Source organism: Vitis vinifera, chromosome 10 (assembly GCF_030704535.1).
Source record: "Vitis vinifera cultivar Pinot Noir 40024 chromosome 10, ASM3070453v1".
NCBI lineage: Eukaryota > Viridiplantae > Streptophyta > Magnoliopsida > Vitales > Vitaceae > Vitis > Vitis vinifera.
The window spans coordinates 10,132,489-10,193,436 of record NC_081814.1 but is presented as its reverse complement, the minus strand read 5'-3'; the positions used below and the strand labels follow the sequence as shown (position 1 = coordinate 10,193,436).

Sequence of the window (60,948 nt, the reverse complement as noted above, 5' to 3'; positions counted from 1 at the left end):
AAAATGACATGCTTTGGTGTTCAAACTTTACATCAAATACTTTATGAAAAAAATTGAGGGGTATTTTTGTGCATTGGACTTTATACCTACCATTTTAAAAGGGTGGAAAAAAAAATGATTATTGGGATTGAATATTATTTTTATTTTTATTTATTTAATATTAAATTGTGAAAAGAGGAAAGTGGTATATTTGGAGAAGATTTCATGTTTATTATTTTAATTAATTTAATAAAATAGGGAAAGGAATGAGAAAAGTAGAATACGGAAAACCCCTCTTTCATATTCTCTTTCTACGCTTTCTCACTCTAGAAACGGAAGATCTGCCATGAAAGATACCCCCAAAGGATTTCACTTTCAAGCCGTACACTTCACAGTTCGAAACGTCAAAAGAAAAAAAAGAGCGTGTTTGTTGTGACTCATTCTCTCTCATCGTTTTCCATTGAGAGAGAGAGAGAGAGAGATACAGAGTGAGAGATTGGTGGCTTCCCTGCTCTGGCGGTGCATGCTTGGTTAGAGACGATGTTTGAATTGAGAGACGGCAGTTGCTTTCCACGTGTCCTGGCGGCTGTCAATGTGGTTCTTGCCTGCATCGATGGTGTCGTTGCTCTTCTTGCATTCTCTCAGGTATCTGTTGCCTTTTGATTTCTGTTTTCAGAAATGGGTTTTTGTTTTTTCAATTTGGGGAGTTTGATTTTGTGCGAAAAACCCACTTTTTTTGTTTGGGTTTTGGGCAGTGTGGAAGATGAGAAATGGGGTTTTCTTTACTTTGCTTTGAATGTTTGAGAGTTTTGAAATAGGCATTTTGTGGTTTTGTAGGGAGGATTTATTGACGGTGGTTTGCGGGTTTTGTTGGAATAATTCATAGTTTTCATGATTTTAGTGCACTAACCAGAACAAGAAAATGGATGGGATACTTGTGATATTTTGATGGATCAAAACATTACCATGAATCCGAAGCTACACTTTCAGTCTTCAGAGATGAAAATGGGTGTCCAATTGTGGTGAGAACTTCAAGTCCTAAGTGTTTTGATGGTTGAAGCTATGATTCTGACGAGTGGTATTCCCATTGCTTAGGACAAAGGCTTCAAAGAGCTTCCTGTGGAAGGGGATTTTTTAGTAATTGTTGGAGGTCTTCTAGGCGTGCTATAGAAAGTATCTAATCTGATCTCAGGTTGTAAGCATCTTCTTAGGCATTTAGAGAAGGGTTCTTGTATTTAATATCTTGCATTGTAAGGATTGGATCAAGTGGAAGACTAATGTCTAGTTGATATGATCACACTTTAAAGGAGTTCTGGATTTTGGAGGGAATTGTGCCAGTGATGTTGGCAGGAACCATTCAAAACGATTTGAATGTTCCTGGTCTCTTAAGGCCTCAATCTTAACAAGAAAAAGAAAAGATTGGATACTGTCTACAATTATCATATTTAAATTTCTTGCAAGGCTGCATGCCTCTCATTAGGCTTAAATTATCAATATTTTGTGTGGGTTTATCAAATCAATTAATTTATTATCTTCTTCAATGCATGCTAATTGGTGGTTGTATATATGGGATTGAGATGGTTAGAAACGTTGATAATTTTTTAATATTTATAAAGATCTTTGAAGTTCCTAATTTTTTTTGTTAGGCAATAGTTATTTGAAGTTCCTAATTACTGTTCTTGTTCATCTATTTGAAATGAGTCTAATTTGTTGCCGCTTTGTTGTACCAGTTAATAAGGATCCACTCAAGGAGTAGACAACTTGGTTGGACTCGCCAAAAAGTAAGAATCAGGTTCTTGAACCATTTTCTGTCCAAGACTTCTACTCTTATTTGTTATTCAAGTTAACCTCTTGGATGAAAATATGGAATTATCAATTTCTTGATTGATTAAAATTTGTATTCAGCTTTCACTTTGCTAAGATCAATGAATTTGTTTCAGTTGCTCACCATTGCATTATGGACATAAGGTAGTAGGGTGTGTGAACATCTTATATTGCACTTTAAGTTTAAGGTGCCATTGGAGGTAAAAGTGAAGATGGTGAGAAAGTACATAATTGCCTAGGATTTAATGGAGGACATAGCTCTTGATTGAGTGGAATAGTAGATAATAATTCTTGTTACATATCCAAAGAGTTGGAATAAAAAATTTGTTGAGTTGAAACGAGACATCTTATTTTAGGGTCATCACATGGCCTTTGGGCTTTATCCCTTAGTGTCCATAATGCGTCATGGACCCTTTTCCTACATTCTGGCATGATATAGGTGCAAATTTTCTAATTTATTCAGGAAACCTACTTAACCATATCCTCTTGAATTTATCTTTTCCTTGTCTTTCTTATCCTTCATGACAGGCTCCTCTCTCTCTCTCTCTCTCTCTCTCTCTCTCTTTTATATGTATAATGCATGTTAATGCTGTTGTTCTAGCTTTTACAAATGTGACATGCTTAAATAAATTTCTGTTCCATTTTCTTTTGGGTTATAAGCAGTAACTGGAATTGTTCCATGTTCATAGAATATATTCTACTTTCTTTCATTCCTTCATGTTCTGGAAGTTTAAGGACACTAACTGTTTAATGGTGCATATGTATAGGCATATATGCCTTTTTTCTTTTAATAATCATGGTTTGAATCTGTTATCAGATTATTCATAGGAATGCTAGCATGATCTTGATACGAATGAATTTTGGCTCACAGGTTTTTCATCTCATAATTGGATCTTCTAATGTGGGTAAGAAAATGATCTGCAATCTGGTATTACTCTTTGTGCTACATCTATTGATCTGTAGTTCTTCTTATACTCTGCCCGTTGTCATGCTTATTAAAGTGTTGAGAGTCAATCTATTTTTAACTTGTGATGAACTTTTTCCCATTTTATTGTTGCCTGCTTCAAGTGTTGGTTCTGGGATTGAATATGGGTGATTAGTTAATAAATACAGGTATTTTATGGTGCCATCATCTCTTGGGAAGTTCCACTTGGTACACTTGCAGTAGACGAGTGGCTGCAACAAAGGAAGAAGATAACCAAGTCGGATGCAAATGAAATGAGTAAAGGAAAAGGAGAAGTTGGCTTCATACTATTTTTGAAGGATTTATTCATTATTTAACAAATTTTGTTGGGATTAAACATATTGTCTCTATTAGTTCTCTCAATTGAGAAATGAGAACCATATAAAGAGTCCACTACTCCTTTATGAGGATTCTACTACTGCACACAGTGACCCAGTAATTTTTATAATCATCAGCAGCTTATACATACATATGCAAAGGAATGACGTTGCCCTTGTGCCACTGATGCATGACGTGGTTTTCTTTTGTTTATAATTTTTTAGCTGGCTGGAGCAATTCCTATGTATGGAGATACAGGCATTTTCTTGTGTAATCAGCAATGGTTTGGTTGTTCAAAGATTATAACTAAAAATAGCAGGACATAAACTTTTTCCTTCTACCATGGTTCGTAAAGATGATTTGGAAACCATCACTTTTCTCCAAATCATTACTACTACTCTTCATTATCTTGGGGAAGAAGTGAAGCTTTCCCTTCAAGCATAGTGTGGAATCCTTGGGTTCCTACAAAGGCAAGCTTCTTTGGTTGGAAAGCTTTATGAAGTAGGATTTTAATGATTGACCAGCTCCAAAGGAGGGGATGGAATTTTCCGAACAGATGCTACATGTGTAAAGGTGGAAGAGGAGTCAGCTGATCATTTGTTTATGCATTGCTCCAAGGTGAGAATTCTATGGTAGATGGTCTTTTCTCTTTTGGTGTGACTTGGGTTATAAACTCTTCGGTGAGAAGGACCACTTATGAGTTGGCATGGTTCTTTTTTGGGGAAGAAGAGTAAGAAAGCTTAGAAGATCGCTCCTGTGTGTATATTCTGGGTGTTATGGATGGAAAGAAATACAAGGTTGAAAAACTTATGTCTAGTAGGTTAACACCCAAAGGGGGCTAAATGGGTGATCTTTTAAAGATTTTGATATAAGGATTGAGATTTTTAACCCAAACTAAACCTGTGAGAGGGAATTAAGCCTTTTTAAATTAATTGAACCTTGATAGATTAAAGAGATCAATGGAAGAAAGAATCACATACAAGAGACAACAAATTTTACGTGGGAAACCTCCACACTAACTGTGGAAATAAAAAACCATGGGGTTTAAAACCTCAAATCAAGCATCCACTAATTGAAATCAAGATACACAAATTTACTTGATAACTTACCCTAAGACTTATTCTTTAGCATGTATATTGTGACCAACGTCTACGACGTAGCACTTCCAATGCTCTAGTGGATTCGCCTTAGCCTTTGAGGGGATGTAGGTCCTTTAGACAACTTGGAATTCGATAAATTGAATCGTTAAGAGATTTAGGAATGATAAGGCAAGTTAGGGTTTTTTCTCATGGAAGCATCAAACCCTAAAATGAGTTTGGGAAGGGTATTTATAGGTTCATAAACCCAAAGAAATAGAATCAATTTTTTTCATAAAAAATAAATCGAATTTTTTCAAAAAAGAGAATTGTCAGAATATGGTAGAAATAGAATGAGTGCCCGAACTGACTTATCCATCGCTTGAGTGCTCGAGTGGTGGTTCCAACGCTTGAGCGGTCCTATTTAACAAAACTTAAAATTAAAACGTTTTTACTCAAAACAATAATTATCCGATCCAATCCGTACCCTTTTTAAATACTAACTTGCCTCTATTAAACCTTTTCAGACTTACTTGTGACAATTTGGTTGAATGGTCAGCAACCTCGAGTCTTCAATGGAGAGTATGATAGAAATGGAATGAGCGCTCGAGTTGACTTATCCACCATTTTAGTGCTTGAGTTGGACTTATCCACCGTTTGAGTGCTCGAGCGGTGGTTCTAGTGCTTGAGTGGTCCTGTTTAACAAAACTTGAAATTAAAACATTTTTACTTAAAACGATAATTATCCAATCCAATCCGTACCCTTTTTAAATACTAATTTGCCTCTATCAAATCTTTTCAAACTTACATGTGACAATCTGGTTAAATGATCAGCAACCTCGAGTTTTCGGTAGAAAGTAAGTCACTATCTAAAAAGGTTTCTATGTTAGAATGAAAAAGAACAAAATTACCAACAACAAACTGAAGACATTAGGCCCTAACAAAGGTCATTTGATGGCACAAAACAATAAGATCAAGTAATCAAATCTTCCTTTATGTCTACCTTTTTGGATTGGGTTAGAGTGTACATAAGTGACCATTCCATGACTGTGATAGGCCTTATTGATTAACTGATCTCAAAGTAGGTTGAGGGAGGGTGTTTTTGGTTATCTCCTTTGTTTGCTTGCTTGATGGCACTCTTTGTATACACCATGTATACTTTGTTGCACCCTCTTTTAGGCACCTTGAATATATTCTCTATTTTGCCTAGAAAAAAAAAAAGAAAAAGAAAAAGAAAAGAAAAGAAAACATCACTTTTTTCAATCTCTTGATGTGGCTGTTAGGACAGCGTGAAGCCTGTAATTCTTGTACTTCAGCAACCAGTCCATCATGATATGATTCATATCTATAATATGGAAACAAGCACACAGCTCAGAATGTTGTTGACATTTTTATAATGAGAAGGCTCTGTTCATTCTTTATTTCCTAATTTCTTTAGGGCTTGATGTTTATCTATTTTTAATGCAACTTATGAAAAGTTGCTAGCTGCAAACTTATTTTTTGGATATCCATAATTGTTTAATCCCCTTTAAGATATCTGATGCTAAGTGCATCAATTGCAACCATTCAGAAGAGGTGAAATAGTTTTGTTGGAGAATTGATGTTGGATCACCTCAAAAATCTCAAGCTTATGGTGGCAATACTTTACTAGTTTTTGCTAAAAGATACCGAGTCTGTCCAAAGCCCTTGAATGGGCTTAGAGAATGAGGAAGCATTAAGTTGCAATTGCACTAGGTACACTATATAGTCACCCATTAGAAGATGCATCCAATTTAGAGGCTACTGCTGTTGGTAGCTTAAGTTTCATTTAGAAGTTTTCCTTTCTGGCGAGTTTTGAATTGATTGTTGTTGCTTTATGTTTCCTTTTAATTTAAATTGATTCCTACCTTATTTGGGAAAGTATTTCATTCGGCTTATCATGTTTTGTGGATGTTATTAGTAGTTAGGTATTGAATCAAACATGCATAAGTTGGCTTAGATAAATTTTCTCCCATCAACTCTGCCATATTTGCTCTCTACTTTGGATGCATGTAAAGTGTCCCTTTTTCTTACAAGTATCAACCGAAACACTATGGAACTAGATCCCAAATCCTTGAATGCTATGCTCCAAATAGAGATTTCAACAAAAATGGGTACAAGGAGACGAATACCTTCAAGTGGTGGTGACCATACATGAGAGAGCTTCTCAGCCAAAGTCTTGAATCTGCATGCAAGGTGCCAATCTAAGAATCTAAGGCTCAAAGGAGTGCTTGTGAAGGCTTCATTAATAAAGGCTCAAAGGGAGGAATAAGAGTACAACAACTCCCAAAGTGCATCTCTAAACATCCTTAAAATCCTCACATTTCTTTCCCATCGGATTGTCCATATCAAATTGAGTTCAACGATTGTCCATAAAACCCTATCTTTGGGTTTACTGCTGAAGCCTCTAAATGGAATGGTCAACATTTTTGCCACCCTACAAGGTGGAATCCCAATATATGCCAGAAACTCAAAGCAATTGGGCAATGAAGGAAATGATCATCAACATGCCACACACACATATACACACATGGATATCCTACTCCAAATATATTGTTCTTGTTGAAGTAAAAAGCCAATAGAAAAAATAAAAGACACACCAACACTCCACATCTAGGTCTTACTCTATCTCAAACTCAGATTAAGAAGAGTGCCCTTGAAATACAAATCAATCATAATAAACAATGCAGGAAAAGGGAAGAAACGGGAGAAAAAGGGGGAGATAGAGTGGTTGTAGATCAAGAATAGTCACTCCACTCCAATACATTTCCAAAGGAGGTAGGATTACTTTGATTCGGAGTACTTTGGCGAGTATGCCCATTTACTATATGTCTATGCTCTCTATGCCCAGAAAAGTCAGATTGAGGTTAGAGCGAATTAAAAGGGATTTCTTGTGGGGAGGTGGGGCTCTTGAGAGGAAGCCTCATCTTGTTAGGTGGGATTTGGTTTGCCTTGAGAAGTGTAATGGGGGGTTGGGGGTTAAGAGTCTTTCTATCCTCAATAAGGCTCTTTTGTGTAAATGGAGTTGGAGATTTGCTATTGAGAGAGAAGCTTTTTGGAACCAAGTGATTAGGGGAAAGTTTGGGGAGGAGCAAGGGGGATGGAGTTCAAAGGAAGCAAGGGAGGGGTATGGTGTGGGGTTGTGGAAAAATCTTAGGAAGGAATGGGAAGTTGTAAGAAGTAGGCTATTTTTTGTTGTGGGGAATGGGCAAAGGGTAAAATTTTGGAAAGATATTTGGTGTGGGGATGAACCTCTTTGTGTTTCTTTTCCTTCCTTATTTGCACTGGCTGTTTTCAAGGATGCTTGGGTTAAGGATGTGTGGAGGTGCAATGAGGGTGGGGGAAGTTGGAGCCCGCTTTTTTCTAGACCGTTTAATGATTGGGAGTTGGACGAGGTTTGCAGATTTTTTGTGGCCTTAAATGGGAAGCGAATTCAGCAAGGATGATAGGGTGATTTGGAGAGAGACTAAATGTGGGAAGTTTTCAGTTAAGTCTCTTTACAAATCATTAGTATCAGGCCATCCAGTCTCCTTCCCTTCGTCGGCTATTTGGAAAGTCTCGGTGCAGCCTAGAGTGAGTTTTTTTGGGTGGGAAGCAACTTGGGGGAAGGACCTTACCTTGGATCAGCTTCAAAAGAGAGGATGGGCTCTAGTGAACAGATGTTACCTTTGTCATAGGCACGAAGAATCAATAGATCACATTCTCCTCCACTGTGAAAAGGCAAGGACTCTTTGGGCGTTGCTTTTCTCTATGTTCGGGGTGCAGTGGGTGCTGCCAGCCACTGTTAAGGAGATGCTTTTGGGGTGGAATAGGACTTTTGTGGGAAAGAAGAGGAAGGGTGTTTGGAGAGCAAGTCCTTTGTGCCTCTTTTGGAAGGTTTGGAAGGCAAGGAACAAAGTTGCTTTTGAGGAAGAAGAGCTGTCAATTCAAAGGCTTAAGTTTTCTTTTGTTTATTTTCTTTGGTCGAAGATGAAATTGTCTATAAAAGATGGTCCTTCGACCTTAGTCGATTTTGTTGGTTGGGTGGCAACCCGTTAAGGGTGTGGGTAGGGAAGCTCCTTTGGCCTTGGCGTTCAGCTAGGGTGTGAGGGGTGTTTTTCTTTCTTGTATATTTAAGCCACTGCTTTGGTGGTTTTTTAATACAATCTCTTTACTTATCAAAAAAAAAGAATAGTCACTCCACTCCATAGATAGTGAACACAGATTCTGTCTTACTCTATCTCAAACTCAGATTAAGAAGAGCGCCCTTGAAATACAAATCAATCATAATAAACAATGTTGGAAAAGGGAAGAAAAAGGAGAAAAAGGGGGAGATAGAGTGGTTGTAGATCAAGATTAGTCACTCCACTCCATAGATAGTGAATACAAACTCTTTTGTCACTTTGAATTCTTTTTCGGGTTGGAAATGCGGGCTTCTGCTTATTCAAAATCCCAATCTGGTTTTAGGATTGGTCACATTCTTGGACTTGGGGGGACAAATTCCAGAAATTCCAATTGGCTGTGACTCTACATTTTCCAATCCTTGTTAAAATATTTAAGTAAGAAAGTCCATTATCATATAATTTAATATATTACCTGACATTGTGAGTCCATGGATGAAGAGGGGTGGTTAATATTTAGAGCAGAATGGGAATCTTTCATTCATTTAATCTCAGGATAATGGTTAATCTTGAGAAATTTAAAGTCACCTAACTTGTAATTTCAAATGGAGCTTCTGTTGGATATTGAGCTTCTCCTCTGTCGATTTTTTCCATAGTTCAAATCTGGATTCACAGTGGAAAAGAAAACAGTTCATGGCTAAGATACACCTGATAGACTTAGGTTTATCTTCTCATTGACAACCCATTTATTTTGGTTTCCCTGGAAACTAAGTTCAAGGCTAAGATACACTTGTGTCATGGGTTAGCTTGTGCATAGAAAAAGACTCAATGATTCTAATTGATTTTATAGATTAGGTGGGATCTAGTTCAGGGAGGGAGTAATTATTTTCTATGTTCTCTCTCTTTACGGCAACGTCTTCTGCTACCTATTGTATACGTCCTTTGTACCTTGGTATATAGCTTTCTTTTTTCCTTTTTGATATTTGTGATATTTTCTTATTTACTTATCGCCCCCCCCCCCCCAAAAAAAAAAAAACATCCACATCTTTTTTTTTTTCATAAAAAAAAAATGGTAAACTATATTGATCTTCCAAATATACCATGAAGTTGTAAAACCATATGTTTTTTTGCTGTTCTTCCACATTAATATGTAATTGATGCTTTCATTTCACCTTTATCTTGAGCTCACTATTGGAATTAATTTCCTATCCTGGCAGGTTACTTCCTTTATTTTGTTTTAACTCTTGTGGCTACCTGTAAGGGTTGGCTATGCTGGTCGAATTCTTGTGGCTTTGTTCTCATGGGTAGGCATTTTTAAGAAGTAATTAAAATTTTATGTTTAGATGCTGGTATAAGGATTTAACAGCGTGAAGAACTGTGCTGTGCAGCCTGCCCCAAAATTTTGCTTCTTGCAGCATTTCTTCTACTTTTATCATTCTGGTATGTTTTTATTTTGTTATAAGGAGTTTAGAAAATTTATTTTAAGAAAAGTATTTCAATGTAAGGAAATTTCTATGTTCTAACTTACCATCTGATCTACACATTTTTTTATCCCATCACAAAGTAGGTTTCACCATAAATTGCAATTAACTGTTTCTTGTAGCACATGCTGCTGGTATAGGGCTCTCTATTCCAAATAGATTGTGGATCATGATTTAAATCAGATTCTATCTATTGGATTTTATGGACTGCATGTGTTGAATGTTCATTGAATAATTTCCTTTTACTTGTTGTAGGACAACAGATAAATCAGAGCTGTTAATCTTACTAAAGTAGAGTTATCAGATTTAGATGTACCATTTTAATCACATGCTCTTATTTATCCTGGACAATGCCACACCCAGAATTTCAGTTAGTTTTCCCACCAACATTTGGACCTGGTGCGACTTACTGATGTCTGTATACTGCATTTTTTATGTTTCAAAAAATCTGAAATTGAGGGTTTTCTGTGTAATTTATCTCTAGATCAGGATTATTTTCTCAAGTTGATATATTTTATTTTAAAGCTTTGGAAATCTGTGTTTGTGAGCTATATTATATGCTTTTATGGGGGGTGATTTTATAGGGTCGACCTTTGCCATCAGCCAGATGATGAAGATGATGAGGATGAAGAGTCTAGTTCTCAGGAAGCTTTGTTGGAAAAGACGTTAAATTTGCCAAGCTCATCAAATAAAAATAGTCATAGAAAATGTTGCTCTCTCCGAGCCATCCATATTGGCAGCCGTCAAAAAATTGTCATTTTGGTATGGCAAAGATTAAAGTTTCATTTAAGTGTATCATACTTTCATGCATAATTGCTTTGGCACACACAATTGGACACAAACACTTTTTCTGCTTATGGATCATACAGACATCTTTTTCAAGTTGACATTTATACTGTACTTTTCCAGGTTATTGTGCTTATTTTTGTTTTAATGGTTACATTTGCCGTGCTAATCTGGATTGGAATGGGAAAGAATCTTATTGATTCATCAGTAGTGGCTCGGGTATGGACTTATTTCAAATTAGTTTTATTGTTGGCCATCTTGTGTTGGCATCTAGAATACTGTTTTTGGTTCATCATGCATTTGGATTTTGCACTCAGCATCAAGAAACAATAACATTTAATGGTGTCTATAATTTTTTTCTTATTTGTATTGTTGGCCTCTCGTCATTTCCTTTGTCCTATATTTGATGAGCCACCTTGTCTGGAACTTGTGAAACGAACATAAAAACAGGTCACATTCCTTGGCATTGTTTAATATTTCCTGAAAATTCACAAAGGGCAATTTGATCAAATAAAAGCCTTTAGATTCTTTGTTCAAGAATTGCAACAAAAGTAATTCCCTCTTTTAGGGATTCCTTTATGCGAAATAATGCATAGGAACATAATTTCCGGGAAATACTTCTCTTGAGAGGCCTTTTTAACTCTTGAAGTAAGATAGAAATCCTACCCTGGATCCTTCTTTCTCAGAGTTACATTTCTCTTATTGTTGTTTATTCTCAATTTAGATCATCGAATTCTACTATTCTTGATTCTATAACATGCATTTTGATTCAACTGACATTTTGTAACTCACTGCTACATTAATCCTATTATATTCTAATTAGGATAGGTGGGATCATTGAATTCGGCAGGACTCCTGCAATTGTAGGAGCATGTGGTTTTGATTTTGATTTTTTGATTCTCAACTGAGCCCAACTTATTTGGCTTAAAGAATACCTTTTGACTTCTTTAAAATTTCACCATATGCCCTTAAAAATTAATTTTTTATTATTATTATTTTTTTAAATTTGAGGTACAATTTTTTTTTTAATTCCTTAATTTTTTTAACATTTTTTAAAAGTCATTATCTTTATAAGGTAGGTCTCCAAAAGTTCTTGTATTTTATATAGGAGTTACTATCCTTTTTTGTTTTTTAAAAATAGGAAATAGGAAGTGTATCTAAACGGACATTTAGCTTTCTAAAAATAACTGCAGAACTTTACCAAAAAAATCCAAAAAAATTGACAATTTGTATTACCAAGGTAGAAAGGAATAGATGTACGATAGAAACATGTATGTACATATAGAAAGACACAAATAAGTAATAACACAACACATCTATGTGAAAAGTACAAGTGAAATGGAATAATAAGCAGAACTTTTCTTTTCTTTTTTTTCTTTTTGTTTTTTGTTAATGGTGAAAGTTACACTAGTATGAAAGCTTGAATATATATATTCACATCTTCAAATTGGACATCAACCAGATCAAAACATATTGGTTTTGGCTGACACTTGAATGAGGGAGGGTAGGTTGTGGTAGAACAATGGTTTTGCTATTTGTTAAAAGAGTTGGGTGCAAATTAGCTAAGGATATTCAAACTTGATTGCAGATTATAATTATTACATGTATTAGAACTGTTAGAGAGTTTCTTTATTATGACAAAAAGAGGGTTAAGAGTGTTCCAACATTATTGTGGGATTTTCTGTTTTTTGTTTATAGTTAAGTAGTAAATGTATCATACAATAACTGTAAATCATCGTGCAGGTATATGTGGACCTTTTTTCCATAGCAATCCTTTTGTTAGGAGGGGCATTAGCATGTTATGGTGAGAAACTATAACCCTAAATGGTCAAGTTCATTGTGATTGTTAGTATTGTGCATACTGTTTGCTGTCATAAATATTGTGCATTCTGTTTGCTGTCTTTGTTCTCTAATGTGATAACATTTTCCCCTTCTGCTTAAAAATTGGCTTAGGAAATGTAATTTACTGGAAATGCTAGTTATTATTTAATTGAGTCACCATGTTCACTAGGCATGCCAAAAAAATGAATAGCATTAAGATACTCAATGGGCAGATCAACTATTTGTTTGTCATGTTTTTATAATTTGAATCATGACCCTGTTATAACTTATAACAATGTATATAACCATTAGAATAGAAATTACTTCATAATACAAACATTCTACAGAGTCCCTGGAGAATGTTTGTATGACATGCATTCGTTCTATCTGAATGTGGTTGTTATCATTATTCAATATTCACAATCCTGTTGTCATTTTTTATAGGATTTTTTTAGGCCTACTGTACCTACATTTTTAAACCCTTTCCCTTGAGTGTCATTTAGCTTAGTTGGTTTTCAGTATTTGTACCTTAGGGTTGGGCCTATGTGGTAAGGAGCCTAGATGAGCTTTTGGAGATGTAATACTTGTATAGTCTTTTTTTCCCTTTTGTATAGATCTCCTTGTAAAGCAGGGGTTTTTTTGGGTCTTGTGATTAGGTTTGTATCTCATGGGAAGGATTTCTCATCCTTCTCATGTTTTCTTCACATTAATTAAAACATCTTTTGTTTTTTATCAGAAAAAAAAAAAAAACAGAGGACTGGGAATGAATGTTCAGGCAATTTTGTCTTTCTGATATGACAAAAGTGTTTTGATACAAAAATAGAGTGGTGGGAGAATGCCTTAATAATAGTAGCAACTACAAGCTTATCCCAACCATAGAGGGCTGAAAAGGAGATGAACCCTAGTACACAGGAAGCAGAAGACCAAAACAAAAGCTTAGGCCATCATTAGACATTCAACAAAACCAAACAAGGAGTGGAAAATTCCTTTGAATATTCTCCGATTTTGTTCCCTTCGATAAGCCAAAACAGGCTTAGCCACATTATTTCCAAGTTTTCCTTTGACTTCTCCTGACAATATTACTTTTCAAAAAATTAGAGCATCTTTCATTGGTAGAACTGTAACATGCAAAAAACAAAGCGACTTAAAGGGATCAAGCCCCATTATAATGGAGGAGAATATGATTTGCCTAATCCTTGTGTTGCCTACATAAACGACACCAGTTCACCAAAATGTTATTTCTTTGCATCAATTGGTCTAGGGTGAGGATCTTCTTCCACACTGCGTCAGAAGTAAAGAAAGGAATCCACATTGGTCAGAGCACTAGAACATCAAACCTTAGTACGAGGAAAGAGAGAGAATGAATCAAAGAGGATGTCTGAGAAGGATTTAACCATGAAGTAGCCTGTAGTAGGTCCCTTCCTGTAAAGAGTACCCTCTCTATATTTCCTATCATTCAAGTTATAAAGTTTGGCCATAAAAGACAATACCATCTCAAACTCCCAATCATTGAAGCTTCAAAAAAAGCTATGGTTGTAATGACCCGATTGAAGCCTCTTAACTAATTGTCAAGGTATGGAAATTGATCCATAAGAGAGCTCTCTTCATACCAGATGGGTGTTGGTGGATAAGGTTGTCATGGTTTACTGGAATTGTAGGGACTCATGGCAAGCCAGCCAGGTTTTGGTGGCTTTCTAGGAGATAACAGAGGAACAATTCTCAAAACCTTCTCAAAGCTAGTTGGAGGCAGAAATATTAGCACTTCTGGAAGATAGGAGAGGGTTATACATTGGCTTTAGAGAATATTAGGAATTTAGGGACGTGTGATGCTCCTTCTAGAGATCTAGAGCTGTAAATCAAGGAAATAGGGTAGCCAAGGATGAGCTACATTGCTCTTTTGCTCTGTTGTGGGCCATCTTTGCTGCTGGCACTACTGAGCTATGAGCTATCTTGGGTTATGGTTTGTATTTCTTTATTTTTCTTTACAGAAAAGTATGGGCCTCATGAATTTGCATGCTGAGGTCTAATTTTATATAGTCATTATTTGAACTTTATTTTATTTTTTTAATAAAAAACAAGAGATGTATTAATTACATATTAAGAGTTCATGAGAAGGATGAGAAATCCTCCCACAAATATAGAAACCTTATCTAAACACTAAAAACCTCTGCTATATAAGGATATTTGTACAAGAATGTACAAGGAACTCATCTCATGAAAAAACGGCTAGGTTTCTCTCATTGTTGGCCCTACCCTAGTGGTGTACATACCAAATGCTGACTGAGCTGAATGACATTTATATGAACTTTATTAGATTCACAATACATTGATATCATGATAACGTAGAAAAAAAAAAAGGATTGGTACTTTATTTTTTCTTTATTATTATTATTTTTTATGGTTAATGGAACAGAAAAAAAGAAAAGAAAAAAACACATGGAAAAATGTTCAAAATGACTAATGAGCATAGCAAAAATTAGTATATTGGGATCAATGATAGAAAAGAAACCGATAGACTGAAATGAATACATCCATGGCTATAATTAGCAACAACTGAGGACAAATGAAAAAGAATTCTTTAGAATGGTTTGAGCACACGCAATGGAGGCCAATGTCAACAAGGAGGAGCCAGTGGATTGAAGTTGAATGTGCTCAAAGGATGTGGAAAAACTTCACAGAAGAGATGGTCCCCAGACATAGTTCAATGGTGACAAGGGTTTATGTGGTTGACACCTAATACTTGGAGTAGATTGCTTTATTGTTCTAAGTATTAATGTTGTTTTTTTATTTTTCTAAAAATGGGCTTGCTTTGATAATCTTTGTCATAAAATTGTAATTGAATTTCATGCAGGGAAAAGAGTCCTTCAGTAATTTAGAAATGTAGGAAAACAATGATTAGATTGGATGGTCATAACTCATTGTTTCTTCTGGACTCTACTTGGTTTGCTGAATAAATCTATTAAATTTTGGATTCTATCTCTTATAGGCAATTCATGGGAGGGCTGTGATGTATGCAAATGAAGCCAACAACCTGTTTAACCCACCCCCCCCCCCCCCCCCCCCCCCCCCCTCTTTTTTTTTTTCTCTTTTTTCTTTTATTTTCCCCCCTACAAATTCAGGAGTTGCTATTGCCCTCCTTGATACAGAGGAAATTAATAGGACAGCAGGGACTTGGTAAAAGAAGTTTAAATATGCTGCTGGTGAAATTGAAGATGTGGGTGTGACTTTTAACCAGCCAAAATGCTGGAGCAAAATGTGTGTTTCTGGCACCAAATAACGCTTATAAAACTCTAAAAATTGATTGACTATATATTCCACTTTGTATGTCAAAGAATTGGCCCATTGTGCATGGTGGGGTACCAAGTTTCTGATGCTTTTTTTCATCTGTCAACCTTAGGTTTGTTTTCTTATCAATAAAAAGAAACTTACATGAATTCTTATTCCCTTTCATTGCATTTCGTGTTCAGGATTAATGTTGTGCTTGAAAATGAGAAAAGTAAGATCTGAGAGAGCTTCATCAGAAATGTCAAAGGTATTCAATAAAGTACTTTGGTATTCTATTTGTTCACTGCTTTTGCAATTACTATATCTGACCTGGAAAATAGTTAGTTGCTAGAGTAAAAACTCAAAATCACTAAGAATTTGTGGATGTGCTTATATATGTATATAAGGAGGTTCCAGTGATTTTAAAGTCCCATCAGCCTGCTATCTTTAGAGCTTTTTTATTTTTTTCTGTGCAGGTTGCAGGATTGGCTGTTGTTTCCGTTATATGTTTTACCTCAAGTGCTTTTGTGGCTCTTTTTACCGATATTCCAGTATGTAATCATCATCCGCAAGCCCTGCAAGTATTCATGTGTTTATATTTCTAACTTGGTTTTTTTTTTTTTTTTGCATAACGTTGGAACATATTGATTATTGCAGATGCTCTATCATTGGCATCCACAGCCCGTAAATGGTGTTTCTACTTCACTTTTACTGATTTTGTATTATTTTATAGGTATTACATATTACCAACCCTTTTCAAGTTTTTCAATTGATTGATAATGATGTACTAACATTGGATTAATGATTCTATTATAACCCATGTAAAGTTGTAGTGGTTTTAGATTTTAGTATTCTCATCAATATGAAATTTAAGGAAAATTTACCTATATCCCACATTAGGATTTCTTAACTAAATCCTTACTAGGCAGGCATTATATGGTGCTTACTAAATCCTTACTAGACAGGCATAATATAGTGCTTAGATGGAAGAAAAAGTTGAAAGATTTTGTTTTTCCTACTTAAATATGATTCATGACATTTTTTTCTGCTTACCTTTCTTTAGGATGTGCTGTATGCTGATTAACTTTGATATAAATATCTGAACTACTCTTTTACTTGTATAAGTCCTTGGATAAAAGGGCTTGATGCAAAAGAAGGATTTTATAGAAAAATTATGTAGCTCAAACCCTTATTGGATAGTAAAAGATGCTGCTGCTTCTACCTCTTTCTTGTGACAGAACACATATATGCAATTTCATTATTGTTCAACTGTTTCTTTGTTATTTATTTTTATTGTTTACTACTTCTATTTTTCATGTTACTTAGAACTGAACTTGGAACTTCCCTGTCCTAACCTCAATTGCTTGCCACCTGAGCCAAGCCACAAGGGCGTTTTTGTGTTTATTTATTTCTAGCTTCATGTACTTTTAGGTCTTCTTCATCCTCCAATGCACTCATTGAAAACTTAGCTAACAATTCCCCTCAAGGACTGTGATCTAATGGCCATCACCCAAGGTTTGACCCTGGCAATGGGGTCCTTGAAAGTAGTAGGTTGTATCCAACCTAGCCTCTGGCCTTTTTTCTCTGCACAAAGTGGCCTCTCTCAGGGAAAAAGCTTGGATGTTTGCACTTGACAGCCCAAAACACTTGTAATCCACCAGTAAATGAATCCTCATGCCAAGGACTGTGGTCCTTCATTAATTTTCTAAGTAAGAAAGCTTGAAGAAAGAGGAAATGTTTTCCTCTAAAAAGAAAAGAAAAAGAGAATGGAAAAAAATAAAAAAGCAAAGGGGAAAAAAGGAATCTCACTGGGGAACTCTTCTGAAGTTGCTGCCCTACATTCCTGCTAGAAATATGAATTTGTTTGTCTATGAGTTCAGGAGACAATCTAGAGCTCCTCAATGCTGTTTAGCAATTTCCATTTAGGATGCCCAAGCTTAAAGCATTTCGTGGATGGCTCGAAGGGTCTCAAGTCTTATCACTCCAATCGGTCCCTTAGGAGATGTTGACATAGGCTTGTTAGCAAACTATTGAACTAGCATTCCACATCTTTAGATTTGAAGAAGCATTTTCTTTGGGGGCTTTAGCTAAACTCCTTAAAAGCAAGATTATGTGGCATGTCATCACTTTTGCTTTGTTTTGGGTTGTTTGGTGGGAGAAAGATGCTAGGATTCTTACCATAAATATTGGTTTGTAGAATTCATTTGGGGCTTGGTATATTTCTATTCTTCCCTTTGGGCTTCTACAATCTAAGCCTTTTGTTGAAATTGTTTTTGAGGTCTATACAGCTTTGATTGAAACTTGGTTGATAGGTCCTGGAGGATTCTTGGAAAATTGTTTTCATAGGTGGAATTCACCGTTGACCGTTGTTGGCTTAGGTTTTGATAAGTTAAATTTTGATGAATGTTCTTTAGAATTCAGGACATTTAGGGATTAAAGGTGCGATCAGATACCATTATGGTATAGTGTTCAGAGCTTTTGTGAAACTTGCATGAGAACGTTGGGTCATTGTGGCATGGATTTTAATAAATCTAGAGGGTGCATAGGCTTGTAGCAGGCTGGAACCTTGAGTCTCTCCACTGTTTTGGATGAAGGGGGATTATGCACTTATTACTTTGTAGGTGTCAGAGAGAAGGACGTTCACGGAAGTTTGATGAGTGACTTTAACAAATTGTAGATACAATTAGTGGCTTGAGAGTTTCTTTTCTTCAGTTTTGTGTTAAGAAAATCAAGTTGCTGATCAGTTAGCGAGAAGCAGGGTAGTTGGCATCTTGTCATGAACGCTGTTAACAAGAAAATAGAGGGTCCTACAATATCTTTAGTTTAAGCTGTGATATTTGGCATTTGCAGAATTTATTTTGAGGAACTTTCTTGTATTCATATTTTTGAAGAGGTTAGTTGGTTTGAAGACAATTTAGCTAGTTTGGGTGATAGTTCACATGATATTTTAATTTGGCATCATAGTTAACTTAGATTTGTTTTCCACTACTATGGCTGAGGTCTTGCCCTGTCTAGACATTGTACTTTTTTTCCTATATAATGCATTTCTTCATTACCAGAAGGAAAAAAGGATTAGGAGTACATCAGTCGAGCAATTGTACAATCCTGCAATCTGTACAAGAAACTGGTAGCATTCAGGTTTTCCTGGATTATGTGGATTTTTCTGTTTTTCTGTAGGACATTACGAAAATATTGAGATGATTTCCTGTAAAATGAGAGATTACTCAGAAACAGGAGATGTAAATGGTGATATGCACATGATCCTATAACTATAATTCTATTGGAGGAATTTGGATGGCCATTGATCCCACCTTGTGCGCTCATGTTTTGAAAAGGTGTGAAGTATATTGTGTGCCTCACAAAATGCCTCTTTGTGGTTCTTGTTCTTATATTATTATCATATTTGTGAGATTTTGATGATGGATTATGTAGGATTCCAGTTATGAAAGTTGGAATTTCTTGAGATATCGAGTAAAATTCTGTCTTTTCCTCTTCATGGTAGAGGGTGCTGGCTGGTTGTGGGAATTTAGTATTTACTGTTGAACTTCTTTTATGATCATTATATTAATAATGTTGGAAGCAAAATGGCCTAATGATGGGCGCAAAAACAGAATGTACATGAATTCTGGTCTGTGTTTAGTGATTCAAACAAGGGTAAAATGTGCCTACAATTGCACCACTTTGCTGAAAGTTAGTGCTTCTCAATGCTGTCAAAATCAATGTGCGAACTCTCATGTTTTCAGGTTCATCAGTACCTTCAGCATTTGTCTTATGGGTCATGAGAGAATTACCACCCTCAATTACAACTGTCATATATGTCGAATCAAGACCAGTAACATTCATCAGTGATAGTTCAGAATCTGTAAATCATCCTCAACGGTGGTCTACTGCCACAAGCTCACAAAATCAGGTACAATTGTTTATTAAACATTTTTTTGAAGAACTTTTATTCTGTTTTTTGGGGGACGTATGTGCACTTATCATGGTTTGTCTCAACAATCACTAGTTGTAATCAACTATATGATATGATATGATATATATATATATATGTATGTATGTATGTGTGTGTGTGTGTATGTATATATATATATATATATGTATATACTGGAAATCGATAGTCGATACATTATGATACATGATAAAACGATATAATAATACATAGACCTTTAACTATTTTTCATATTGTATAAGAAAAATCAAATTTGAATATTTTTTTAAAAGAATTATTTATATAAATTATTTAAAATGTGTTTTTAGGCTAAAAATTAATCATAAAAGGAGGAAAAAGTTTAAATAACCCTACATGAAAAGAATACATATTTGTTGTCAAAGGTACATGTGAAATGTTGAAAGTTAGTTAAATTTATTTTCACAATGAATGTTGGAGTATTGTTATTTGAATGTTGGCATTGAAAATGATGGAGTTGGTGAATACAAATTTTTACTTAATATATATAATTTTTTCTAAAAAAAATTCCATTGGAAAAAAATCCCGGCAAACATAGGAAGTTGGAATTTTAGAGATGACACACACACCACAAACACGTGTGTGTGTGTGTGTGTGTGTGTGTAACACATAAATTTATATGCTTATTTAGAATTTGGAACTAAAAATCATGGCTAAAAATTCAAGAATTTTATTTTTGTAGTTGTTGATATGAACCTATGCATTAACCTTATTTTGTCAAATTAACTCAAATGTTCACTATTTTTATATGGCATGACATGTTCAACTCTTTAAATCCTATTATTTTCTTTGAAATTGGTTATATGATACTTCATACTTCATGGTTATATATGTGTGTGTGTGTGTGGACAGATCCACAAATCATACTTCCATGGCATTTAACTGTTTTTAATAATTCTTTTCTCTATGGATGGCATTTTTAAAGCGGATATTCTAGTGGCAAAGTGCTTTAAGATGTGCACTGGAACCTAAAAGAGGTGAAGATAATTTCTTCAAGAAGGATTTTTGTAGAATGCTCTTTGAGTTATAAACTAGAAGTAAAACAATACAAGGTAGTGTGTTCAATTATATAAAGTTGGTTCTTGTCTGGGTAACTAAATAAAAGAAAAAGATGGTTCATGTGAAGGAAGTGGAACTGGGTGATTGAGTCTCATAGATGCCTAATAAACACTTTTTTAGCTGTGCTAATTATTAAGATTAGCATTATCATGTTCTTTTCCTTCAATTCTTGCCTCTTTTGTATGTTGGGAGTCCTAACATGCATTAAAAAAAATCCTATGCTTATGCCCACCAAACTTGTAGGTTCTTACTTTGTTTCTATCTCTTATTCAAATAATAGTTCCAGGATCCACTATTTGATTTGATGAACCTCTCTTTGGTAACACTTTTAATCTTCAACATCATTTGATATGCACTTTTAACAATCTGAATATGGTTTGATCTAGAAAATTCTTGATTGAGAGGATATAAATTTGTCATAATATTCCATTACACTCCTCTCCTTTGACCAAGAATTATTTAGATTTGAATAAAGAGGCTTATCCACTAAAATGCTTAATGTAATTGATCACACATTTTCTGCCAACTGCAGCTTCGTCTTTCCTTCTTTTGATTCTAAGAGTGAACTTATCCACCACATAGCATCATGACCTTCAAATTTGCCAAGAGAGTCTTCATTTTCTCTTCTATCTTAAACTAAATCAAAGTTCTAGAAACTAGTCTCTGGACTTTGTAGCCATGCAAGAAATCCTTCTGGATCTGCATATGAAATCAAGTATAACATTGTGTAACCATCATCATTTGTATTCAAAGGGCTCTCACTATATCTGGTGGTCATCAAACCATTCATGCAGTTCATCCAAATTGTCATATTTTGATTGCACTAGAACTTATCACAGAACTGTGCCTATAACCGTGTTTGCCAACAGTTGTTTTTCTTACGGTTCTGGCAAAGTCTTTAAATAAGTTATTTGTTTAGGTTTCACAAGGATTCCGAAGCTAATTCCCCTTTCATGTTTCCCATATTTATGTTGGCCACTTTCTCTGTTTGATCTTCTCCAAATTGGTGATAATGTCATGTACGTTATGTGCATGGTTTTGTGAAGTTGTAGCCAGGTACTACTCACAAAAGTGTCAGTTTTCAACAGTATAGCATTTTTGTTGGGTAAAAATTATGCCCTTAAAAGAACTTATACACAACGAAAAATCACAGCAAATTTGGTTTTTAATGACACTATGATCATGATGGCATCTTTCCATGATGCTTGTTCATATTTTGGAAGAATTTCCTGAACTCCTTAGTCGCTGATTTATAGCTAGTTGGTATTTGTTTCCTTTCTTTGTTGGCCTCTTGCAGTCAAGGCTCCCTGTTCTGATAGAAACCTAGATGAATGCAGGCAATGCTAATTGTAACAAACTATCACACGTGTCCTTTTTACTTCTTTATCTTTGCTTTTGGTTTTGGTTTGGAGTGTGGTTATTCAGATCATCAAATGGGAGAGCCAAGAGGTGTTTAGTGACTCAAGTTTTCTGACTGCAGATATCAAGAGCAAGTCCCATATAATTGGCATTGACTTTAGCAGATGCCAAATTCAAAAAGCCAAAGATGGCATTGCAGAACAAACTGGGTAGATAAAAATTGGATTGTGACATTATGCATTGACCTCAATGAAAGCTGATGAATTACTTCCTCCATAGGCAGTCGGAGTACAGCTGTAAGGTTGCCGGTGCCTGCTTTTTGACGTTTAGGCATGTATATAGTGGCAAGGTGCTAATTGAGCCTCTTTATCTTCTCATTTTTCCTGGATGGATGCTGCCTCTGGCTACTTAATAGAATTTTTAGTTTGGTTAATTGCAGCCTTTAGTGGATAGTGCTTTTGATGTTCCAGTTATCTTCAATCATTAACCTCTAACTGGTTGAAACAGACAGTTTTGTCCTCTTTTTCACACCCCTGGGAGCTCTACGATGAGGGAGAATTAGAGGATGTTTGATAAAACTTAATAATTTAAGATGATTTTAAGTTATATTAAGTCATTAATTCATATTACGCCATTAAGTTGATTTATCTAACACTTTTAATTTTCAACTGTAATACATTGCCGGAAAAACATGATGGTGTGTTGATGATCCATGGAAATTTGAGCAAGTACATAGGGTTTTACATAGCATCTAAGCAAGTTTCTGCATGATCAACACAACATCAACAAATACAGAGAACTCATCTGCAGCTGAAGTTATGGAACACAATGGAATCTTTTCAGATCCACCTGAAGATGAGCAAATTATTGAGTTAGCAATTAAACTGAAATAAGTGAACTGGGCACCATGAGTATTTAAGTAAAGTTTATTCAATTTATGCAGAAGGCTGCAACTAGTAAATTACAACCACAAGATGAGAGACAATAAAGGGGAAAAAAAAAAAGCCTTCTTATCCATGTTGCATCTCAGCTTTAATCAATAATGCATTGAAGGAGAACCAAACCAGCCTCCCTGCAAGTTTTCCACCATTAACTCAAAAAACTTTCTATTTCCCTGAACTAGAGGACCGGCAAAGCAGATTACCCTCTTGAAACTTCTTTTTGCTCCAATTTTTGGCTTCAGATGAGACCAGTTCTACAGGAAGACAATTATTTTATACTAAGCGATTGGAAAAGAAACAGGGAAATCACAATTAGATTAAGGGTTGAACCTTACAAAACATAAACAGGTGAGGCATCAGTACACATCAAGCCTCAAACTTTTCATAAAATTGTGTTAACAAGGACTACATTTGTTTCATAAAATTAAGATGAGTTAAGCCAGATTCTAAGATGGCAATTTAATATCTGTATCTTTGGAAATATTCAATAAAATTGTAACAAATATAGAGAAAAAGCTTGATCTGCCAATGTTTAACATGGCCTTGATTTTTTTTATCATCTTTCAGTACTTATAATCACACGGTGGTCAGAAGACCAGGTTTAAATATACTGGTGTGGAGGTAGTGTAGACCTTGATAAGGCTTTTGACGAGGTCTTGGTTGCACTTCATGATTTGGCAAGGAGATGTTTTGAGTTCGTAGAGGAGTTCCATGCTTTTATGGGTCTTTCAAAAAAAAAAAAAGGGTATTAAATAGTCTTAAATCTAGCATCTAAAATGTTGATTCCGTAAAAAAAGAAGGATCAAGATCAACTAAAAAACATTCAATGAGATCAAGCACATTGAAATGAGTTAGAAACTAGCGTAAGAAGAGTGGAGGAGAGGCATGTAAAAACTGAAATAGTCTGAAAGAGGCCCCATGATAATGTCATTTGATGACAATGTAATCTTAGTTGATGGGACTAATGAAAAGAGAAAATTCTAAGTAAGGATCATGGTTATTAATATTCTATGGTAGACAGCAGAGGGTACAGAATATTTTATGCTTTACAAGAAAACAAAAATGGCCTGTGTGTCGCATTTTAATTGTAACCTACAATTCAGAGAGCACACAGAATCTCACAATTATCTAGAGCTTTTAAGAAAATTAACATAAACTTCTCTCAAAAAATAATAAACCATGCCATTGTTTTAATGGTGTTGGAGGGTCCGCAAGTTCGGAGAAGAAGATGGTGGTTGGTGTTCTAGTGAGAGGGAAGGACACGGCGTGAGTTTGTATAAGGCAATAAAGAGAGGTCTGGCAGAATTTTGTGTGAGAACTAAATTAACAATGGGCAATGGCCGGCCAAGGAAGTGGGGTCTGAGTACATCCAAAAAAGGTACTTTGCTTAGGAGGCTGTTGGGCAAGGATTTTTGGTATTGGACCATACTACGAGAAGAGCTGTGAATGTTGGCTACATGGTGTTGTCTGTGCAAGAGCAGTGAAGAATCCACCAACCATATCCTAATCCACAGTGGTAAAGCTCATATGTAGTGGCATTTATTTTGGTCTCTTGTGGGCACTTCCATGGTGGGTGAGAAGGGTTTTACTAAGAGTGGCATGAGACATTTGTATGGAAAAAGCAAAGGAGGATTTGGAGGTTAAGCCCATCAACGTGCCATGTCCCAATCAACTGTGGTAAAACTTGGCTTTGTTGTATTTGCTAATTTACTATTCTCAGCCTCTCATGGGTGCTTCTCCACTCTCAGTCAGAGGTGTCGTATTGGGGTGGTATGAGAGTTTTATGAAGATTTGGAAGTTAGTCCCAATTGGACCATTTGGCAGGAGCAAAGTCATAAAACATTAGAAGACTTGGAGAACTTTGATCAATCTCTAAAAGAGTATTTTCCTTATTCTCTTTTCATTAGGTTTAGAAAGTCTTCAGTAACAGTATTTTATCTTAGTTAATTTTTTTTTATTGTTTGGAATCTTGCTAGGATTGTCATTGTCATGGTCATTTAGTTTTCTCTTCACTTTGAGGAGTGCTCCACTCTTTTCATAGGTGTTTTTAATAAATTGTCATTTTCCAATAAAAAAAAAAATGTACTACAAAGATAAATGAAAGCATTTAGAGGACCTTCCTTGCTTTCTTCATCCTGCATAAAAGATTTCTTTATATCGAGCTCAAAATCCAATGCTCCCTATTTATGTCTTATATGATACGAAAAGCCTATTCATCATACATTTTGCTAATATTAAATGGCAAATGAGTAAAGTGAAATCAAAGGCAAAATTTTACACAATAGGAAATTGCAAATTGGAACCTAATAGATGTATTGACATGTAAAATACTCTTAATTTATAGTAACAAAAATAGTATGCATTTTACCATTGTGAGCTGCATGTTTTTTTTTTTTTTTTCAACTGAAACATTGAAAATTTTTTATATGAAACTTATCTATATGTTTTGAAAATATGTCTTATCCGCATTTCTAGACAAAGACACAACCAGAAATTACCAAATTACAAACAGAGATCCATATGGATTCCAAGATAAAAAATTACTAGGACAAAGAGCTAACAGACCATACCTTGCAAGATTTACTCATTCACGTGTCTTAACAATCCAAAACCTTGAGGTGGCCATATCTATAGACATAAAGGTCAAGTTCAGAAGAATTGTTAAAACTATAGACTTAAAGCAGGAATTTGAGATATTTCTGCAAAATAGTAATCATTCAATATTCAACATTTATAGTTGAAAATGAGTCATGAATGTCTGAGCTTTAACATGCTTATTATTATTATTTTTTTAAATTATCTTTTTATTTTATAGGCAACATCCTTAAAATCATTTTAACAATGTAGAAGTGACATCCCAAGACCCAGAACATGGAACTGAACCCAATTTTCGTTTCAATCACTGTATCCAGCTCAAATGAATCCATGAAAAAGCGTTGCTAAACTATTTGTTGTCAACATTGGCTACACAGATGAAGCCCTCAAGGATTTGACTAAATGAATTATCTGTCAACCTGACACAACATTCCCCCTCCTTCAGCCTTAGGCTTGGAACTTGCTGAATAAAAGCATAAGGCTACAATGTATTCAGCACTTCAGCAACCAGATGTCAAGAACTTCTACAGTTCTCAATTCCATTAATAAAACAAAACCGTGCATACATCCACAAAAATTGAATGGGGCAATTGAATGACAACCTCTCAAATGATGGTAAGAAATCCAAATTGTCATCATATCAAGAGCAACCGATATTTGATCTGCACCATGGCAGGTGGTTATGGCTCCATTTTTACTCCATGGTCACATTCTAAACAATGAACTTTTACATGAAGGAGCCATCTCCATTCAAATGCTCTCTAATAATATAAGACTTTACTTTGTATTAGAAGTTCATTTCATCTTAACATATTATTAGACTTTTAAAGATGATCTGACCAAGGAATAAGTATGAACATGATCCACAGGAAGCTTAATCAATTACAACAGACATTTTTGTTCTAAATAATCAGCAATCAAATAAATCATTGCATTGAACTTAGCAACTACAATGAATACAAAGACGGATTATAGAACTTTCCATGATTGACCAAAAAATAAAAAATAAAAACTGATCAAAAAGGAAAACTATGTGTGTAGCTTTGAAAGAAAACAAAATAAACCACATATCTTATGAAGGAAACCAAAACAACGTATAACCCAAGCCCGCATATCTAAAGAAGATTAAAAGCCCTCAGATATAGGACACCAAGTGCTTACCCCCTTGCTTGCCAAAATGATCCATTTCTTGGTTAGAAACAACGAGCCTAAGGGAAAAATAACATTTCAAGTTGTTTGCAACATCAATAATTTAATGAATTAACCCACCATACTTCTATGGATCTCTTTCCCTCTTGGATATCCAATAAATGGCAATGTCAAAGTTAACTTCAACCCATAAGTCTGAAAACCTCAAAACTTTGGCCTGTAACATTACCTCTAAAATAACTTGAATCTTTATCTTAATAGATATACCTTCTCCCATCTATTTGGAAAATGATCCAGTATTATACCACAATATCCAAACCCAGTTTTGATGTGGTACTTGAGGAACATACATCAAAATTAAACTTTTTATAGAGCCCACACAAGTTCGAAACCACTTAGGTTAAGTCTTTCCGCCCAACTTCTTGGCTCTATAATGTGATTCTAATCTAGCACTCACAGGCTCAGAGGGGTACCAAAAAATACATTTTTGCCAGATTTCCATTAAAAAATATGGAAATAAACCAAGTTCCAAAAGCCTCAACAAATCTCCTTCTATTATGAAATATCCTGGCATTCCTTTCTCACCAAATAGTTCAAATCACAATGAGGCTAGCCTTACGCCAAAAAATCTAACCTCTCAGAAGACCACCAAAACCTCTTTAAGGAAATAACCATTATCTCCATCATACTTCTTGAGGGCACCTAATCAATCCCACCAAATGTGAACAACTCATGATAGATCTCCAAAAGCTAATGGAAAATGTACAAAAAAAAAAGGGTGGTCAAATGTTTCTCTATTAGCTAAGCACATAACATGATCAGGACAAAGGACTTTTTAAAAGGTCTCTTCTTCTCAAGCATGTTTTTTGCATGACTTTCTTATTGACCAAAGCTACATGAAGGGCATAACCTTAGGAGGGGTTTTAAATTCCAAATATAATTGGTTGGAGGAAAGAGATCAAATCCAAATTCCATGGTGGTGAGGAAAAGGAAAATTTTATGATAGAAGAAGTAAAAGAATCACTACTTATCCTCCATAATACCATTCATTATATAACTCTAATCAAAAGTAAGGAAACAGAGATTGTTAACCCACCAAATATCTTCCCCAAAAAAAAAAAATGAAATTGAGTCATCTCCTACAAAGAAACAAATGAGATGAGTAAGGCTCCAAAAGCATCAACATAACCACTTGACCACCATGTTGGCATCCCATCCCTTAGGGTGTGACCCATATAAAATCAAAATAACCCTATACCATAAAGCATTCAATTCTCATGGAATTCCACAACTAGTTCCCTAATAGGGTACTATTCTGCCAGGAAATCCTTCCTAAACCAAAACCCTCTTCCCTAATAAGATACTACCTTTGGCCTCTCTTTCTTTCCCTAACTCTTGATCATAAAATAATCCTTTTGCAATCTTTCAATTCTAGAAGCCACTTTGACCAGAATGTGAGACAATATAGATTGCAGAAGAGTAATCCTACCAACTAAAAATATGTAAGCTTTTTATCCACCTTGTAAGCATCAGGAAATCTTATTTAACACAAGGTCCCAAAAAGAGAGGGGTTTGGGTTTCTCCCTAGAGGGAGATCTAAGTACAAAATAAGACACTATTCTATGCACTCTAAGAAGGAGGCCAATTCAGTTAAGAGGTCCTGACTCACGACTAACATTGATGCCTAATAGAGTCCTCTTGTCAAGATTAATCTTGAGGCATAAGATATGTCCAAAAAACATGAGCATATGTTGGGGTTTTGCAAGTTTTCTACTTTGATGGTGTCATCAGTGAATGAAGAAAATATTCTTCTTTTTTCTGTGTCAAAACTGAATACAAAGTGACCTATATATATACAAGTGGGATTCCTAATCTAAGCCATATAATATGCACAATCACTATCTCTAAGGAAACAATAACTAATTAGGAGAGATTCTCTCATCCATAAAAATAGAAAGTATCCTAACACAAGGAGAGATTCTCTCATCCATAAAAATAGAAAGTATCCTAACACAATCCCTCTAATCTTGGCACTTAATTACAAATCATAATCCCATATTTCCACGCTCCCCCTCAAGTTGGGTAGTAGATGTCTAGCATTCCCAACTTGCTTTTCATGTTTTCGTAGGTGGCCTTTGGAAGTGCCTTTGTCAGAATGTCTGCTGTTTGACGACTTGAAGGAATATACATAAGTCTGATTGTTCCCCCTTCAAGTTTCTCCTTGATGAAGTGACGGTTTATCTCCACGTGCTTGGTTCTGTCGTGTTGAACTGGATTCTTTGCAATACTTATGGTAGCCTTGTTATCACACAAAACTGTCATAGTGGAGTTTGATATAATTCCAAGTTCCTTGAGTATTCTTTGGAGCCACATTCCTTCACATATCCCATGAGCCATTGCCCTGAATTTTGCCTCTGCACTGTTTCTCGCCACTACGGACTGCTTCTTGCTTCTCCAAGTCACCAAGTTTCCCCACACATAGGAACAATACCCAGTAGTTGACCTCCGATCTGTCAAGGATTCTGCCCAATCAGCATCTGTGAATACCTCAACTTCCCTACTTGAGGTTTTCTTGAAGTAGAGTCCTCTACCCGGGCTCTTTTTAAGGTACTGTAAAATTCTATATACGGCTTTCATGTGTCTTTCAGTGGGATTGTTCATGTAGCGGCTTACCATGCTCACAGCGAAACTAATATCGGGCCTTGTGTGAGTTAAGGAGATCAACTTTCCTACTAACCTCTGGTACCTGTCTTTTTCAGTTGGATGACTGTCATTATCTTTATCTTACCAATAGGATCCATAGGCGTGTCCACTGGCTTACAACCTAGCATTCCAGTCTCCTGAAGTAGATCAAGGACATACTTCCTTTGCGTGACCACAATTCCCTCCTTAGTTCTGCCAACTTCCATGCCAAGAAAGTATCTGAGTTGTCCAAGATCTTTGATTTCAAATTCTCTTGCTAGCAGCTTCTTGAGATTCCCTATCCCTTCTTCATCGTCTCTGGTAATTATAATATCATCAACATAGACAATGAACAAAGTCATTTCACCTTCCTTAGAGTGCTTCATAAACAGTGTGTGAGCTGCTTGACATTGGATGAACCCATGTTTTTTCACAACTCTAGTCAGTCGATCAAACCAGGCCCTAGGTGACTGTTTTAGACCGTATAGGGACTTTCTCAGTTTACACACTTTTCCTGAATTTTCTGGAGTTTCCATACTAGGTGGAATCTTCATGTAGACTTCCTCTTCTAGTTCTCCGTTGAGAAATGCATTTTTGACATCAAGTTGGTGCAGATTCCAGTCCAAATTTATTGCAACTGACAATAACACTCTGATGGAGTTGAGCTTTGCTACTGGTGCAAATGTCTCTTCATAATCAATGTCATAGGATTGAGTAAATCCTTTAGCTACTAGTCGAGCCTTGAACCTGTTTATACTTCCATCTAGATTGTGCTTCACGGTAAATATCCACTTGCATCCAATAGGCCTCTTACTCTCTGGTAATTCTGAGATTTCCCATGTCCCATTTTTCTCCAATGCTTGTATTTCTTCCTGAACAGTAGTCTTCCATTCAGGTTGTTGAAGTGCTTCTTGGATGTTGGATGGGATACGATCATCTTCAAGAGAAGTGATGAATGCTTGGAAATTCTGTGAAAGCTTTCCATAGGACACATGATTATTGATTGGATGCTGAGTGCAGGATCTTACACCTTTCCTTAAAGCAATGGGTTGATCAAGATCATCAAAGTCATTACTGGAATTTAGATCATAAATTGTGTTACCTGGTTATGAGTTTGGGTTGCTTGGATCCTGGTCCAATTCTTAGTTCTGCTCAGGTGAAGTGCTGTCCTCGGGCTCCTTTTGAGGAGGTTTCTCGGGCTTTTCCTTTAAATTTTTTCTAGAATAAACTATTACCTCTTTACTGCCTTGTGTAGTTGACTTAGGTGTGACAGAAGGGACATCCAAGGAATTGTTTTCGGGGACAGAAAGAGTAGTATCTGTTTGAGGAGGCAGTGATGAACTCAAAGGAGAAGTAGTGCTGATTTCGGTTTCCCAGAATTGGAATTCATCTGTGGACCAGTTCTCCCCCTGAATTGCAGTTTTGGGGTAGAAGGGTTGATTTTCAAAGAAAGTGACATCCATGGAAGTGTAGAATTTCTTGGTTGTTGGAGAGTAGCACTTGTATCTTTTTTGGTTTGGTGAGTACCCGAGAAAGATGCATTTAGTGGCTGTTGGATCAAGTTTACTACGTTGGGACTTATGGATGTGAACGAAAGCAGTACAACCAAAGACTTTGATTGGGATAGACGAGATTATTCGAGCGGATGGATATGCAGCAAGGAGGATTTGACACGGGGTTTTAAATTGAAGAATCCTAGAAGGCATTCGGTTGATCAAGTAGGTTGCTGTGAGTGCAGCTTCACCCCATAATTGTTTAGGCACGTTTGAAGCTATCATGAGGGATCGTGCAACCTCCATCAAATGTCTATTTTTCCTTTCTGCAACTCCATTTTGTTGTGGAGTATCAATGCACGAGCTTTGATGTACGATGCCATTCTCCAGAAGATATGACCCAAGAATGTTGTGATAGTATTCTCGAGCATTATCTGTCCGAAGGACTTGAATTTTTGCCTGAAACTGCGTCTGAACCATGTTGTTGAAGTTTTCAAATATTTCCCTCACTTCTGATTTCTTCTTCATAAGGAATACCCAAGTCACTCGAGTGTGGTCATCAACAAAGGTGACAAACCATCTAGAACCTGTAATGTTGTTGATTCTAGAGGCCCCCCAAACATCACTGTGAATCAAGGAAAAAGGATGAGATGGTTTGTATGGTTGAATGGAATAGGAGTTGCGAGTATGTTTGGACAATTGACATATTTCGCATTGAAAATTTTTGGAATTTTTATTGAATAATGATGGATATAGTTTTTCAAGATAGGAAAATTTTGGGTGACCTAATCGGTAGTGCCATAACATAACAACACTATCCGTCTTGGTACTAGGGTTGGAAACTACACAAGCAGTCTTCATTGGTAGCCTTTGAATTTCCTCAGCTCTCAGAAGGTAAAGTCCAGCACGCACCTCAGCATTGCCAATCCTCTTCCCAGAGTTCAAGGCCTGAAATTCACACATGTGAGGAATGAATTTAGTAACACAATTAAGATCCTGTGTTAGTCTACTTATAGACAATAGGTTGCAATCCAATTTCGGAACATAGAGCACGGAGTGAAGAGTAATATCCTTGGAAATAATAACTGAACCTGTGCCGAATACCCTAGAAAGGGTTCCATCGGCAATTCGAATAGAGGAATTGTTATGGCAAGGAGTATATTCATGAAAAACCATGAGATTCCCAGTCATGTGATCTGAAGCTCCTGAGTCCACTATCCATGTAGTGTGATTTTCCTGTCTAACATTTAGGGCATGGGAAAAAATACCTTTCTGGGCTACAGATGCGGTACCAATAGTTGTTCCAGTTGATTGAAGAGTTTGTTGGAACATTTTCTGCAGTGCCTCTAATTGCTCTTTGCTAAACGGTCCAGGATTTGAGCTAGTGCCAGATGTGTCTTCTTCGGTTGTAGCGGTGTAACCCCGGCCTTCTCTGTTTTGCTGTGGCCGAGAAGGTTTCCAATCAGCAGGTTTACCGTGTAGATGCTAGCAAGTCTCTTTCGTGTGTCTAGGTTTTCTACAATGGTCGCACCATGGACGATTCTTCTTCGTTTGGTGGTTGTTGTTGTTGGATTGGGTTCCTCGTGCAACTAGGGCTGAGTTCTCAAGATTTTTGGAGGAATTTTGGGTTCCCAACATCACTTTTTGTCTGCTTTACTCTCTGCGAATTTCAAAAAAAACTTCCCTAACACTAGGTAATGGCTTAATACTTAGAACTCTACCACGTACCTCATCTAAATTCTTATTAAGGCCAAGTAAAAATTTGTAGATGCGTTCCTTTTCAATGACCTTCTTGTATAGGAGTCCATCTTCGGGACACTTCCAAACCAATTCTTCATAAATATCGAGTTGTTGCCAATACCGTGTAAGGATATTAAAATATTCGATAACAGTTGAATCTCCTTGTCGAAGATCCTGGAGAATACTCTTGATTTCGAAAATCGCCGAGGTATTATCGATGTTGGAGTAGGTCTCTCTAGCTACATCCCATATCTCCTTTGCTGTGCCATAATACATGAAGTTTTCTCCTATGTCATTGGTCATAGAGTTAATTAACCAAGACATCACCATACTATTTTCCAACTTCCAGGTTCGGTATCCTGGATCATCTTCCTTCGGCTGAACAATGGCTCCCGTAAGGTATTCTTCCTTACCTTTCCCGCAGATGAAGATCCGAACAGACTGAGCCCATTGAATAAAATTCTGCCCATTGAGTTTATGACCTGTTATGGGAAGAATGATGCCGTCTGTGGTGCTGGCACTGCCGGAGTGAACTGCTTCAAGTCTGGACATCACCTCCGAGTTTGATCCTTCCGTTCTGCTCTCCATGGAAAAAGATGATTTTTTTTTTTTATACGTGGTTTAGATCTGAATGCTCTGATACCATGAAGAAAATATTCTTTTTTTTTCTGTGTCAAAACTGAATACAAAGTGACCTATATATATACAAGTGGGATTCCTAATCTAAGCCATATAATATGCACAATCACTATCTCTAAGGAAACAATAACTAATTAGGAGAGATTCTCTTATCCATAAAAATAAAAAGTATCCTAACACAAGAAGAGATTCTCTCATCCATAAAAATAGAAAGTATTCTAACACAATCCCTCTAATCTTGGCATTTAATTACAAATCATAATCCCATATTTCCACAGTGAACTATAAATGAGTCACCTTTTTCCTGCCTGTCCTCACCATAAAGCTCTTTAAAACATCACATTCTTCTACTCTCTACTCAACAAATTAGCCACAGTGGTAAAAAGTGAGATAGAATTGCCATGATGCCATTACCCAACCTTTATTGTTGAAGACATTATATATCAAGCCCATATTAATTTGTGACGGATGCTTGCTAATGAAACAAAATGGCCATGGTAGCAGACTGAACAAGACTGCAAATTTATTTCACTAATACACTATTTGGTTGCTGAGACAAGGTTAAAATTAAAACTATTTTAAATTTTAAATTTTAGATTTTTCATTTTTTATGGGATTTGAGAAAACAAAAACCTGCAGCAAATTAAGCCTAGTGTAATGGGGATTTACTCATAGCATGCTATTCAAACCAAAGTAACATAAAATATATGATTCAAAGTATCATTTTCTAGGCATATGATTCAAAATATTATCCTTTTCTATTCTGAAGTTTTCTAGGCAATCAAAAATTATATTCCACTTAATATAACCCCAAAGTAATATGAAATGAAGTAGCCTATAAAAAAAGGTATTATGAAATGAAATCAATAGGTGAAAAAGACAAACCCTCCAGAACACTTTGCCTTGAAGCAGACCATAAGGAACAGCACCAAAATTCCTTGAATCAGTGGAAGCGTATATGTTATCTCCCGCAATCCAAACATGCCCCTCTGGAACCTATAGACAGAAACGAAATTAGCAACACCAACTCCAAAAACCCATCAACCCAAAACTCTAAAAAAAAAAAAAAAAAAAAAAAAGAAGGGAAGAAGAAAAAGGAAAACACTCAGATTGCAGTTCATACAACAACAGTCTCACATCTGCGACTGTCCTTGGGATCCACAGAGAAAGTAACGCGATCCCCTCCCATGCCCACCACACGCTTCGTGATAATCTTCCTAGGGTTCTGAGGAGATCGAACGAGGACGATATCGCCGGGACCCACTTTGCCGAAACGAACGGAGAGACGGTCGGCCAAGATGAGATCCCCAGAGAGATTCAGGGTGGGGAGCATGCTGGGGCCGTGGGCCTACAGACAGCGAATCATGCTCGATAAGAGGAATTGTAGAGAGGAAGAGTAGAAGTGAATAAGGGGGGTGGCTTTGCTTACAAGAGCCACAGTGCAGAGGTAGGTATTGGAGACGTGAAGGAGGCAGAGGAACTTGGCTGTGAAGAAGGCTCTGTCCAACGCTTCTTTCACTATTCTGCTCCATTGCTTCACATTGCTGACACCCATCTCTCTCTCTCTCTCTCTCCCTCTCCCTCTCCCTCTATATCTTCTGCGGCTCTGCCTGCCTGCCGCCTTTCTTCATTTTATACATCTCAAACCGAAACCTCCCACTAGATCCTATTCATTGATCTTTTGTGCTCCCAGATTTTCCGCTGCTGCAATTGTCATGCATTGGTACACAAAGTTTTAATTATTTTGAGTTGAAATTATTTAATTTGGGTTTTTATAAGTTCGATTTTCTTGTTATTTTATTTCAAAAGTGTGTAGCCAATTCGGGGGTCGTTATTGGAGGACAAAATCTAATGCAAAATTATAGAAGTTTTAATCTAATTATTCAACATGTTTGATGAAATCTAAATAATTGAATAAAAGTATCGATCTATAGACCAGACAATTCGGGTATAAAGTAATGAGATTTAAGTATAAAGTAATAAGACCTAAATTATAAACACGATATGATTTGATTGAGACTTAGGTATTATAGTAATTTTAATAATATTCAAATATTTGCTAAAAATATTGAATTTTATATTTAATTTTAACATTATTAGAAAATAAAATAAGAAAAATGAGTTTTAACTTATTAATATAAAAATATATCTTAATTTTTATAAATTAATATTATCTTTATCTATTTAAAAATAATTTAAAATACTTAATAAATCATATAATTATTCTTTAAAATATTTCTTTTACCTATCACATCATCAACAACAATTGATAATTAGATTGCTTTACGTGAATAATATTTCCCTTCATCTACGTTTGGAACCCTAGAGAAGAAGGTGGTTGGGCTATACCGGAGTACAATCCTGGTTAGCATAGTTCCGTTACATAACTCTATTGATTCATCCTTTCACAATCCATTTTCCTCTAATTTTTGTACCTATCGACTGTATCAAGATCAGGAGGAAGATTGCCCATTACATGGTTTGAAGGAGATTATGTTAGTGTGCTGCCAATGACATCCATGCCACTGAGACCAATCAATGACCATCCTGGTCGAACCTACAAATTCTTCAATGGCTTGGTTGTTTGTCCTTCTGGCTATGGTCTCAGTTATTCCAGCTTCACTTACACACTAGCTCCCTCATACATGTCACTCAGCATGAGATTACAAATTAGGCGAGGGCACACACTGCCGTGACATGGAGTACATGACAGATACTCATAAGCCACCATGCACAGCAATTCTAGTAGAAGACTTGAGCTGTGAGGATCAATTTCAGTTTCACCTTCAAGTCAAGAACGTCGGAGCCATGGATGGGACCAAGGTCGTCTTGGTTTACTCGAAGCTGCCGGCTGGAATTGTAGGGACTCATGCTAAGTAAGTGATTGGTTTCAAAAGGGTGTTTGTGCCAGCAGGAGGAACAAGGAATGTAGAGTTTGAATTCAACATTTGTAAGAGCTTGGGCATTGTTGATTACAATGCTTACACTCCTCTACCATCTGGTGAACACACGATTATGGTTGGAGATGGTGCAATTTCATTTCCCCTTTCTGTTGGATTTCAATATTAATTAGTATGAAGGGCAAATCTTGTAATGTTTGGAACAAAATTATCAATCTATACTAGAAAATCTAACTCATTAGCAATTTTCTTCCTTGGAAACTTTATGATAAAATGATAATCATATAAACCTCCTAATACTTTGAAATGGAGTTGACAAATCACACGCTCTCTCAATATTAACTAAATATTCTTAATTAAATCAAAATTCTTGAATTGACATTGTAAATATCGTAGAATCTATGACTTGCATGTATTCAAATAACAATACCTGTTACATGCAATGTATGCGTATAAATATTCTCATTTGTTAAGGCATTGGGAGTAAGATCTACATTATTGTATTGCATTGTTGCTTTCTAGCAATGATATAAGAATGATTCATAAGATAAAACAATTCTTATCTAGGAAATTTAATATAAAACATCTTGGTGGAGTTTCATATATATATGATTTGCATTAAGATTGATTAATTGAGTTGGGCCATGTGGATTAATATTATGATTATCCCAAAATGCCAATATTGGAAAGGTCCTAAAAAGATTCAACATGAAAAATTGTTGGTGCTGCTCTTGTTAACAAGGATGACATATTTTGAGACCTCCAATGCTCGGAAAATGAACTTGAAATTAAAGGAAACAAATGGACAAAATTTCTTATGCTTTTGTAATGGGAGCATAATGTATACTCAAGTTTATAACTGTCCAACATAGCTTATATAGTATTGGGTACGCTTGGTTGATAACAAAGTAATCCACATATTGATGATAGAAAGTAGCCAAAAAGGTGTTACATCACTTGCAAGACACTAAAGATTACATGTTTATATACAAAAGAACAAACAATTTCAAAATTATTAGTTATTATAATTTAGATTGTGTTACCTATAAATCAAGATATTGAACTTTTCGCTAATGGAAGGAACTATTCCATTGAAGAGTTATAATCAATCATTGGCAATATATTTTATTATGGATGCTAAATATGTAGCATGTTATAAAGCCACATATCATACAATATGGTTAAAATTTTTGTCTTGAGGTTACATATATATTCTTGATTTGATAATGCAATCATTGAGTATATCTAGTCTAAAAATAATAGTGCAATACGATCTCTAAAAATTATATATATACGAGGATCAAAACATATGGATATTAAGTAGTTGGTTGTAAGAGTGTTCAAAATAGAATTGTCTTTATCGAACATATAATTAATACTGCACTCATGTTTGTAGATCCACTTTTTAGTTTTTCAAAGATTATGTTATATGCATGGGCATAGTAGAAATTCTATTATGTGTTGGGTTTCATTAAAAGTAAGATGTCATGTGATCCTGTTACAATGTTAATAAAGATGATAATATTTAGTGATAATGATTAAACCTTAATATTGGATGTATAAGACTTCATGAGACCATTATATAGATGAGTTAGTAGTATCAATATTACTTTGCTAATGTCATCTCTAAAGCTCGTTGATTTAGGTCAATGGAAGTGTTGACGCTATAATCTTTAAGGAGTATTTCTTTTATCGTGTGATTCAATCATTTTAATGGTTTGGTATATTAGCGGTTTCATGGGATAGAATCTAATTGTAAGGGATACAACCTTTCCTTAGGAGTTTCTATATGACCATATTATTTTTTGATCTAGTGTACAAATACAATTATACATGCTAAGTGAAGATTGTTAGCCTTCTTCTATAACTGATTACCATAAATACATAGTTTTAACATGAAATAGTAACAATTAGGTCTTTACTGTACTATGCTCTTACATAGTTGTACACAAACTTGCACCGCTTAGCCATGACCATCAAAATCTAGAACCCTAGATTAACAGTTGAGTGGTTCTACTACTTTTGAAAGCTAATATCAATGGGTAATGAAGTTGGACTATCTCCAATTATAATTTTGTGTTCACCTGATGGCAGAAGCTTGTAAGCATTGTAACCAACAATGCCCAAGCTCTTGCAAACATTGAATTCAAACTTCACATTTTGGCTCCCTCCAGCCGGCACAAAAACCCTCTTGAAACCAATCACCTGCTTAGCATGAGTCCCCACAATTCCGGTAGGTGGCTTTGAGTAAACCAGCACAACCTCATTTCCATGCTTGGCTCCAATGTTCTTCACTTCAATGTCCAACTCAAAGTGATCCTTACAGCTGAAGTCAGCAATCAGAATTGCAGGGCATGGAGGCTTCTCAGTGTTGTTTGCCATGTAGTACTCCATGTCACGGTAAGGTATGTCCTCGCCTAATTTTATGTTGAACGACATGTTTGAGGAACGTAGTGTATAATTGAACTTGGTGTAACTGAGTCCATGGCCAAATGGATAAACAACCGAGCCATTGAAGAATTTATAGGTTCGACCGGGATAGTTATTGACCGGTCTCAGAGACATGGACGTCATTGGCAGCATAGAAAGATAATCGTTTTGATGCCATGTAAGGGGCAATCTTCCTCCTGATCATAAAGTAAATCCACACAAAAATGAGTGGAAATGGATGGTCAAAGCATGAAACATCTGGCCGGATATAGATCTACGTATAATGATAGAATAGCACTTACCAGGATTGTATTTCCCATAAACAACGTCTGCAATAGCTCGACCACCTTCTTCTCCAGGGTATCCAGCCCATAAGATAGCTTTAACTCTATCATCAGTCTTGGAAAAGGAGATATCAACTGCACTTCCTGACATGATTACAAGAATAATTGGACCTTTAGAGGCTACTATTACCTGGAGGATAAGCTCAGTTTGGTAGCCAGGAAGGAGAAGATCATTTCTGTCCAAACCTTCCCCCTCAACTGTTTTATCCAACCCAACAAGAAGTATAGTAGCATCTGCATTCTTTGATGCTTCCACAGCCGGCATTATAAAGGTCTTGTTATCGCAGGTAACATTATTACATCCCATTTCGTATGTCACTTTTCCATATGCAGAGAATCCATCAAGAGGACTGGAGTATTGGCATGGTACACCTGTATATTTCATTGAAATCTATTGGGTCACAAGATTATTAAGTTTGGTTTATACATAGATAATTAACTCCTATATATACCTGCGTAATTTCCAAGCATTTCAATGGTAGCATTGGCGTGAGGTCCAATCAGTGCTAGGTTTTTTAACTTAGCAGGGTCCAATGGCAAAGTTTCATTGATATTCTTGAGAAGAACAATGCCTTGTCTTGCTGCATCAGCGGCTAACTCAATGTGTTCTTTAGTGCACAAATCTTTCTTATCGAGGGATTCATAAGAAGGGATGCCATCAAAGAAACCGACTTGCGTAAGCACAATATAGAGATTCCTCAGTGATGTATCTACATCTTCCTCCCTAGCTTTCCCTTGCATTACTGCATTTTCAGCATAAGCCTCGTAGTAAAGTCCACAGTTCAAATCCATGCCTGAATTAACCAAAGAAGAAAAAAGGAAAAAGAAAAGGTCAGTTGAGGATTGAGGGGGGAATACCCAGCTTTGAAAGTTAAGGTTCCAACAAAGGATCACTGGCCTGCTTTGAGAGATTGTTCAACAGCATCCTCAGGTGTGTCCTCCAGATATTTGTGGTAGTTCACCATTACTTGAATGGCATCACAGTCTGAAACTATGTATCTGGAGATGAAATTAAAATCCAAAACAAAAACAAGTAAATTGGGAGTTTGGAAATCAAAAGATCAGACTTGGGCTTGGTATTTTATTCCTACCCATGAAAACCCAACTCTCCTCTAATGGTGTCCCTCAAGAGCTTTGGATCAGCGCAAGCAGGAATGCCATTGACCCGATTGTAGGAGCACATAACACTGCTAACATCTCCATCTTTAATACACATCTCAAAGGGCGGGAGGAAGCTCTCCAACATGTCTTGCTCAGTCACCTTCAGATTAAAAAAAATAAACAAAGTTGAACCATTTTAAGGACAAAAAGACAGTAATTTCTCTAGACAAGTTTGCATACCCTGGCATCAAAACTAAAACGATCAGTGCCACCCCAGTTTTCGAGATCATAAGCGGCATAATGCTTGCAACATGCAGAAACCTTAAGAGGTCTAGAGTTCAAGTCCGCATCCTCAGTTCCCACAACATCTTGCCAGCTACATAAGGATACATGCCAGCTACATAAGGATCTTCGCCTGGTGTCTCTAAGCCTCTTCCCCATCTGGGATCCCTTACTATATTAATTTTTGGACTCCAGAACGTTAATCCTGCATGCCCTAGATTGTACATAGCTCGTGCTTCAGTTGAAACTGCCTGCAATTCAGTTCAACAAATACTCATTCAAAACTGAAGAAATTTTAAATAAATAAGATTGTCAAACTTGGGAATGGCAACAAGTCAAGTAGATTCGGTGCTCAGCCTAATGTGAACAGCTTTGATTACAATTCATATAAAATTTAATTATTATTATTTTTTGAATAAATGAAAAATAAAAATATTATTAACTTTTTATAATGAAAATAAAATAAAAACTTTATGATAAACCTTAGTATTTATTTGGATACACTTTTAAAATATTTAATATTTTTTAACAACACATGGTAAGTCTATTCATTTTCTACAAGAGTTTCTATTTTTTTATATCAAATTTTTAATTTTTAAAAATAAAAAACAAAAAAATTATCCCAATGAAGCTTTTATTCGTTTATTTATAAATTACATTTATTATATAATTTAATATGATTGAATATTTTAAATAGAATGTGGTGGATATAAGAATCTAGCTAATCACATGGCCTCGCCTAATAGGATAGTAATAGATTTAGGGGTTTTTAAAACTTCCACAGCTAATTACAAAAAAAAATTCTTTAAAAATTGTACTTATGAATTATCGAGGACTCCACAATAGTTTTTATCGCATCGGAAGGTATCTTTCGAAGAAATACCTTTCATAATTTTCATATCAACCACGTATCGAAAAAATTGAATTTATGTAAAAATTATTTCTTCCATAATCCTATAAAATTGAATCTATATTAAATGTGCATTTTTTACAATTTTGAAATTTCTCCCTATAACAATATCTAAACATGGTCCAAACTACCGTAACGTTGGAATTGAAATTATTTTCCAATATACCGTATTTTAATATTTTATTTTTAAAAGTATTGTACTTTTATAAAAACATAAAAATCTATAGATTTTAATAGACAATAGGGATATGCCCAAATGGAAGTGACTCATCCAAAATCCCCTTACATCTTAGTGGTGCTTAGGAAAATAATACATCAAGGCTTTTCTCATTTCAGAATCCTCAATGGTTAAAGTTCAATTATATCTAGGAAAAACCAAAAATAATCTTTAACCCATAAAGGTCCTGCCTAATAAGATAAAAGAAATAAGAAAAAGCTTTCCTCACACCTGGCCAATCTTTTTCCAGAGTGACTCATTGAAAGTCAATGGGGAAACTCGTTGCACCTGAGACTTCATCATCAAAGAAGGTGCCATGACCACCATCGGCCACACCATGAAGCGCCTCCGACCACCACTTGTACTGAGGCAGCCCTATTCTAGCCACTCCGAAAGCTTGATCTCCCAACTGCGACACCTTCTCTGACAGCGTCATTTGATCCACCAAGTTCTTAGCCCTGACATGATATGGAAGTGATGAATTGCAGTACGGAAATTCCTTCATATTCAATCCAAATTTGGCAAATCGGGCCGGATCACATACACAGTTGAATCTACCACTCTCAGTCACATTTGCAAGAGCTGTTCTAGCCGTATCAGCAACAAATATGCACGCAACATAAATTTGAAGTAATATGTGCAAAAATCACTAACTATTTTTTTATTATTTAATCATTTTTACATATTTTACTTTTATGCTAGATATGTAAAATTGAGGAGATTCGCTCCAGCCTTGGGGCATAGGGTGTTACACTAGGAGTGAGGAGTGAGGTCGTAGTTATGAAGGAAGGTTATGATCATGATATGGATTAGAGGATGTTGGTTATAATGGTAGTTCAAAAAGAAAAAAAGGAAACCCTCGTGGCTAGAACTCAATCTAGCGCATCTAATGGTTTTTCAAAAACAATAAGCAATATGAAATTCAATATCTTATTTACGAGAAGGATAAGGTTTCAAAGGGAAGAAGAAAAAAATGAGAGAAGGGATTAAAATTCTCATACACTTAATTATCTTTTATATAAAGAGTAAAAAGATTTGTTCTTTAACGACTTCTTTGAAGTTAGTTGCTTGGCCTGATTAGCACTGTCGGGTACTTCGGTTGATTAAGGTGTATATTACTTAGATGTTGAGTCTCATAGCACAAGGTTAAGTCTCGGTACAGTAGATTTTTCAAATCAAGGAAAAATAAATAATCTATCGAAAAAAAAAATCACAAAAATCTAAGTTTAAAATTTTGTCCTAAAAATTGTATTGGAGATGGCTGGACACTGATATTCCAAGAATTTTCATCCATGGATATCATTAGATGAAGAAGGATATTAAATTTAAAAAAAATGCAAAATAATTTGAATTTCATGAGAATATGATTTAACCCTGGGCTTTAATTTGGTGGTAGCTTGTTGAAAAAATGGAGTTGGGTCCGGTGAACTTTAGGCCCAGAGCCCAACTCTACATGCATCCCTACTTATGGTTTGAAAAGATGAAAATTTTCCAGATTTTGATAACACGAGATACTAGACAGAGTATAATCAAGAAAAAAAAGTTGAAAAAAGAAAAAAAAAACGTAGGGGAAGAGAGTAGAAAAGAAAAAAATAAATTTAAAGTTAATTAATTATTTTTATATATTCTTTTAATTTCACTTTGTTTATTTATAATTTTTTATAAAAAATTAAATAAATTTAATTAAAATGTATAATTTTTTTTTATTAATTTTAATTATATTTTATATAATAAATTACAATAAATCAAATACGAGAAAATTATTTTTTTAATATTATTTTTTTAACATTTTTTTTTAAATCAAACATAGTATTAAGACTTTAAGACTTTAAGATAATTTTGTTGTAAATTCATTTCATTTATTTTTCCTATTTTCAATTAAAAAATAAATAATTTTAAATACAAGTATTTTTGTTAATTATTATTATATTTTATTTTTATTGTTTTTTTAATTAAATACAGCTAAAGTAAGGATGGCAAGGGAAGGTCACCCATACCAATCCTGATTACATAAATAAATTCTTATCCTCCTTCCTCAAAGAAAATTTTAATATATACTAGCCAGCCCTACCCTGTTCATTTTTAATTATTTATAATTTTTTATTTTAAAAAAAAATATATTAGAAATAAACTTATAAATAAAAACATATTATAAATTTTTGTAATTTTTTAGAAGTAAAAATTTAATTTTATATGTTAAGAGAAAAAAAAATTATTTAATCATTTAATTTTATATAGACATATACATTCAAGGCAAGACCTGGATTTGAGGCCAAGGGAACCACGATCATTTCACATGTAAAATTCTAGAATCTAACATATGAATGATCTTGACTAGTAAAACTAAAACTAATTAAAATATCTAAATATTAAATTCGATGATTTTCTCAAACACTTAATAATTTTAAAAAAAAATTATAACTAAATTAAGTCTTTTAAGTAAAGAATCTTAAATAATTTCTAAAAGAAACACTCTTTCTATTTTGATCTTTCCACACCAATGTCACTTGTACTTGAAAAGTGCAATAACAGAGAAGGGTGGGCTCGATGATTTAGTAAAGAAAAATAATTCAATAAGAAGGATAAAGTATATAGTACTTATCATTTTTTTTTTTATAAGTCAATTGGTAAGTAAGCTTTTTGAAGTCAATAATTAAATTCACTTACTTCGGAAAATTAAGCCCTTTCAATTTAAAAATAGAACCAAATAATATATTTTGCGTAATCAATTCATATTCGAAAGAATTGTATAAATAAACATTTTACTTTCATAGTAACACTATTCCTAAATAGTGAGACTTACACCAAGTGACTAATTTCAATTTGTTCTGTATATGGAGTGACTTTTAATCAATGATATATCAAAAGTTAATAATAATCTTATTAGCTAGAATTGTCCGCATCACTATTCTATCAAGGTTAACGAAGGTCAACAACTTATCCCTTGTCAATCGGACTAGAGTTACTGATAACCACAGTTTTCAAAATCATTTTAATTAATTGAAAAAGTAAAATTCACTTTATTCTGAATTTATTTTATAAACAAAGGAATAAATTATAACATAGTTTAGAAAAATATTACTTTCATCCACTATATGAAATTTAAACATTTTGATATTTAATAAAGAGACCAAAACAAATAAAGAACTTATTGTACTATCAACCCTTATCTTAAAGAAGTCATTCAAATTCCACACATTTAGATTGCATAATAAAGCAAATGCTAAAATTTTCTTTTTTCTTAATTCTTTGAATTAAAATTCTCAACCCTTTTTGTTTCTCTATTTTGTCTTCTCAATTTTTTATAATATGAAGAAACCATAAAATTTAAAATATATAAATATCCCTAAATACAAGGTAGAGATGTTACAAATCAAATAGGGAAATAATCAAATTAAGTGATTTGTTTGATACTGAAAATAGGGATGACAATGAGGCCGGTTTTTTGGGTACTTGTCTTATCCCTAATGGGACGGGTTTGAATTTTAAATAAATGGGTTAAGGATGAGTTTGAGATTATTTTTAAACCCGGGATGAGTTCGAGACAAGTTCGGGTATTGCTTTGTCTTGCCTTGATTATATATAAAATTAAGTCTAAAAAATAATTTAATGTAATTTTTATTTTTCTATTTTTAATAATAATAATACTTTTCAGTAAAATAATTTATAAAAATTATAATATTTTAATTATTTATAAAATATATTTATTCTAAATTTTAAAAAAAAAAAAGTTGGGTGGGGCAAATATTGGGAAATTCGCCTAAGCCCACCCCACTACGTTTAACTTTTTTAATGGAATGAGGATGAAAATTATTTTAAATAAGTAGGACAAGATTGGGATTGGGGTGACCTCTCCTAAACTCTCCCCATTGTCATCCCTAATTGAAAATACTAAATTAAGCATGTTAAATGCAAAGAAATACCATAAAATGAGTCTTCTAACACTCTGCTAACTAAATCTCATATACCTTCCTTTATATATAGAATTAATTGATTAAAATTAATGAAATAATCCTCATATTTGTGAATTTAACATCTTCCATGTTTTTTTCTTGAAATGTAATTCATTTTTGACATAAATACCCTTAATTAATTCAAGTATTTACATGTAAGTTTTAAAAGAAAAAATTATTTTTATAAGAAAATAATGTGGGTATTTTTGTCAAAATATGATCAAAAAATAATAAATAGTTAGATTTTCAAAATTGAGTTTCCAATAGCCCTTTTAATCAAATAACCCTTATATATAGATCGATAGTACATAATCATACACTTTTGTAACCCTTGTATAAATAATTGTTCACTACAACAACAACCTTTTTTCTCCTTGTAATAATGGAATCGGGAAATTCTATAACCTCAATAAATTTTTAGATATTACATATATATATATATATATATATATATACAAGTGATGACTAATCATAAATTACCAACAAGGTGAAGAAATTTTCTTCATTTTGCACCTTGTAATTCATTTATTATTTTTTACTTAAATTTTATTTCTCCATATGTTGCTTTTATACTTTATACTTGAGTCTAACCATTTAGATGTAGTTATACACTTAAAAAATAATTTGATAGGGTACTTGTGCATGTTTGTCATTGGTGTCTTTGTATCCCTTGTTTGGTTCTTAAAAAAGTAGAAGAAAAATATGAGAAAAATGAAATAAAAAAGAAAAATGAAAGAAAAGAAAATAAAAAATAGGTTTTAAATTAATAAATTATTTTACTTACTTATTTTCTTTGGCTCTTTACACTTGTTTTATATATATATATATATATAAAGGTTAAATAATTTAAAAATTAGGTTTAATTAATCTTAATTAATTTCATTTTATTTCATATTTTCCATGATAAACCAAACTAAATAATCATAATCTTTCCAAATTAGACCAAGCTAATGCACCTTCTTAAGTTGTTTTTCCTTTTTCTTCATATAATTTTACTCTACATCAGTACAAGGCACATTCCATGCAAAAGAGAATACCCATTCTTATTTTTTGGCCATATAATTTACTAATTATGTCCATTTGTGGAAAGGCAATAATGGGATGTTGCCAATATCTGAATTCTGACCTGACCTAAAGTCTAAATGGGCTTGAAGGAATTTGGGTTTGGATGGTAATGGTATGAGCCACTAATAAAAGATTACTAATCAGGGTTTTGAGTATGAAAAATAGTTTTCTACTTTCAAAACCAAAAGTTGTTTCTGAAAATAATTCCCAATAGGCTATAAGTTTTTCTAAATGGGTTATGAAATCCTTCTCTACGAAACTTAGAAGTGTGAGATGCAATATATATAAGGACAGCATTTACGCGTCATCATATTCATTTTGAGAGGCAGTTTCAATATTCTTTTCCAAAACTGAAGAGTTAAGAGGACAAGAAACAAAATCAAGCATACAAGTTACTGTGGAGGCACATGGAGGGTCACATCCATGTCCTCTCTGCAATCAGGTATGTTCAGGGCCATGGTAATCCTATGCTTATTAACATGCTAGAATTTTCAATTTTAGCCACGTGTCATGAGCTGAGACCATTTTAACATGGATCTGCATGTCTGATCATCAGAGGCCATCCCATACGTTCAGCCCTTCCTTTCATATTCCACTCACTGTGGTAGCCGTTGAGAATTACACGACTCTTCCTTCTCTCTCTATATATTTATTTGAACACCCTTTTATCACACAACCCACCATAGTTAATTTCTTCACTATCGTTACACAAATCACAGCCATGGCTGCAAAGTCTCCTTCTCTTCCCATTCTCTCTATTTTCCTTCTCCTTTTGTTCTTCAACTCGGGTACCTTTTATACTTTCTTCTAAGTTTCTGAGTTGCAGTTCTTCACTTTCTTTTGGCTGATTTTTGCTCTCATTTCTTGTACTTACCATTGTTTTGGGTTGTAGGTTTACCATATTGTTGATTCTCAATTGGGCCTTTGCTTCATTATGATATCACTCTTTTCCATGCCTACATATGATTCCCTTCTGTAAATTATGAAAATGAGTAGTATGCCTATCTTGCATGTGTTTTTTTCATTATGATTTTAAATTGGCCTTTATGTTTTTCTTCTTCAATGGCTAAGGATGTGGAGGATAGAAAAGGAAATTTTGGAGTTTTCAACCTCACTTAGTAGTGGAAGAGAATTTTCTCGTTAGATTCATCATGATCGGTACAATGAGCTTGTTTGCGGTGTACGTTGACTTTTTTTATGACCGATTACAATTTTTTAGTTAGATTTCAAATTAGGAATCACGAGTCTTGTCAATATAAACATTCCAATTATCAAGTGGGGATTTGCGGAGGTACCAGTCTGTGAATGACATCTTGGGCTACCTTCCCCATAGGGTACTTGGTTGGTGAGTACCTATTTTTGGTACTACCAAGTAGAGGTTTCAAATTTCTGTTCTTGTCCTCCATTTTCTTGGAGTGCCATATCTTATCAGTTTTCTCATAATCCAAACACAATGGGCGGCACAAGATTGAAAACCCCATGTTTCCTTCCAAACTGGATCATGTTTTGATGTTTGGATGAGTATCATACTTCTCAAACCCTGCATTTGATCTGAATTGGATTTGAACTTGCATCATAATTGGTTTTTACTTGTTATTCCCTTGATATACAAGTGGGATCCAACTTACTAAAGTTTTCAAATCATTTCAATTCTAAAAATTCATAATGTTGGTTTGAATGGTCTGATCAGTTCTCCAAAAGTTACAATGTAGTTCATGATTTCTTTTGCAGGTGGTACTTTGATGGTGGCAAGTGGACAGGTAAAAATCAAGGCTCATCTTCCACAATGTGTTGAATTAAAGAACTGCAAAGAAATTTGAATCCCAATTGACCAAAAGTTAATGGTGTATAATTTCTCAGAAAACTTGGTGTGTGGCAAAGCCTTCATCCACCTATGAGGAGCTAAAAGACAACATAGACTTTGCCTGCTCGCATGTAAGCTGCGACATTATTAGAGATGGGTGCCCCTGCTCCACCCCATATACTCCCATCAACCATGCCTCAGTTGTCATGAATCTCTACTACCAGCAAATGGGGAGAAATCAGTGGAACTGTGATTTCAGAAACTCAGGCCTCATTGCTGTGACCGATCCAAGTAAGCCATTCATTTGTCACTCTACAGTCTATGCAGTTCACTTCCATATACTTTGCATTATACAGCAGTTCTTTCTTTTCTTCTTTTTTAGTTTAGTTTGTTTTATTTTGCAGGCTATGATGGTTGTCAGTACGAGTATGCTTAGGAATCGATCAGTATGTGTATGAAGCTGCCATGAATTACTAGATGTTCTGGATTCAGTTTATATATAATATAACCCATGGAGAGGAGGCTCTCATCCTCTCTTTTTTACCATGAATCTACTTCATTTTTCTGTAGAGAAATATGAACTTAGTATACTTATTGACATGGGAACTTTAGTCTGAAATAACCTTGGGAGGTAGGAGTTCCATGAACTTCACCTCTCATGGACTTTATACACATCTTTTAATGAAAATACTGAGGTTTACATCTGGTTTGGCTTTCAGCCTTCACTTATCCAATCTTGCTTTCTTGGAAAGTGCTGTTCTAGGGAAATTCTAATGATCAGAAAGGAAAATATCTTCTTCTTTAATGTGCGAAACTTAAGTTTTTTTGGGTGTCTGGCACTGGATGTCAATGCTATCTATAACTTGCAAACTGATTTTGAAAAACTTTGTCATCAAAAGTATGTTGTAAAATCAATGATTCTACAAATTTGTGGGTTGATGATGACATTGGAAGAAAAATTTGTCAGGCATGATCCCTACCTTGTTAGCCCTATTGAGCCAAATAACAACTCAAGAAAGATAATGTATATGGTACTGAGAAATTGAGATCTTAAATCTTAATGTGTTGTAATTGGAACCAAGGTTAGCACCATAAAAAATATTCAGACTCAATATTAAATGAATCAGGTTCTCTTTATTCATCTGAGACTGCAGCCAGTTGCAAGAGAATGGTTCCTGATCTTACCCGATACTCCAAAATGATCAATGGACTATATCACATATTCTTTAGAGCACAACCCACCCTCTAAAGGTGCGGTGCTTTGAGTGTGGAAGGGTATCTACAAAAGTTGAAGATAAGAATGGACATTTACAATGACGCTAGATTCAGAGTCCAATGTCTGAATGCTGTATTTGCCAAGCACCTCAAATGAATACAAGCAAAATTCATACTCCACGTACTCAAATTTGAATGCCTTGTACCACCTTTTGATTCTTTGGATAACTATGCATGCTTAGGTTGCTAATTCTGCAAAATCATATGCTTGGAATAGGTTTTTTCCCCACTTTTATCTTAATTAAAAATTATTTTTACTTAATTAAATTTATGGAGCCTAAATGAATGGAAATTGTCAAGGTGATAATAATGTTGTAACGACCTATAGCTAACCATATAGATATTATCCACGTCAAGTCCAAGGTCCCTCATAACTTTAAAAATAGGTCTACAAGGTTAAAAGTTGTTTATACATATATAGTGTCATGAATTTTTTCTCTTATTCGATGTGAGACATCACAATTAACCTTCATACAAACACAATATCCCCATTGTGTTCCATGATATTGTAGAACTAAGCATATAGGCATCCCTAGTAGGATTAAACAAACTCTCACATTAGGATGGGGAATCAACTTTAATGTCATTTATAACAACTTGCTTCAAACCATATAAATATTATCTATTTTAAGCATAAGAGACAACCATGACTTTAAAATGTGTCTACAAGGCTAAGAGAAAGTTATACATATATAGCATTAGAGACTTTCTTTTTTTATATCCAATATGAGAAGTCACAATCACCTCTCATATAGACACAACATCTTCATTGTATCTCATGAAATTGCGAGGTCAAACAAACATACACACCTTATATGACCAAATAAACTCCCACACAAAAGTTAGAGATTAACTTTAATATCATTTGTAACAACTCACTCCTAGTCATGTAAATATTGTCCACTCTTACCTTGAGAGGGTCCCACAACTTTAAAATTAATCTACAAGGTTAAAAAGAACCCATATACATATATATGATTGTAATATCTCACATCACATATAGGAAAAAGTTATTGACATTGTATTATATATGAGTTTTTCTTCATTTTTCAAACAAGTTTTAAAATCATGAAAACCCTTTTAGGTTCATATTAGATACTATTTATACAATTGAGAGTGGATTGTTACAAATGGTATCAGAGAGCGTAAGAGTTTGTACCTTGTAAAATATGTCTATCTATTTAGTTTCGTAATCCCATGGGATACAAAAAGGACATTGTGTTTGCATGAATGGTTGATTGTGATATCCCTAATTGGATGGGGGAAAAAATTCTTGATGTTATATATATGAGATCCTTCTTAACTTATAAACGTGTTTTAAAGCTTTAAAAGCTCAAAGTGGATAATGTCTACATGATTAGAAGTAAGTTGTTACAAACGGTAACAGAGTTAATCTACAACCATAGTGTGGAAGTTTGTTTAACCTCATAAGGGGTGTCTATCTATTTAACCCCATAATCTCATAGGACACAATGAAGATGTGAAACCAATGTTTGGTTAATCTCGATTTTGATGATAACAAAACAAAGTTTAGAGCTAATGATTATATTTCAAGTGTGATTAGGCAAAACGATTTCCAAAATGGCAATCACAAAGACAAATCAAGCCAAAGAGAAATCATTAAGAAGAAGAAGACCTCAAAGAGAAGTGTTTTTCAAGATCTGAGCTTCATAAGATCTCTTTATAAGATTGTTGGTGCACTAGGATTTTCATGCATTACATTATTTACTTATGCACCAAAATCATCCAAGAGTTATTTTGTTTTAAATATTTTAAAAATGGATGATTTCATATTTTCAACCAAAACCTTGTGTCAAATGTTTTCCAAACTTGTTTAAAAGGTTTTAAGTTGAAAAAGTTGGTTGTTGAGTCTAAAATGGCACAACTGGTTGAATCAGATGAGGAACCGATCAACCCCCAGTTCAACCGGTCGAGGGGTACAAAAAAAACTTCTATCTCTTCCAGAACGGTTGTTCAACCAATCAAGATTCAACCTTAACCGGTCGACCCCCACCTCAACCGGTCGACCCCCACCTCAACCGATTGAGGTTCGGTCAAGGGGCAGTCGAGGTCCAATGGTCACCTGTCAAGCATTAAATGCTAACAGCTAGTCAACCGATCAACCCCCAACTCGACCGGTTGAACCCCCAATGACTAGTTTGGTCGTTTTCTTTTATAAAAATGTTCAAATTTTCATTGTTTCATGAGTTTAACATTTCTAAACATTTCTTGAATATATTTGAGCATTGGGAGAGTATTTTTTAGTGCACCATTGTTCTAAAACTTGCATATCAATAGTGCACCTTTCAATCCTAGTTTTCTTGTATCATTTGAGCCTAAAGTTTTGTTTTATGATTTTGTGACATCATTTGTAAATCTTTGAGAAGAAAAGTCTAAGTGTGAGGTCTCACTTAGGGATTCTCAAGTGTAGAGTATCACTTGAGAGGTTGTTCAAGAACCCAGTATTTCTTGAGAAGTGTAAAGGGTGCTTGGAGCCAAAAGTCCAAGATGATGGATTGAAATCATAATCCAATTGTATTGCTTGAAGGTTTGGTTTGGAAGCCATGAATTAGTGGAACTTCAAGCTTGAGATATAAATTAGAGGAGAGTAGATGTAGGTTGGGTTACACCAAACCACTATAAAACCTTATATTTGCATTATCTCTTCCTTACTCTTTTACTTTATATGCAATTGTCTTTATATTGTTTAATTATATACTTGCTTATAATTGTCTCTTACATTCACATAGTTTGAATTTGCAAAAAGAGACCATCATCCTTTTCACTCACCCCCCTCATCCTTTAGGACGATTACCTTAGATTGGATTAACCTAATTTTTCTAACATAAAACATTATGTCCATATGCAAGGGTGGTTGTGATATCCTCAATTAGATAGGGGAAAAAGTTCTTAATGTTATGTATAGTTGGGTTTCTTTTATCCTTGTAGAGATACATTTTAAAGTCGTGAAAGTCATTTGAGCCCAAAATAGACAATATCTACATAGTTGAAAGTGAGTTATTACAAATAGTATTAGATTTGATTCTCAACTTCGGTATGAGAGTTTGTTTGAACTTGCAATCCTATGAGACAGGACGATGATATTTTGTGTCTATATGAGGGTTAATTATAATATTCCACATCAGATAGAGGAAAGAATTCTTGATGTTATATACGTATGAATTCCTTTTAATCATGTACACTTATTTTAAAGCTATGAGGACTCCTTTGGACCCAAAGTGGATGATATCTACACGATTAAAAGTAATTTATCATAAACATAAAAAAAAAAATTTGAGTTGAAAAGAAAATTTGTATACCCTATAAAGCCCATAAGCAGTAAAATTTTCTTTTCATGCATATAATGGGTACAAATTATATATGTTATAACTAATGATATTTTATTTTTTGATTGTATCATGTAGAAGTCATTTTGATAATTTTAATTTTTTTTAATATTAAAATATGTTTATTACTTCTAAACATGTCATGGATAACATTGTCATAACTTGTAATACTATATGTGATAGTGGTGGATCTTAATTATTTGAATTAAAACTCTTAGTAAACTTCACGGGTAAGTGATTATCAATGAAGTGGACCACTAGAAAGCAACTGTCTAATCTCTTGTTGTCATGTTAGGACTTATTCTATTTAATGTTACATAATGTCTTTTGACTTAATAATGTCATTAAGTTTTATATTTGCTTTTGATATTATCAACTATTGATGTCTAATAATAGCTTATTTACAGACATAATAAATTTTATAAATGATTATATGAAAACTAGTAGATATTTGATGAAAAATCTATTACTCCTATAGTAAGAGAGAATATTCAAGATTGTGTCATCGATAAATTGGATTGAAATGCCATTGATCAAATATCTAAAAAGAATAATTAAGAACGTGGATATATTGATATAGTATTCCAAATTGTTTTTCAAAAAGGTTTAATTATAAAAGGTGATAAACTTGAAGTTTATATAATGACAATCATCTTGGTGAAATCTAATAAACTTGTAAGAAATATTAGTTATTGGAAAGACTAATATGTAAGTAAGGAACTCATATATTTCTTATTCTTTGGATGAAATTATAATTTGTTTAAAATACAATTGCAATTGACATGCTCATGATTTGAAATAATTTACTAAAGACGTATAGATCCCACAAAAGTCTCATGTCTCGTCCTCACCTAAGCTTGTTAAGAAGGGACAATTAAGATTGAAATACAAGGAGTTAATAACATGTAAATAAGTTCATTAATCATAATCAATCACTTTAGAAATTAAAATATTATAACTATATAATGAATTGTAAAGTTACAAAAATTCTTAAATTTACAAGAAATTGTAAGGCTATAAAGAAAGTTACAAAGACACTAATGAATTTTGAAGTTACAAAAGTTGTAAATTTACAAATGAATTATAAGGTTGTTAATGTCGTAAATTAACAACGAAAGGTAATTACAAACGAAAGTTATTAATTCATCTATGAATTGTGAAATTACAAAGATTGTAAGTTCAATTCACAAATATATTATAATATTACAAGAGATGTAAAGTCACTAATAAACTTTGTAAAGTTACAAAAATTGACAAAATATCATAATTTATTATCATACCTATAAATAGATGAAAGTGCATCATGATTTTAAATTCAATTTTCTGAAAGATAGCCTTCCAATCTTTTCCTTTGTCTCTCTCAAAATTCTAAATCTCTAGTACAAAGGTAGGAAGCTTTCTTTTACTTTCTTAATCTGATCTAAATAGAAATGCTTTAAGCATCTCTTTAATGATTTGAAAGCTATTAGCTTATATAACCATAACTTGTTGATATAAGCATAGCCAATATCTAGAGTAGGGTTCCTAGTCTTCTAGATATACAAGACCTTGGAAAAAAGAATTTCTACCTAGTTGATTTACCTAACTACTTTCTTATGGACTCCTTTACATGTTTCCTTAAAGAGATCCATTGGGATTCAAGAGGTTGACCTTCTAAAGGATGGTCTAGATATTCTCCTCATTCCATTTTTTTTTCTAGAAGGAAACCTTATTTCAATCGAGTCATCATCATACTCAATTGTAATAGCTAGCTTTATTGAACTAGGGATTTTTGACGAGATGATTTTTGATGAGATTGCATTTAGTAATTTCTAGGCCTTAGGAACTTTTGTATATTTCCATCTAACTTTTTGAGAAAATGATACCTCCAATTTCAATAATTTTGTTTGAAATAAGGTTGTTTCTCCCTTTTTGTCTTGAGATTGCATCTAGTTATTTCCAAGCTTTAGGAACTTTTGTATTTTTCCATCTAGCCTTTTGAGGAATTGATACCTCTGATTTCAATGTATTTGTCTAAAATAAGATTGATTCCCCCCTTTTATCATTTACAGAAGTCATGGTTTTATAAAATGTTTTGTATTGACACCAAATTTTAGGCGAAGAATGGGCTTACATGGAAATCAAATGCTTAAACATTTAAGGTTGCGTTGAAACGTTAAGATAGTTGGATCGATAAGAGAAACAAAAATAAAAAATAGTTATAATAAATTAGTCATTCACACAAGGATGATGAAACTAGTTATAACAGAGAATCAAAATATTTATTACATCTTGTATCCCTAAAGCTAATAAAAATAAAAATATTGTTAAGCTCTTCCTTATGTGGTGGGGATTTAATAGCAATTTTGCACCAAACCTAAATGAAAAAATTTATAATCTTCAAAGGTTGATCTATTACCCTTTTTGGTAATAGCTTGAAAGTGATCATTTGTTCTTTGATGATTAAAAGAATTTCTTCCACCATTTTAATATGATTATCTAACTAGAACTCAAAAGTTCCTTCATTATAAACTTTTCTTAAGAAGTTTTAGCAATCATATAATTCTAAAGATGATCCTCTATATCAACTATAGAAACAATTTTTTTTTTTTAGAGGATGACTTTGATGTGGAAAAAGATAGGGATAGATGTGTCATTTAAAGAAAGGAAGAATGCTCAAATTTCAAGATAAAGCACTTAAAAGGATCATAAAACAAATTATGCAAAATTGCCCTTCTTTGGTCTTATCAAGGAACACATCAAAGTCCCTATTGTTTCCATTATCTGATCTAAGATATCTTTTTCCAAGACTATGGATCTAATAATTTCTAATGCCCAAATGGAGACTAATAATATGTCACCACTTGTCCATTCAAGTGATTGAACAACTATGTGATAACAACATGTGTTACGCTAACTAATCTCCCTCCTCTCAATCTAGTTGAAACATGCTTAGTAATATTTATGCCAATTTCACGTTACCAAAATCTTGAAGTCATTCCATATACCTTATGGTGGGGTATGCTAAGCCTACCACTAAGGTGCACTAAGCCCAGTTGGGCTCCATAAGCCTTTTCTAATTCTAGGCATAAAGCATTTGAGTAGTGTTATTGAGAACCTTCAAGGGAAGTATGAGCGATACCTAATGTAATGATATTAAGTTCAAACAACTCATCTCACAAGTAAGGGTGAAGGTAACTATTTGAAAACATCTATTTAATGATGTGAGACAAGGTTGAAGCCAACAAGTAAAGATGAGGATATATATATATATATCACTTTTCATTAGCCGCCTTAGCATGTTGAGGATGATCCTTCCTTTTGTCCATGGTGCCAAGTCAATGTTTCTAGTCCGAGGTGGGAAAGAGACTTCGCTCAACATTCACTACAAGGGAGTATCTACCCAAAGGTAAGTATAACATGATAAGGGAATAAAAGGCAATATTTCAAGAAATCCATGTTAAAGAAAAACAATACAAGAGAGAACCTAATTGTGCTATAATTCTAAGCGATCTATTTACATATTGATTCCATGCGTGATGCATGATATGCTCTTATAGGTCGACCTGAGATTGCAAAATTCATGTATCAACAAAGTTAAATGAATGAACTCAAGTTAGAAAAGAATAAAGGGATGTTCACCTAAAGGAGGCCTTTTGAAAAAGTGGTGTCTCTTCACGAGCCTAATGTGTGGGCAGGGCATAGCTAGAGTGTAGGATGAGTTAGGGGGATATCCTTCAATCCTGAGGACCACTGAGAAACACAACAGCCTTGTGTTTTCAAAATTCTGCAAAGCAAAGCATGTAGATATGGAGCATTAAACATATCACTGCCACCTGACTTTATTCCTTGTAGCTCTAAATAATTAAAGGAGTGGCTCCTTTTCACCCTCTTATTCTTTAATGTCTTCATTCTGCAATAAATCTTATCACATCAAACAAGGAAAGGGATTGCCTTCCACTTTTCCCTTGTCTCAATGAGTTCAAGGCATGGAAATACTTTAAAAGCAAAGAATTCAATTAAATGTTTATGGAAATTCTTTTCAATCATCTCTAAATTGTGGACAAAGTTTTAATTCAAATGGCAAATCCATATTCCTTTTTGGGTATCAATTCTTATCTCATATTCATTCATGTATTTAAGCAATTTTTTTTCTCATATACCAAACACACCCTAAACCAAAATGAACCAAACAAGAGGAGAGGGAGGAAGGATGGAAGTCACCAACTAGGACAACTAATTGTGAAAAGCAAAGGAAGTAATAAAAACAGCCCATCATTCATGATTCAAAAGTCTTGTTTCACTAGAATGGAGATACCAACAATGTAGGCGAGGAGGGATTTGTGGGCTTGGAAATGATGGTCTCACTTGTGTGTTTGGTAGAGAATGGAAAACATGGAGTGATCATCTTCAACAAAAAGGGGACAAACGTCAAAACAAAGAACCATTATTGAAGCAGATATCCATCCATCCATCCCCTTCTATATGAATAATAATTGATGGCAATCGAGTACTGTTAGAACTTAGAACCTAAAATCATGGACTCAATGAGTTTACCAAATTAAAGCAAAAATATAATAACAAACCCCACTATTGGCGCACGGGTATTTGCAACCTTACATCCTTCTTATGCCCAATAAGACTAAAATAAAGGAGACCAAGTAATTATATTAAAGTGCTTTTAGAAGTGGGTTTTCAATTTTTTTTTTGAAAAAAATAGAAATTTATTTTTAATTTATTTTTGAAAAAAAAATGGTTAGAAGAAATTGAGTAAGAGAATATTTTAATGAAAAAGAAAAAGAAAAAGACATGGATGTATAAATCGTTTAAGCGGGATACATTTAACGGTTTTGATTGCAGAGAATGGTTTTCTGTTTTTTAGAATAAAAAAATTGAAAAACATGTTTAGTAATTAGAAAATTGGTTTATATTTTTTGTTTTCAAGAATAGAAAATATGGTATTTTCAGAAAATATATTTTAATTCTTTTCATTTATTTTTATAGAATTGTTTCAAAAAATAATTATTCAAATGTATATAATAACTAAAAATAAATATATTTAAAAATATTAAAAACAAGTTAAAAACATTTTAATTTTCAAATAGACTTTTGTTTTAAAAAATATCAAATAACAATTTTAAAAAACTATTCCTAAAAATGATTTTTCAAAATTATTTTTAAAAAACAATTATAAAACAGGGTTTAGGTTTTCAAAATTCAATTTTTAAAAATCATTCAATTACTTGAAATGATTTACAAAATAATTTTTAAAGTGTAGAGAATTACTTGAAATAAAACCTGAACATTATCTAATCGATATTAATTTCAATAATAATTTTTTATTATTTAATATATTTGTTAAAAAATAATTTTATTTTAAAATACTAATTTATTCTTCATAAAACTATTATATCTAAAAACATTACAAGCTAATAAGAACAATTTTATCATCATCAGTTTCAACCGATCCCTAAACCTAATTTGGCATGGAAAAGGATTTTGGAATAATCAAAATGGTATCATTTTTCAAAGTAAAGACGTTAAAGGTGGGACATACTGTTGATTTGGATGTAGATAAAATAAAATAATAATAAAATAAAGTAAAGAATTGAGCTTCTTGGTCATGCCCCAAAAGCATATGGTCTCACACTCTATCAATGAACCTAACTCGATAATTGACACATTTGGTGGTGCAATATCCAGTACAAAGAGGCCCCACATACCATATTTATATTCTCAAAAATATAATATCATATCATTTGGGGGGTCACCCATCACAATTTGTTGTGATTTTTTCTATCATTTCACATAATTTTATAGATTCAAAAATATAAAAAACCATCTTGACTTATGTTTCTACAATATTTGAATAGATTGTGGCATGAAAAAGTAACTACTTCTAATTTAAGTATAAATAAGAATTCAATATGTGAAATTACTAATACTTTTTCTTTTTGCCTAGTTTAATGTGGTGTTTGTTTTTTAATTGAGTAGAAAAAGTTAAATATATATATATATTCAACCAAAAAACCGAATACCATATAAGACTTGAAAATAAATTTTTTTAGAAAACTTTCTAAAATTTCTGGCAATGCACTCTTAAAAAATACTTTTGAAAATTTGAAAAATCACTTGTTTATTGAAAAATCATTTATGGTATTTTGAAAAGAAACACCTTATATATAAGTCTCCAAGAAATACTTGATGGATAAACCTTTTTACTGAATGTGTGTTTGACGGTGATATATAGAAAGTGTTTTTAACATTTTTAATATTTAAATAATAAAAATTTTCAAATGTTATAATGATAAGAAATACTCTTAGAGGTATTTGGTAGTAATTTTAGTAAACGTTTTTAACATTTTTAATATTTTTAACACTTGAATGATAACAATTTTCAAATGTTAAAAATATTCGAAACACCTCTTAGAATCATTAATAAACGAGCTCTAAAAATGTTTCAAGTAAAAATACTCTCAAGTACACTCTTAGAGTGTGTCAGTGTTTTTATTCAAAATATTTTTAGTGAAAGTAATTTTATTTGAAAGTGTTTTTAAGATAATCACTTATAAAGTATTTTTCTAAAAAAAAACATTATATGAAATTTTCTAATACCATGTATGATTTTTGAGATTTTTAAAATTTTTCTAGACACTTGTTTTTTTTTTTTTTTTTTTCAAAAACACTTTTTAGGTTAAAAACAATTCATATCATCATTATTAAATATATTTTGAGTATATTTGATAGTAATTTTAAAAGGTGTTTTTAACATTTATAATATATGAAAAATTAAAAATTTTAAGTGTTAAAAATATTAGAAATACTTCATGGGATTAGAGTCAAATACATTTTTAAGTTTTCTAAAATTTGAAGAAAAATATAAAGAAAATAGTAAGAAAATATAGAAAGAAAAATAAAAAATAAATTTAAAGTGAATAAATTTATGTGTTACTTTAAATTCGCTTTGTTTATACTTTATTTTGATTTTTTGATATAAATATTTAATAATTTAAAATATCTATACATTTTAGTTCATTTTTATTACATTTATTTTTATTTTTTTATAATGAAATTAAATATAAAATTTTATTTTCTTTCATATATTTTTTTATCATGGTATTTCTAATTTTAGAAATAAAAAACGTAATAAAATATTTAAAATATTTTACATGTGCCATAGTGTTTTGAAATTCCCTCTTTGTTTATGGTAAATTATGGGAGAATGATTAGGTATTTTATCATCTATAATGTAAAATAATGGTGTTAATATTACTATGAATTAAAAAATATTAATGGTAATTTAATAGAAGCAAATTAAAATTACGATTTTTTATTTTTATTTTTATTTTTTGTGAAATAAAAATAAGGCAATATTCGTTTTGTAATTATATTAATTAATAAAGGGAATGCTATTTTATTTAGGTTGTTGGAGAACAAGCTACGCACACAATCGAGGCACCTTTCCTCTTTCATTTGACTTTTGATCCTTCGTGACGAATAAGAACATGCCACGTCGACAAATAATCACGACATAACCCGTGATTAGCAAACTGAGGGTTGGACAACAGGCTTGATCGTCAAAGCTCGTGAGGCCCACTCTTCACCACGCGTGCTGCATCCAACGGCCGAGATTGAATCCGCAATAGACGGAAAGCATTTCCGATGCCCCCATCGAACGGCCCCAAATCCCCGGCTTTGACTCCACTGTGTCTGCACTTTGGCACACATCCCCATGCCCCAACCCCCATTGAAATTAAAATTAATACACTCGCTCGCTCACACCTTTTTCACCTCACATATCACGAATCTCGCAAACGCGCACTCTCTCTCTCACTAGCTTTCTCTCTCTACAAGTCTTCATCGCCACTGGCTTGCTCCATTTTTCTCACAAACCCTAGGTCCGGATCTGTTGGTGTTTCTTCTTTTACTCACTTTTTTGTTTTTGTTTTTTGTTTTTTTGGTTTATGGTCTGATTTTTGAGGTGAATCGTGGTGTGGTCTGTTCTTCTGAGGAATTCTTTTCTTATTTTTTTTTCTTCTTTTGTTTTGATTTCGGTTTGGATGCCGAGAAAAGCGTGGAACCTGAA

At 33.9% G+C, this 60,948-nt stretch overlaps 4 protein-coding genes and 1 pseudogene across 15 annotated transcripts in view; 3 read left to right on the top strand and 2 right to left on the bottom strand.

Annotated features, from left to right (window-relative positions):
- Nucleotides 1–249: 249 nt before the first annotated feature.
- On the top strand, nt 250–22,489 carry LOC100250429 (tobamovirus multiplication protein 1). 2 transcript variants are annotated; one of them, XM_002272511.4, is made up of 13 exons: nt 252–624; nt 1,710–1,760; nt 2,675–2,708; nt 9,497–9,583; nt 9,668–9,719; nt 10,345–10,522; nt 10,670–10,765; nt 12,290–12,350; nt 15,835–15,899; nt 16,108–16,182; nt 16,289–16,364; nt 19,375–19,541; nt 22,138–22,489. In XM_002272511.4, exons 1-13 carry the CDS (start codon nt 520–522, stop codon nt 22,159–22,161), a joined length of 1,071 nt encoding a protein of 356 aa, XP_002272547.1. In that variant the 5' UTR covers nt 252–519; the 3' UTR covers nt 22,162–22,489. The 2 variants fall into 2 exon arrangements, with proteins under 2 accessions (XP_019078243.1, XP_002272547.1); XM_019222698.2 differs by lacking the exon at nt 10,670–10,765 and having other exon boundaries at nt 250–624.
- Nucleotides 22,490–22,655: 166 nt separating this feature from the next.
- LOC100258854 (mitochondrial ATP-independent inner membrane protease subunit 1a) lies at nt 22,656–35,202 on the bottom strand. Of its 6 annotated transcripts, none has more exons than XR_009466733.1 (6): nt 34,685–35,043; nt 34,379–34,603; nt 34,141–34,251; nt 25,529–25,585; nt 23,161–23,207; nt 22,873–23,088 (listed from the first exon to the last, which is right to left on the bottom strand). XR_009466733.1 is itself a non-coding variant. In XM_003632977.4 (5 exons), exons 1-4 carry the CDS (start codon nt 34,808–34,810, stop codon nt 25,538–25,540), a joined length of 510 nt encoding a protein of 169 aa, XP_003633025.1. In that variant the 5' UTR covers nt 34,811–35,044; the 3' UTR covers nt 22,656–22,865; nt 25,528–25,537. The 6 variants fall into 6 exon arrangements, 4 of the variants coding, with proteins under 4 accessions (XP_003633025.1, XP_002275543.1, XP_059596078.1 ...); XR_786753.3 differs by having other exon boundaries at nt 23,161–23,211; nt 25,528–25,585; nt 34,685–35,041; XM_003632977.4 differs by lacking the exons at nt 22,873–23,088; nt 23,161–23,207 and adding an exon at nt 22,656–22,865 and having other exon boundaries at nt 25,528–25,585; nt 34,685–35,044.
- Nucleotides 35,203–38,171: 2,969 nt separating this feature from the next.
- On the bottom strand, nt 38,172–46,915 carry LOC100260684 (beta-D-xylosidase 1-like; annotated as a pseudogene).
- Nucleotides 46,916–47,126: 211 nt separating this feature from the next.
- On the top strand, nt 47,127–48,965 carry LOC100265897 (glucan endo-1,3-beta-glucosidase). Its single transcript, XM_002275424.4, has 4 exons — nt 47,127–47,245; nt 48,189–48,217; nt 48,318–48,552; nt 48,666–48,965. The coding sequence occupies exons 1-4, from the start codon at nt 47,179–47,181 to the stop codon at nt 48,695–48,697; spliced, it is 363 nt and encodes a 120-aa protein (XP_002275460.1). The 5' UTR covers nt 47,127–47,178; the 3' UTR covers nt 48,698–48,965.
- Nucleotides 48,966–60,581: 11,616 nt separating this feature from the next.
- LOC100264025 (transcription factor bHLH144) overlaps nt 60,582–60,948 on the top strand; it is a 4,729-nt gene continuing 4,362 nt past the window's right edge. For 2 of the 6 annotated variants that reach the window (XM_002275329.5, XM_059740093.1), the window contains exon 1: nt 60,584–60,760. The gene's annotated coding sequence lies outside the window, so the exon portion shown is untranslated. The other 4 variants (XM_010657339.3, XM_002275357.5, XM_059740092.1 and 1 more) reach the window with 4 other exon arrangements.

Excerpts from the sequence above, each read along its gene's own strand:
- LOC100258854 (XM_059740094.1), bottom strand. The coding sequence starts at position 34,810 with ATGGGTGTCAGCAATGTGAAGCAATGGAGCAGAATAGTGAAAGAAGCG. Across the intron at positions 34,604-34,684 it reads ACCTCTGCACTGTGGCTCTT|GCCCACGGCCCCAGCATGCT; the intron begins GTAAGCAAAGCC and ends CGCTGTCTGTAG. Across the intron at positions 34,252-34,378 it reads GCAGATGTGAGACTGTTGTT|GTTCCAGAGGGGCATGTTTG; the intron begins GTATGAACTGCA and ends TTCTGTCTATAG.
- LOC100250429 (XM_002272511.4), top strand. The coding sequence starts at position 520 with ATGTTTGAATTGAGAGACGGCAGTTGCTTTCCACGTGTCCTGGCGGCT. Across the intron at positions 625-1,709 it reads CTCTTCTTGCATTCTCTCAG|TTAATAAGGATCCACTCAAG; the intron begins GTATCTGTTGCC and ends TTGTTGTACCAG. Across the intron at positions 1,761-2,674 it reads TTGGTTGGACTCGCCAAAAA|GTTTTTCATCTCATAATTGG; the intron begins GTAAGAATCAGG and ends TTTGGCTCACAG.
- LOC100265897 (XM_002275424.4), top strand. The coding sequence starts at position 47,179 with ATGGCTGCAAAGTCTCCTTCTCTTCCCATTCTCTCTATTTTCCTTCTC. Across the intron at positions 47,246-48,188 it reads CCTTTTGTTCTTCAACTCGG|GTGGTACTTTGATGGTGGCA; the intron begins GTACCTTTTATA and ends TTTCTTTTGCAG. Across the intron at positions 48,553-48,665 it reads CATTGCTGTGACCGATCCAA|GCTATGATGGTTGTCAGTAC; the intron begins GTAAGCCATTCA and ends TTTATTTTGCAG.